Source organism: Arachis hypogaea, chromosome 13 (assembly GCF_003086295.3).
Source record: "Arachis hypogaea cultivar Tifrunner chromosome 13, arahy.Tifrunner.gnm2.J5K5, whole genome shotgun sequence".
In the NCBI taxonomy this organism is placed as follows: domain Eukaryota; kingdom Viridiplantae; phylum Streptophyta; class Magnoliopsida; order Fabales; family Fabaceae; genus Arachis; species Arachis hypogaea.
Genome location: NC_092048.1, coordinates 15241584 through 15313672, shown reverse-complemented (window position 1 = coordinate 15313672; position 72089 = coordinate 15241584). Strand labels below are relative to the sequence as shown.

Here is a 72089-nt window from a genome sequence, read left to right as displayed (position 1 = left end):
TTACATACAGACACACACACATACATAACCCAGAATACAACCCTAAACTGTAAAATGAACAACTGTTTCTCCAAGTCAACCTCTAGGAGGGACAAAGTACAAAATACAAGGAGCGGAGAACAACTATGTAAATATATATACAATTAGAATATAATGCTAAACCCAAAATATAAATCTTTACTTCCAGAAGGTCTCCAGAATGCTCAGTGTGGTGCCTCCCGACCTGCATATGAAAAACAGAAACATATGTATAGAATGAGAACTAGAGGTTCTCAGTATGGTAGGTGCCCACATAGATAATATATAAGGTCCCAGAAAAGCTAGAGGCAATCCTAGAACTCCGACACTCAAATTTGAACTTAAAGGAATAAACTAAACTAGAAAGTAGTAATTGTCTAAGGTTCTCAAGTTTTGAATCTAATCCTAACTCTGCAATTCACTTTCTGTCTCATTAAACTCTACAATTTACCTTTTGTCTCATTTAACTCTAACCCTACAATTTATTTTCTTTCTCTTTCAACCCTCTAAAATACCAGTTGAATTACCCTTGTCTCTCCTCCACTAGACAAAGGGTATCTCAGTTGCACATACATACAATACAGACAAAGAAAACAAAGATAAAATACAAATATAACAGGTAGAACATATAACAATTAGACATAGTAAATCAAATAGGCAAACCCAAGTAAGACAAACTCAAACAAAACAAACAAATGTATATGATGTATGCCTGTCCTATGGCTAATGAGCTCATTTGTCGGTTATATAGCTAAACCCGACATGTCGGGTAGCTAATCCGGACATTGTCTCTCTGTTGCGCATTAATACCATTAGAGAGAATATGTGCCTTGTCACCATTAAAGGGATTATGTGCCCTGTCACCATTAGAGGAAATGAATGTCCTGTCACCCTTACAACCAGAGAGAAAACACAGACATACTCATTATCAATCAACCACAATCATCTATCGTTTATCATATTCATTCAATTTCATAATTCAAACTCAGTTTTTATCATTCTTCTTCCTCATCTCTTTCCCGAAGCAAGTAGACAACGCCATTGCCCCTTACCCGGGGTCACATATCTCATTCAGTTACATATTCCTCGAGCTAACTTCAAACCTGCTTTCGAATTTAAAGTCTTTTCAAAAGACAAAGAAAAACTATTTATTAGTTAAACTCCTCGACAAGACCTCTAGACTTTAGGGGTGCGACCTCATTTCAAAACCAAATCATTTAAACTCAAACATAATTCATTCTTTTCTTAAATAAATCAAAATCAAATAAAACAATTCTTTCAATCCAAATTAACCAAAATAAAACTTCTCAAAATTTTTCTAAAAATTTCGATAGCACCTCCCCTAAAACTCAAATTCCTGCCACTCTTCAAGGGTCCCAACCATCAAACCAAACATCTCTCAGTCATTCAGATCATTTTCAGTATCAATTTTTTTCAAAATTAAACCAATTCCAATATTAAATCTTTTGCAAAAATCAACGAACGCCAATAGCAAACCATTTACAAAATTGAATCATACATCACATACCATATACACAATCCATCAATAATTCATTCAGTTCATTCCTATCTTACGGTCTTTTAGCCTAAGTTTTCACGTGACATTAAACATTAACTATGAGACACTAAAATCATACCTTGACTAATTCTTTCCTAAGCTCGGACTCCTCAAATATCCACCGTTCCTCAAGCTCCAAAACTCCAATTCCTCTTTTTCACTCCCAAGCATCCAATTTCACCAATTCAACATAAATTCAATCTAATACATACGATTCCATACATAGCCACAAATCAATACCTAAACTTCACAAAATCAAAGTATTCACAAAGAATATGAGTTTCTCATCTTACCCACGGATGATATGAGCAAAAATAATTATCCACTGCTAGAGTATCCTTAATTCATCAAAATCATAAAATCTCTCAAATACCAAAATCCAAAATCACAAATTGAAGAGGAGTGGCAACTATCACGAAATATCAATTTCTTACCAAATTGTTGGGTGATTTTTGTAGAAAATTTCGAGACAAATGCGTGATCGCTGACGGCTCGTCAATCGGAGCTCCGGATTAAAAGTTACGTGGAATTGAAATTTTGGAGGAGGGTTTCGTTTCTTTTCTCCTTCTTCCTCAATGTGAAACCCATTTTGTGAAAGGAAGGAGGCTGAATGCCTCGTTTATATAATGGGCCTTGGCCCCGTTCAATCGGTTCGGTGCATTTGGCCCTTTTTGGGCCAAAATCTTTAAAATTAGTGTTAAAATTCATATTTTAATTATTTCTATCTTATTAAACTATAAAATTTAATTTTTTTTTAATTTTTTTAAATAATAATTAATTCACTGGTTAATTAGTTACTAATTATTCAGAGTTTACACGGAAGGTTCTAGATTCTTGGACCGAGGAGGCCGAATTGGGCTTGACGGTGGTATTCGTGGTATTCGTCATTGGGCAGCTAAGGCTGGAACCCGAGTCCGCAACAGTGCCCCCAAACATGGCATGTCGGACCCTATTTTGGATGCCATGTTTTCATGGACCCGGGTTAGAGCTGACTCCTGGCAAGTCGGTTGGAATCGAGCGGTCTCTAGAGAGTCTCTGATCCTGGAGATCGTGTGCGTGATTCTTGAGGCATCACATCAATTGATTGAAGGGGCTCACTAATTACTGCTGTACTTTGATTTTACTTTTTTACCCTCCTTACTTTTTGCAATCGCACGTTTTGAAATGACTTCATTTAAAAACTGCTGCAGTTATATTTGTAACTTTAATTTCTAACTTTATCCCCATCACTTCCATGAGAGCTTCCTCTTTGCCCTTTTTCCTTTGATTTCCCACCGGGGGAGTTGCTTCGACTACTTCTGGGGTTGTTCTTGTTTGGAGGCATTTTCTTGCACTTTGTTGTTGTTCATTTTTTAGCTATTACCCAATCAAGTAAACTTCTTCTCCATCTTCATTTTTTGTGTTTTTGTTTACTGTTATGGCAATGCGGTGGATTGTGTTGCTCCACCATGAAGATTGTTTTAGAAGGGGTGCAACATCCTCTTCGTTTAGAGCCTAGGAGGCTTTTCCTTGAGTTTTTCTAGTTTTTTTTTTTACCTTTTTCTGTAGCTCGTAGGCTTACAATGGTGATGCTGCTCCCAATTTGTAGGTATGGTATGAAGGAGAGCCGATCCTCAACGGGGCCTCATTTTTTTTTGTTGGAAGGGTTCTCCAGACATATTTATTGTGCAATAATGATGTAGTGGAGACTCTTTCATGTCTTGTAGAGGAAAATTTACAGGAGTTTTGTGATGCCGACGCAATCTATGGTGGGGGCACTACAGAAAAGCATTACGAGCTCTCCCTCCCCGACCCCGAGGAGCGCGTTTGTTATGTGAACATGGAAGTCCTCCTCGAGGAATACGTCATACCCAACACAGTTACATGTTCAACACGTGGCGTCCATCCCACAATTCGCCCTGTGCGCATGTTAACGCGCTCCCAACGCATTGTTCATGATTGGACGAAAATAAGGGTGGCAACATGCACCAAACTCACAAGTATACAACTCGAGCCAACCCAATCGAACATGGTTTCCAATCCGATCCGCAACGGACAGGGTAGAATAGGGTGCGGGTAGGGTTTTCGTGCGGGTCAGATAGGGTGCTAGTTGAGCTTCAACCCTACCTTACCAACTCTCACCCTATATATGTATATTGTAAATCCCGGGTAATTAATAAATAATTAACCAACAAAATAAATTTTTTTAAAGAAATTTGGAAGTTAAATTTGATAGGCTAGAAGGGTAAAAATAATTAAAATATGAATTTTGACATTAATTTTAAAGAATTTGACCCAAAATTGCATCGAATAGACCAAACCGGTTGAACTGGGCCTAAACCGAGCCCAAGGCCCAACCCAAACTCACTCACACTTAATGGCTTCAGCCTTTTCTTCCTTCTCATAATGAAAACACGCTGGGCAAGGAAAAAGGGGGAAGAGCAAGGAAAATTTGAAAACCCTTGGTTTTTTATTCAAATCCTTGTATCTTTAAATCCGGAGCTCCGATTGACGAGCTGTTAACGGTCACATATTTGTCTCAGAATTCTCTACAAATATACCAAACAATTTGGTAAAAAAATCTTAATTTTATACCCAATTTCAAAGACTTTGAGTAAATATGTTGAAATTTTGTTAAATTTTGGTGTTTATGATCAAATTATCCTTGTGGACTTGTCGGGTCTTGTCCCGAATTTTCTTCGGTAAGGTGAAGAACTACTAACTCTTGTAAATCATTTATGATTAGGAACCCTATTTTTATTTTTTTGGTATTTATGTGGAATTAGAGTGAGATATATATTTTAGAGACAAATTTGGTGATATCGGTGGCTAGAAAGAGAACCGTGGAGGTTGAATTTCTGTCCGGTGAGGATTCGGGGATTTGGACACTTGAGAAACAGCGATATTTGAGGTACTTTGGCATTAGGGAGAAATCAACCAAGGTATGATTTTGGTTTCTCATAGATAATGCATAATGTAACGTGAAAACTTAGGCTAGGTGACCGTAGGATAAGTTGGATTGTGTGAACTTGTTGTGATTTAGTAATTCTTGTTGTGTATCTTGAGCTTATGATGAGAATGTGGTGAATTATTGGTTGTTGATGAGGTTTGATAATGATTATAAGAAATGATAATGATATATTGGTGTATGATGAATAAATGTATGATTATGAATTATTGGATTGAACTTGATAGAAGTGGATATTGATATGTTGAGAAAGGGGTGAGAAGGGTATGAAAATGATTTGGATGAATCTTGGTATTGTTTTGGGTTGAGAAACCTTGGTTTGAAAATAAAATATTGGAAAATAGAGGTTTTGAATATTTTTGGTAAAAATAGATTTTTAACGAACTTTAGCAGGCTATAACTTGAGCCTCAAATTGTTGATTTAAATGAAATATGTTTCAAACTAAAGATGATTTCAAGTGATTTAAAATGGTATAAATTTTGTGGGAATCAGATTTTTGTAGAGGAAATTATGAACATTGGAAGTTAGGTGTATAAAACTGATTTTTAATGACTTAACAGCTTTTGAAGAAAAGAGAGTGTCGCGTACGCGACCTGCACGCGTGACGCGAGCTATGCTCATTGTTATGTAATCTCGCGTACGCGGAACCCAATTTCTAAAAGCTTGCGTATGCAAGAGTACGCACGCGATGCGAGCCCCCTGTTTTAGCCAAAAATGAGGTTTTTGAGTGCTAAGTCAATCCTCTAACTTTTCAAACCTCTATAACTACCTTCTAGGACCTAATACCTAGTTTTTAAACATAAAAAAGAGAGGGAACCTATAGAGAAAGGTTGTGAAGAAGAAAAACTTGGAGGTAAGACTTTGAAAGAAGTTAAACTTGGTATGAAGTGATGATGTAAGTTGAGAAGTGCAGAAATGCTGAGTTTTATGATGAAATGTTGAGAATGATGAATAAGACATGATTGAGGATGATGAAATGTTGATGAATTATGATCGATGATTGACTTGAGATTGAATTAATTCTTGAATGAGATACCTGGGTAGTAGTAAGGATTGTGGTTCGTCCCGCTTACTCCAGGTCAGTGATTGTGATGCTTAGGTAGTAGCAACAGTAGTGGATTATTCCACTTGCTCCAGGTTGAGTTTTTTAACACCCGCTTGAGTAGTAGTAGATGTAGTGGTTTATTCCACTTGTTCTGGGTTAAGCGGGTAATAGCAAAGGGGTTGTGACTCAGACCTACTTGCTCTGCGATGGGTGTTTCTATCCAAGGTTAGCTACCAAGACATGTCGGGTTGGCTATATAACCGATAGATGATATCATCAGGCATAGGGCAGGCATACATCATATGCATTTGTTTGTTGTGTTTGAGTTTGCATTACTTGGATTTGCCTATTTGAATTACTATGTCTACTTGCTATCTGTTTTACTTGCTGTAAATGTATCATATTTGTGTTTTTCTTGCCTGTATTTGTTTGTCTGTGCAACTGAGAGGCTCCTCGTCTAGCGGAGGAGTGACGAGGGCAATTTCATCGGAGTTCGAAGCGTTGGGGGAAGCAGAAATTTAAGGGTAAAGTTAGATTTTGAATTATAAATTGGAAACCTTAGGTTATATACCCAAATTCTGGCTTAGTTTATAACTTTAAGCTTTAAAAACTGAATGTCGGAGTTCTAGGATCGCCTCTGAATTTTCTGGGACCTTATATATTATTTATATGGACACCATTACAATGCTGAGAACCTCCAGTTCTCATTCCATACATATGTTGTCGTTTTTCAGATGCAGATCGAGATGCGCCTCGGTAAGCGTCTGGAGGTTCCTATGGCAAACGAAGTTGGGATGTTATATTTTGGATTGTTGGTTATATATTTATATTTATAGACTCTCCTATGTATAAATAACCTATGTTTGACCCTCTTAGAGACTTTTTGGAGAACTAGGTGCTTTCTTTATGTATGTACATATTCTCCGGCCGACTTTGGCTTCGCAGGTCGAGCCCAAAGCCTGATATATATATATATATATATATATATATATATATATATATATATATATATAGCGTTGCGCTTTTCGTTTTGCGACTTTTATTTAAACTTTCCTTCAAGACTCGTTGTTATAAATTCCTTTCAACTATTACTATTACTATATATATTATTTTAGAGGTCATAATACTTCACCACCTCTGTTTTACAACTTAAGCATAAAGCTCTGTGTGGTAGGGTGTTACATATATATTATATATTTATATAAAAATATGTTTCAAGTAGATGTTGAAGCAAAGACTTCTCACTAAATGCAAAAGACCCTTAGTCACTAAGAGAAGATCATTAATTGATAATTTAATACGTTTTTTTTTTTTTTTACTTAAAAGTCCATCAAGTTATTTAATAATGTTGCATCTTTTTTGTAACCTGCGGTAGGATCAAGTACTCGCGAGTTAAAAACGGGTAGGGTTAAGGTTGAGATATTCTCAATTCACGAGTAGAGTAGATTTGAGTTTATCTAAAAATCTCAACTCACCGATAGAATTAGGGTTGGATCCAAACTCTACTCTACCCTACCCTATCCATTACCACCTCTAGATTAAAATTTCCATTATCTTTCTCCTTCCAATTCCAATGTTGCCCCTATTTATTTGTGCAAACTACCAATTCACCCCATTCCATTTGGGCTTATTGACTGAATCCGACAATTTCGCCTTCAAGAATTTTTTTCCCATAAATTACGCAACAATTGGGCTATTTCTTGAAGAAATACCAACACCGGACCAATAATGTAAAAAAAAAAAAAAAAAGCGGTTTCTATCACGTTGAGGGTAAGAATTAAATTTCCACTCTTCAGAATAAAATTGTGAATTCCAAAAACAATTTGAAGCCACTTGCACACGAGTCAAACCATGGGAAAAGCAGGTACACCAACTGTCACAGTAATTCAATCAAGAAATTTAAGAATCAAGTTAAGAAAGGAAGAAACATTCGGGGCACATAAAACAAGAGAGAAGCAGCCTAGCCATAAATAAAGACAATGAACATCGAATGCTGTTTTATTTTATTGAATCACTCTTAACATGACTAATTAATTCCATATCTATTTATGGTTCTACTAAAAACAATACAACTAGGCGTGACCAATTGGACGCTTATAAAGTCCAACATGAAATAGCTTGTTTGAAAATTGAAAGCACTCTAGAAATATTTAGTCCCTGGCACGTAACCGCAGTGCGTGGATTAAAAAATAGAAAATGTTATTTTCTTAGTCGTTTCACCTAAAATATGAAAAACAAATAGTAGAGGAAGTGTGTAATAATATTGAAAAACTTTTAAATGTATCCATATATTAGTTTTTTAATAATTTTTAAGAGTTAATTTTAATTATAAAAATATATAATTAAAATTAACAGTTAAAATTTATTAAAATATCGATGTACCAATAAATTTAAAAATTTTCAAATAATATTATCCATTGAAATTCAGTTGAGACAGCGAAGAAGAAGGAGCCAGCAAGTTTGGCTTGGTTGGAAGAAGAAGAAGAAAGAGAAGGAATAACGAATAAGTATGAAATCTGTGGGACCAGGTAGCCATCCAACCTACGAAAAGACAAGAAAGGCCTCCTTTTTGTTTTGTTTTGACAGAGAGACAGGCACCGATAAACACTTCTTTTTTCCTGAAATATAATAATGTCGTCTCTTGTTGCCGGCTAGGGTCTGTTTTTGGTGTTTCATTTGCATTATGTAACGATAATGTCAACATTGGGATCCCATGACAGCCTGTTCCGCCAAGGCATTTCGAGATTGGGGTTGGCCGCTTGGGCTCTGTATCCCAAGAATGTGCACTTTCACTCTTTCTTTCACTTTCACTTTCACTTTTTAGATTTGTGTCACTAAAATTATCTGGACAAAATATGAGCTTATTTATTTTATACGGAACAAATTTTGGTATAACATTTAATTATTAAATTTTATGATATTTTTTAAAATTTAAAAATTTAAAATATATAATACATAAAAAACGTATTGTCAATACGTAGAAATAATATTACCAATGAATTATAGTTCAAATGACATAGTCTCTCCATACTCAATTAAGAGGTTGCGAATTCAAGTCTTTTATCTTTGATAAAAAAAATACGTATTGAAATAATATTTTGTCTCCAAAATTTTAAAATATATTAAAAAAATCTAATAATTAAATATTACATTTAAATTTTATCACTACCTAAAAAAAATAAATACAAAATATGATCTTATTAGTTTATAAGTTACAATTATACCATTATATCACGTGTACATTAAAATTAATTATTAAAATTAATTATTAATATAAAATATAAATTAAAATATAAAATATATATTAAAAATAAATTAAATTATACATATATTTAATATTTATATATAAATACATAATAATTAGTTTTAATAGTTATTTTTGATATACAAATAATATTTTTGAATAATTTATTTCATGAATAAATTAATTTGAATTGATTGATTATTAGTTCAATCATCCACTTAAGTAAATATTGAATTCGAATATTATTTTGTACATATAATAATCCGTTAGTAAATAATAAACTCTTAATTGAAATTTTGATCCGCAACAAATAATCTATTCAGACTAATAGCAGTGGTTCTGAATTCAAGAGTTGATAGGATCTCAATCCAAATCACATTGAAATCAAATTTAAAAAACAACTTGCAAAATACTCCAATATCTAAATGAGTAAAACTTCTCAAGTAATAATTAATAGTATATGTATCTTTTTGGTGTTGTCTTTTTTCTTTATAAAGTTTAGAGACCCTATCGTTTATCCATTTTCCAACTTTAATTTCATGATTTAGTACTTGTTTGGACGTCATTAAATCGATAAAAAAGATCTTTTTTTAATGAATTTTTTTTTTGTTTTTTAGTATGTATGACAAATTTCTAATAGTAAAAGTAAAAGTACTAGAAAAAAATATCTTGTTTGAGAAATTACAATTTACATCTTTTTTTTAAAAGATCTTTTTTTCCTTAAAAAAATATGTTTTTTACATAATAAATAAATAAAAAAATATTTTTATCTTATTTTACCTAAATATAATTGATATATAAAAATATCTTTTTATATAAAATATCCAAATATAAAATTATTTTTATTTTTATAAAAATTCTTTTAAAAAATATCATTTAAAAAAATATCTTTTTCGAAAATGACGTTCAAACAAGTACTTGTAATCTCTTGAATTATTATTTTTTTGACCTTTGATCACTCTTCCGATAAAATAAGCTAAACTTATCACATTATATTCTTGATGAATATTAGTCATTAATGAATAATTAACCTTGTCAATAACATAATCTTTGATTTATTAAATTAGGAATAATGTGAAAAAATTATTTGAGAAGTAAATTTTAAAAAATCATAAATGAAATAAAATATTTAAAATATTTAAAATATTTAAAATTTTAAAAAATATAAAAATACTAATTATCAAATAATTTTATCATCGTACAAATATTTAATCGTTTAAATTTGTTATATTACTATTTTCTGACAACAAAAAATATATTTAACAATGATTCATTCTTTTTGTCTAATTTTTATTTTTATTTTTAATATTTTTTTTGTCTTTTTAGAAAATTATTTTTAGTAATTTACTAAGGATTTGACCAATGACCACCATAAACCAACCTTTTTTTACAATGCGGCAGGTTGGGCTGTTGGCTGGCTAGGGACGTTAAGCAAGTTGCGTGCACAGCGTTACTACTTCACAAGAAACCCACATCATTCTTATTTTTATTCTGCTTTCTTTCCATATTATGAACATCTGTTCATCGTCCTTAGTTCTTGCCCTACTACTAAAGGATAAGGACAAACCAATTGGTAATCATTCATTCATGTGATTAATCAAATCAATTCAAAATTATGACTTGGAATTATTCTTGTTTACAGTAATTAATTAATTAAAGCTAGGTCATCTATCACCTGTCTGAAATAAACTTGGTTGGTAAATAGGGTTTCGGTTTAATTAATGTGTGTTGACAACGCAAAGATTAAAGTATATTATTACCAATTAAAACATTTAAATTATAGATTGGAAATATTAGTCTTAATTTCAATAGTGTATTTAAATAAAATCCTTCGAATTTTTCATACTTACATATACTAATAACAACTCCAAAGATATGAAAAATAGGGAAGAGTGGACGATCGAAGGAGCAAGTAGCAATTCTAATTTCTATTTGACTCCCTGTTCCCTAGCTCCCTGGATCATTCAACGGTTGTTCTAGTTTATTGCTTACTGCTTGAATTAATTGCAACTTGTTAATGCAAGACACTAGTATGAGTTTTTTGTTTTTTATTATTCAAATTCAAATAGTGTATCTAATGATGATAGCGGCACAATGCACATTTAATCATGAGAAAACAAAGGTATAACCAACTACAATGACATCACTCAGATATTGCTTATAATTTTTAAAATGAAAAATTGCTTATTGATTCTGTTAAAATACTTATTTGATAGTTTGTGTGATCATAAATAAATTACTCAAACGCAGAGAAAGTTCCTTTTTCTTTACCCTCCAGTATCATGCATGGTGAATCTAGCATTGGTCATAAGCTCTACACCAAGAAGTTAAAGATGAAGGGTTTATATGAATAATATTTTACAGTAAGAATATGAATAATAATATAATAATGTTGGATTACTTACACATCTTGCTCAATACCTTCAATAATTGAACTATTTTTCTCTTTTTTTTTTTAAATAGTAAATGTGTTATGTCAAAATTCGGAATTATTATTATTATTATTATTATTATTATTATTATTAGGTGCCACGGTGCAGTTGGATGTTTGTTTTAAAATAATAAAAGCGTTTGGTTATGTGTGTGGCTCAGTTTTTATGGAAAAAACATTGATTATCTTAATCAATGGAAGGATGAAAATAATAATATCTTTGCTTAAAAGAAAAAAAAAAGAAATAAAACAAACAAAATTTAGATATATTTCCAATCCCAAAAGAAAATAGTGAAAAAAGGAAGTGTCTGTAAGACTGTAATTAGCAAAATAAACATGACTAAAAGTAGATTCTAATTGTTCTTTATATACCTTTCGCTTTACCGTTAGCATATTCTGGCATAGTGTCTCATTAATAACTGAAATTCTTTGGCCATTTGTACCATAAATGGTAAATAGTCAAATTCGTCCGTAAAAGATTATATTATTTTTAAATTAATTTTAAATTTTTTTAATTAAATTTGTCCTAAAAAGTTTAGTTAATCATATTAATTTTTTATTAATTTTTTTATTAACAGTGTTAACAGACGTGAAATTACATTTCTAACACATGAAACGACACTATTTTTTTCATGAACTAGCTCAATAAATATTTAAACTCGACTCATCCAGTTCCATCCACCCCAAAAACCCCACCTGAAACTTCATAGCCACTAACTTTCTTACGTCCTGTTTTAGGTGATGGATTTTGCCTTCAATCTAATGCTCAAGTCTCTTCACATTACCACCAGAATCTTCGATGCTCTTCCTCTTTTTTGGCTTGTAAGTGGGGATTGTATGTATGATTATGTGTGTAAGAATGTGCCGGAGTTCGAGTGATGTTGTTGTTGTTGAAGACGCTGGAGTCACACTAGAGGATGCCAAGCGTTTTGCTGATAATGCATTCTACAATGCCAAGGAAAACACCAATTCTTTCGCTCACTGAGGTTAATCTTGCGTCACCTCTCTAGTCCTCCTCGAATCAGTGATTGAATCCTACGTCGGCCAATCGGCACCGCCTCAAGCTTGCTAGCCACCTCTGCCCAGTGTTACTGTCCCTAGATCGGTTGCTACCTCTAGATCTATCTCGTGTCGAGCTTCTCTTCTGTTATCTAAGGATCTCTGTCTCCAACAGTGCCTCCATTTTCTCCTTTCATAAACGGCACCTATGAAAAAAGTTTCTTCCTCTTCTGGTGTGAAGATGAATTCAAGAGGAAGTTGTGATAGCCAAAACGGCACCGTTTTAATCAAACCTCTATTGTAACATTAAAACGGCATCGTTTAACAATGTCCTGAGGTAAAACAGTCAGTTTTTGTTAATGGCGTCAACTAAAAAATAAATGGAAGCACTAACGTAATTAATAAAAAAAATTTTGAGGACAAATTTAATTAAAAAGAACTTTCGATGACTAATTTAAAATTTGCGTGATCTTTTAAAGGCGAATTTGACCATTTACTTATATGTTAAAGATGTAGAATCGTAGGCAAAGTTTAGCAGTTAACGTTATTCTCATCAACAACTGCTTACAAACTACATTTTTTTCTTTATTACTAAACTAATAGAATAGTGTCAGAAAAAAAAAAATTTACATTCTTCAGAAGATGTTAACAATAAATAAACTATCGTGAAAGATTTAAAAACGTAACAAAAAAATTATATTAAAAATATATTTTAAAAATCAAAATTTGATGTAAATTTTTATAATTCTTATTTTAAAAAAATTATCTTTAAAAATTAATAATTTTATGTGAAGTAAATTTTTTTAAAAGTTTTTCATTGTGAATTATCACATTTTTTAAAAAATAAAATAAATTTTAACAATTAAATTGTGTTCTAAATTTTAGTGTGATTTTTTAAATATTTATTCAAATGTTGCCACAAAATTTAGATTAAATAGATAAATTATTTATTAAATATAATTTGTTTTGTCACTTAAAAAAAATAATTATTATTAATTATTTTTGTTATCTTTTTAAAATATTTAAAAATTATTTTGTTGATAATATTTTTAAAATTTTTTTATTAACGAATAAGGATTAAATTTTTTGAATATTAAATTAGTAGTTAATTTTTTTATTCGCTTATTAATTGTTCTCCAGATGTTTCAATTTCAGGACCTCAATTTGATTAAGTAGATAGCTATAAGAATTCGGTTGTAATTAATCTTTTAAATTTTATTAATTAATTAATTCCACAGGCATTCTATCCGTTGGCACCACTTTTAAGTTTTTGGATCATGGAAAGTGCTTTTTGGATACTTATTCTCGTTGATTTATTTATTTAATTAGCCGAAAAAAATTAAAGTAACTTTGAGAAATTTGATTTGAAGAACAGCGAAGTTGTGTTCTAATAAAGCACATAAATAATGGGTGTGTTGCTGGCAAAAGCGATTTATGAATAAATTTGTTTTGATTACTTTGAATAATTTTGTACAACTTGATAACGTTTGATTTGATTCTTATCTATGTTTCCTCCTTTCCTTTAAAATTGCTTGTTAAGTATGACACGCCATTGCATATTATTATTAATAATGTTAATTAATTGTTAAGAATGTGAATATCTGATTAATGTTACTTCCTGAATGGGACAATCGACGAACGTAAACAGTACTGTCATTTTATAAAAATCAAAATATCATCTATGATTGATTCCCACCAAGATGAGCGCTTCTCATAATAGAAAATCTTGACTAGTAATGAAGTGAATGAATATTATATTAGATGTAACTTACTCCAAGGTTAAGCTGAGATATTAATGAAGTGAATACTTGAGGTTGGTTAAAGATAAGGACGTGGTTTCATGCATATCCGGTTTTTGATAAAGTTTACAGGTGGTTCATAAGCAAGTCGTAGATATTGTGTCATTTCTAAATTAATATTTTTCATTTTGGGAACTTTCACAAAATTATTTTTAAAAAATTAATTATCAAATCAATATTATTTTATATATTCTTTTAATGAAATAATTAATTACCGAATAATTAAATGTACAAAAAATATATTATGATAAAATAGTCAAATATTTTTAATTTATAATTATTTTTTTATGAATATCAAATATATATTTTTATATAATGATAAATTAATAGTTGATATTTTGCTTGTATATAATGTAATTAAATATTTTAATATAAAATAGGATTAGAAATGTTTTTTTGTTAAATTAAGAACAATATTGAAAATTCTAAAACGATAATAATATTTTTTTTCTTAAATTATAATTACCTCCTAATACATGCATATTTAGTCCAAATCTGGTATTGAATTTGTTAAAAAAAAATTATTTGTATATTAAAATTAATTATTATATATTTATGTATAAATATATATTATTTAATTATTTTATATTTTAATATATTTTATATCAATAATTAATTTTAATAATTGATTTTAATATATATTTAATGTTATTAATTAAAAGATATTTTTGTTATTAATTATTATAAATATAAACTAAAAGTAATTATTAAAATTAATTATTAATATAAAATATATATTAATATATATGGTTTTTATAACTAATTTTGAGGTGTAAATAATATATTTTTTTGGACTATCTATTTAGTCATTTGTTGTTAAATAGGTTTGTCCCTGCAATTAGCGATGATACTTAAAAAACTAAAAAGGAAATTAGATGAATGATTAGGGTGAAGTCACAATCAAGAATTGAAAATAAGGAATTGGAATTGGACCCACGGAAGGAGTGGAAGTGGTGTACGTGCTGGCTGGCATACTTGTTCTGACAGACTGGTTCTTCCCATCACACTTCACACAACCAACCACCCTTTTGCCACCTCTCTCTCTCTATTAGACTGTTCCTTTCTTCTTCCTTCTTTCGTCTTCATCTCTCTTTGATTTCAACACTCCTCACATACACATACACATCAACTATACTCTTCTCTATATTTTTATTCTTTTCAATTCAGTTTTGATTTTCTCGATCACCCATGGCTGAGGAACCACAGAAACCAGCTGAGGAAGTGGTGGCCGCCGTAGCTCAGCCTGAGACCGAGGCCCAGCCGGACAAACCTGTTCCTGAGACAGATAAGGAGACACAGGCCGATAAGGCAGAGGCGGCAGTGCCTGAGGCTGAGAAGAAGGAGGGCGATGCTGTTGTAGTGACAGAGAAGGCAGTGGAAGGAGAAGCGGCGGAGTCGGAGGCGGAGAAGCCCGTTGAAGGGAAAAATCAGATAGCGCAATCGGTGTCTTTCAAGGAGGAGAGCTACGTGGTTGGCGACCTCCCCGAAGCACAGAAGAAGGCTCTCGATGACCTCAAGAACCTCATTCAAGAAGCCCTCAATAAGCACGAGCTCTCCTCTCCTCCTCCCCCTCCACCGCCAAAAGAAGAAGACAAGAAGAAAGAAGAGGCCGTTGCAGCTGCCGAAGAGAAGAAGGAAGAGGTAGAAGAGAAGAAGGAGGAAGCTGCAGCAGCCGAGGAAGAGAAGAAGGAAGAGGTGGTAGCAGCTGAGGAGAAGAAGGAAGAGGTGGTAGCGGCAGCTGATGAGAAGAAGGAGGAAGCTACGGCAGCCGAGGAAGAGAAGAAGGAGGAAGCTGCGGCAGCCGAGGAAGAGAAGAAGGAAGAGGTGGCAGCAGCAGCTGAGGAACCTAAAGTGGAAGAAAAAGCAGAAGCGGAAGTGAAGAAGGAGACGGTGGAGGTGGTGGAGAAAACAGAGGACGGTGCCAAGACGGTAGAAGCCATAGGGGAGAGCGTAGTGTCAGTGAAAGTGGAGGAAGAAGGTCCTTCAAGTTCAGCAGTAGCCGTGGAGGAGGACAAGAAGGAAGAAGAGGCAGCTCCTCCTCCGCCGCAAGCTCCAGAGGAAGTGTCGATATGGGGAATCCCACTGCTGGCAGACGAGAGGAGTGACGTCATCCTGCTCAAGTTCCTGAGAGCGAGGGACTTCAAGGTGAAGGACGCCTTCACGATGATCAAGAACACCGTCCGATGGCGCAAGGAATTCGGAATCGAGTCCCTGATCGAGGAAGATCTCGGAAGCGATTGGGACAAGGTGGTGTTCACTCAAGGGGTCGATAAAGAAGGCCACCCGGTGTGCTACAACGTCTTCGGAGAATTCGAGAACAAGGAGCTTTACCAGAAGACGTTCTCCGACGAGGAGAAGCGCCAGAAATTCATCAGGTGGAGGATCCAGCTTCTGGAAAAGAGCGTCAGGAAGCTTGACTTCAGTCCGAGAGGGATCTCCACCATCGTGCAGGTCAACGATCTCAAGAACTCACCTGGACTGAGCAAGAGGGAGCTCAGGCAGGCTACTAACCAGGCCCTCCAACTGCTTCAGGATAACTACCCTGAGTTCGTTGCCAAGCAGGTACCTCAATTGTTTCTATTTTCTTGTCTTATTCTTGTGAATTTCTTTAATTATTCATTGCTCTGTTTGGTGCAGGTGTTTATCAATGTGCCATGGTGGTACCTTGCCTTTTCAAGGATGATAAGTGCTTTCCTGACCCAGAGGACCAAGAGCAAATTTGTATTTGCTGGACCATCCAAATCTGCTGAAACCCTTTTCAAGTACACTACCTACCTGCTTATATTAAATTCTGTCTCCTCCTTTCATTAACTCATGCCACTATGTTTTCTCATATTTATTACCTTATTCATGATTATTAATTCCTACAATTTGCTTGTCATTGTGAACAGGTACATAGCCCCGGAGCAAGTGCCGGTTCAATACGGTGGACTAAGCAGAGAGGGTGAGCAAGAATTCAGTACCGCCGATCCTGTTACAGAGGTTACAATCAAACCAGCAACAAAGCACACCGTCGAGTTCTCATTTGCTGAGGTCACTAATATGTATCTGATTATTAACCATGGAATGGAAGGAGCTAATTGTGCCCTTTGATTCAATTTTTGTTAAGTAATAAGTAATATTAATACTTGATGTTTATTTGGATATGCAGAAGAGCCACCTTGTCTGGGAGCTTAGAGTTGTGGGTTGGGATGTGAGCCACGGGGCTGAATTTGCGCCCAGCGCCGACGATGGATACACGGTGATAGTACAGAAGAGCAGGAAAATCGCCCCGGCGGATGAAACAGTGATTTGCAACAGCTTCAAAGTGGGTGAACCTGGCAAGGTCGTGCTCACCATCGATAACCAAACATCCAAGAAGAAGAAACTCCTCTACAGGTCCAAGACCACACCCATCTCTGAATAGAGAGCTTAATTTTCGAGGAAAGGTGCTGACCAGAAAATGCTGCCTAGGTGGGTGTTTATGCATTTCATTTGATGGAACAAAATCAGGGTGCAACCTGGGGTCTGGGGGGGATTATTCTTTCGTACAGGGTTATTTTGTTCATTTGGTTTATATAAATTTTATATATTGTTGTGTCTGGGGTGGCCAAATTTATCTATAGTTAGTTGCTCATAGTACTGTGATATCTATCACTATATATCTTGTTCATGGGTTTTGGAATTGGATACAACCTGTTAATGCATCACCAACTGGAGAGAGGAAACATAATACACAATTGGGGTTGGGGCTTGGGAGGGTTCATTTGTTAAAGGAAAAAAGTTAGTGTATGTATGGACTCTCGGAGACAGATTGTGTTGCTTTGTGATACTATTGTTTCTGTAAAGCTTGTTCAAATGTGGTGGCACTGGTGCTGTCTGTATTACTTTATTATTCCCGTAAATAATCAAAATTTACTTCATTGTTTGTTCATGAATTTTGTTCATTACTCCTTATATTTTTCACTCCTAGTTTATAAATGGACCGTTATAATGTACGTGAGATGGTTGTGTCTGCTTTTTCTTTTGAATGGTTTCATTACTGAAACTTCAAAGTTATCCAGAATTGATCTAACATGAATCCTTTGATACGGTAATTATAAAAATTTATGATATTATTGGATAAAACAGAAAGTATAATATTGATGAAACTGATGAGATCTCAATTTAAAAAAGATAATCTAGTAATCTACCTCACAAATAGATTCAAAAGTTTAGTATATAATAATTTTGTTTTATGGACTGAAACTTTAGTGTATGGTTGAATGACAAAACTACATATGCAATACAAGGACCGCACCACCTTTCAGAGGATGCTTGGTTTTTCTATAAGAATCTTTAAATTGCAAAAATCTTAAACTAACAAATGATGATGATCGATTCCTTACTTATCCTTTATTTCAACTAAGAAAACTTTTTACTTACTCTCGCATATCAACTTATTTAATTTTGTTTTTAGGACGTGATCTACTTGTTTATTTATGAGAAATTATTTTGCTAGTCTTCAGTACTAACATTCTTAGTATTTAAGCTGCTTCTTTTTTAGTCCACCTAGTTTATTGGGCCAATCATGCAACAGTTGCCGTGCAGTATAAATTCTTGTCGTGGAATTGTTTTGTTACAATTAACAAAGACAATAAGACACCCATAAAACGTGTTGTGTTGGTCCGAAACGAACACCACAGCATGTGCGACGGCACCCTGGATTTCCAAGGCTGATATGCATCAACAGTACGTCAGCATTTTACAGCTACTTCTATGGTCTTCTAATTTTTGGTTGAACAAGTAAAGATTTGGATAAATCAAGATAATTAAAGGATTAATAAAAAATATTATATTTCAGAAAAGAAAGACCTATTGATTACATCAGTAGATCATAAGAAAAAGTTATATGAAGCGAGTTAAAATAGTAGAATCAAATAATAAAATTTTTAGTTATTATTTTCATATGAAAGTTTAATTTTTTATTAATAATTAATTTTAACATTCGTTATCTAAAATTTGAAAGAATTTAATGTGTATGTTTTTATATTTGATTATGTGTTAAGTCTGTTGTACAAATAAAAATAATTAATTTTTATACTTGTTATTTAAAAATATTTTTTTCTATCTATATAAAAATATAATTAGATATTAGCATAAACAAAATTTGTATTGATAGTTATAAAATTAACTCAAATTTATTTTTTTTAAAATAATAAATCTTGATTCTAACTTTTAATAACATTAGTATTTTTTCTAAATTATATGTAATAAATATTTAAAGAAAAAGAAATGAAAATATAAATTATATGCATATAATAATAATTTTTATTTGAATTGTATTATGTTCATTTTATTTTTGTAGAAGAGAAAAATAGAGAATGAGAGAAAAGAGAGAAAAAGATAAAGAAGAAGAATGGGAGAGGGAGTTTGTTAATTTTGGAATTAAAATTTATTTTAATTGTAATGAAAAATATTTGGTGACATATTTTGATTTGTCAAATTAATAATATAAAATATAAATTATAAATTATATATAGAGTGGAAAGGATAGAAAGAAATAGAAGAAGAAAAAAGAAAGGTAGATAAGAGAATGTAAGAAGGGGTTTATTAATTTTGGAAAAAAATATTTTCTCTAAATTTTAATATGATAGTGTTATGTGACATTTTGGTTATTAAATTAGTTAATAATATATAAATATAATATATAATATAACTATATTTCAATTTTAACATTTTAATTTTAATTTGAAACAATTAAAGAATAGTATGTATATTTTAATTGTCAAATTTGTAATTAGTCATTGATAATGATATATAAAAGAGATAGAATAAGTAAAATTGTGAAGAAATGAGAGAGATAAAAAAAGAGAGAGAAGAGAAGAAAATCCTTTAGCTTTAGAAGAAAAAATTTAATTTTAATTGTAATAAAAAAGTGATATATAACATATTTTAGTAGTAAAGTTAGTAATATATAATAGATAAATTTAAAATTGATTTGATTTTAAAATAATTTTTTTTTTGTTTAGAATGAATAAAAATAGTAATAAAATTAGTTTAGACTCAAATTCTTTTATATTTTTTAATAGAATTTTATTAGAATTGAAATAATTTAGTGTGTTAAAATGTAGAAAAGATTATTTTTTAGATATTAATATAAAGAAGAAGGATTTCGAGAGGGGAAGAGGAGTAGAGGTTTGACGGAAGTTTGGCAGTGGCAGTCCGAAAGTGATTATTGGTGGTGATAAAAAATAATATGGTAAATAAAAGGTCAAAATGTAAAATCAAATTGTTATATCAAACACTATGATGACGACATTTTTAATGATATAAAACTTATAGTATGTATTTTATGAGCGATGCTATGTATATAAGTATTTTTATAATTAAATTTAATTAAATTGGTATAAGGTTAGTAAAAAAAATGTAATATCACTTTTTTTTTTGTATTTTTTGTAGCACAATACACTAATTTTATTGTGGAGCACAGAAATTTATTGATATAGCACACAAAATTTTGTATGTAACATAAATTTATTGACATAACACATTTTTGCTGCGAATATATTTTGTTAGTTGGGTGAGTTAATATTTTAGGCATATAGTCTTTTAAAAATTTGTGGTGCACATTAAAATTTTTGTGCTATACACCAAGATTTTTGTGTTGTACACTAAAATTAATATGTTGTGCGTATTTCATTGGTATAGTAAACAAATTTTTATATAGAACACATAAATTTTTGCTGCAAATGTATTTTGTTAATTGAGTGAGTCACACAATATTCTGGATATGTAGTCTTCTAAAATTTTGTATACATTAAAATTTTTGTGCTATACACCAAAATTTTTGTGATGTCACCAAAATTTATATGTTGTGCGTATTTCATTGGTATAGTATATATAAAATTTTGTACATTGTACACAAACTTTTGCATATAGTACATAAATGTCTGTATTTTAGTTTTTTGAACATTTATAGAAGAAGAAAAATATGATGATGATAATAAAAGAAGATGAAGAGAAAAAAAAAGAGAAGAACAAATTAAACAATAATATCATCATCTTCATTAACAGCAACAACAACAACAAGACAATGGTGGCGGCAACAATGACAACGAAGATGAAAAAAGAAGTGCACAAAAGAAGAAGACGATAACGACGACTATAATGAAAGAAGAGGAAGAAGAGGAGAAAGAAAAAACGCATTAGAACTTAGTTAAAATTTTGGTTTAAAAAAATTTAGATGCCTAGCATTTTATATATATATGGTGGAGTATATAGTAACTAATTAACTATAGTTATAGTGAGTCGGTGACTATAAAAGGGCTATTAAGTGTTATTAAATTAAAGTAATTTTTTTGTGAAAAGAAGCAAACTTCTTTTGGTTTTTGAAGTAAAAACTTGTGATTAGTGAGTAAAGTAATAACAAATGGTGGCTATGGAAGCTTTAACTTAGTTAAACATAATTGTTAAATATGTAAGTTGATAAGTATAGAAAAAACAAGTTGATAAGATGGTGATTTAAATAATTAGTACTAGCTAAATTGTAATTTTTGACATGATCAAAATTTAATAAGTTAGTTTAGTTGTAATATTTGACTTAGTTAAAGAATAAATTTTTATTTAGCCATACATTGAAAACAAATTGTACATGATAATATTTATCAATTTATCATACAATTTGAAAAAGTTGTAAGATTAAATTGATATTTATCAACTTAATAAAGATTGCGATTTCTTAATCATTATTTTTAGCAAATTATATGTCGGCGGTTAAAGTATTTACTAATGCAAGCTAATTTTTACATATAATAGTGAGTAAAAATATAACAGATTATAATTTTATCACTTAGTTATATTGTTTCTATTATTACATAAACTATTTGTTTCAATTTTATCTATTTTTATCTATAAATTAGTTGCATTGTGTTATTTTATCTCATTAACTCTAATAATCTAACACACTTTATATTTTGATAATATTTTTTATTTTAAAATTTAAAAATATTATTAAATAGTAAAAATAATATTATTTTAATTTTAACAACACTTTTTAAGACATAGTTAACTACTATAATCACCATGGCATAGACACTAATTACCGTAGCATATATGTAGTGATGAAAATGGCGGAAATAGGGAAACTTTGCCTCACCTACTAGAGAAGGAGGCATCGTTGATGGTCCATACCAACTACCAAGTACCAACTAATAAAGAATGGCTTCTGTTTATTTTCTTCCGCGCTTTGCGTCCCAAACTCACCAACAAATTAAAGTTCAAGAAACACATTGATTTAGATTGATATATATTAGATATATTATTTCTTTCCATCTCAACGCCAGTTACGGAGGAAGAAAATGTACCAAGGAGAAGGCACTATTCACCACACATACACATATTTTAAATGTTGAGAAGATTTCAAGTGCATGAAATGCTAGATAAATATATCGTCAAAATGATTATTTTATGATTTAAATGTATGAAACTGCAAATGAAATCCATTTTTTTTTTCAGAGAAAATGAAATTCATTTTCTTTTGAACAAAGAAAGCTCAACACAATAAAGTGGAGCAGGTAAAAAGAATAAGACATAACAAAAATGACAAGACAATGAACACAATAAAAAAAATATAATTCGTTATTATCTCCGACATAGCCATCAATAGGGACGGATGTATGTATATGAGTGTGGGGGCAATCGCCCCCACTACGATTTGAAATTTTTTTGAGTAGTATACGATAATAATATTTATTTGCCCCCACTAAATTATTAAATTTGTCCCCACAATAATTTTTTACTCAACTTTTGGTACTTCATAATCAATTTAAAAATTTTATATTAGATGTCATTAGAATGATCAATTCTCAATTTAAATGAAATTTGTATTTTTTCTTAGAAATCAACTCGAAAGAGTATTATTTATCTTTTTTTATATTAGTTTTAATTTTTTTTCTGTAACTACATTAATTGAAAGAATTTTTTCAACTATGAATCTCAATAAGAATTGGCTTCTAATTATATAAGAAGTAAATTTCTAAATAAGTATTTACTTATATATATGTAAAAAAAATACTACACATCTAAGTCTTTTTATAAACTAAGTCTAACCAAGTTAAACAATAAAACTTAAAATAATATTAGTCATAATTGATTTTTGTTGTCTTAGACAAATTTGATTGGACTTGGTTAACAAAAAAATATGAATATGTAGCATTATCCAATATAAAAAGACAGATATTTATAAGAGTAAACTATATTTTTTATCCCCGAAGTTTGGCAAAAGTTTTAAAAATACACCTAAGTTTTATTTTGTTTCAATTTTGTCCAAAAAATTTTCGATTTGCATCGAATATACCCTCAAAAGCTAAATTTTCAAAAAATTTAAGACCAATATAACAATAATGCATGAAAATTATGTTTGTGTTGAGGGGTTGTTCTTATGAAATTGTTGTTGAATCGATCTTAAATTTTTTGAAAAATTAGCTGTCAAGGGTATATTTGATGCAAATCGAAAAACTTCTGGGACAAAAATGAAACAAAATAAAACTTAGGGATATTTTTAAAACTTTTATCAAATTTTAAGGACAAAAAATATACTTTATCCTATTTATAAATAATTATTTTAGTATTTTAATTTGTAAAATTATATATTATAAAAACTAATCATGTTATATTTACATCGAAAATAACTACATGCGCATATATATTGAAATAAAAAATACACATTAAAAATAAATTAAATAATACATATATTTATATACGAATACATAATGATTAATAAATAATTTAATAACTAATTTTTATGTATACATAATATTTTTATTATAATATATATATATATATATATATATTGTCCCTACTATCAAAATTTTTTAGATTCGTCACTGGCCATCAACAACCAAATAGATCACCACCACACCACTCTCTGTAGCTTAAAAACGACCTATTTATAATTCCATCAATACCTATCTCTGATTTCTGGAAAACTCTGCTATTCCGTTCCAACTAAATATTTTAAATAATCGGAAAGAAATCTATCAGCCACTTTTTATGCTCAGTGTTACGACCAGGCACTCCAGTCCAATTCTCAAAAAGCCTTTTGACAGTTCCTGAAATAACCCAAACTCTATCAGTACACGTCAACCAAGCGCATCACACCTGCCACGTAAACTCACATCCAATAAATAAATGATGTACAAACTCTACATCTTTTTTGCACAAAACACAAATATTATCACTATGATGAATAATCCCTAGCCTACTCAACCTCTCTTTAGTGTTAACCCTACCTACTAAGACAAACCACGCAAATAGTTCAACTCTTGGAGGAACCAATCCTCTCCATATGGTGCTAGTGAAGCTGTAGCTTGTGATATTCTCCGAGATAGTCTCTTTCTCCAACACCTACACAAATGAGTTAGTAGAAAAACACATGTTTTATCAAATTTCCATATAACTGTATCCTCTCTATCATACGAAAGTCTAACAAGTCTTAATCGGTCATGAAGTTTATTGAGAAGCTCTAACTCTCATTGGAATAAATCTCTCCTCCATTGAAAGTTTCAAACCCACTCTAACCCATCCCAAAATCCACAGTCTCCTATGACAGATCATTTTTTATTTGAAGCAGAGAAAAGCCTCGAAAAACTTACTTTCAGAGAACCACTTTGTAACTAATCATCCTCCCAAAAACGAATATGTCTTCCATTTTTCACTTCCATAGACAGATCACTGATAATCTTATCTCTCACCTGTTGCTCCTAAATATTAAGCTGGCGGATATCTTTCCATAGGCCACCTCTTGTCGGTAATAGCTGTTTAGATAACATTATACTTGGGTTCAACTGGTTACAAGAACAAACAACCTTCTTCCATAGCGGGCAGTCCTCCTTCAAAAAGTGCCACCACCATTTAAACAGAAGTGATGTATTTCTAATTAATGCATCACCCACCCCTAAACCCCCTAATTTTTTCGGAGCTTGCACCACCTCCCATTTCACAAGTGGTATACTACTGTTCCCATCTTTTTTACTCCATAAGAACCTCCTCTATAACCCAATTAGTCTTTACTAGCACCAACTTGATATAGAACGTAACCCAGGATAAGATGAAAGATTAAAAAAAGAGACTCCTCTACCTCAATTTGATTTTCTGATGCAACAGCTAAGGAAATCACTCTACCTCACCTGTTCACACCTAAGTTTCTCAAAGAAACTCAAAGAAAATTTCATTCATCAAATTAAGGAAAAAGTGGCTACCTGATTTTAGAAGGTTTTTATACCTCTTAAATTTAAAACCCTAACTCATAAGTTCACTAGAATAAAAATATGGGTAAAATCATAACTGGGCCTAAAACAAACAAACAACAAAAATAAAATAAACATAGAATAAATTCTAAGAAAGTGATGTCTCCTTTAATTCATCTTGACTAATGAAAGTCTTCAATGCATCTTGTAAAATAGTAAGACATTTGACTTTTGATAATCGTTAATCATTATCTTGCCCAATTCTTGATACATCTCCTGAACACATGATTTAGCTATGTTTGCAAAACCTTCTTTTATTCTCTTAGTTGTCACTCTTGTAATTGGACCAATTGGCATATGACAGTTCTCAGTTTGTCCCATACGGCTCGTATCATTCCCTCCCTCCTGAAAAATATTCGTCCTCGAATCTGCATCACAATCAAAAGGAGATAGGTCAGGGACATTAAAAGTAGCTGATACATTATACTCACCTGGAAGGTCAATCTTGTAAGCATTGTTATTGACCCTTTCGAGCACTTGAAATGGACCATCACTCCTAGGGTCTAACTTGGATTTTCTTTGAGTAGGAAACCTTTCGTTTCTCAAATAAACTCATACCCAGTCACCAGATTCAAAGACAAGTTGTCTTCGACCTTTATTCACCCGTTGAACTATCAACTTATTTTTATTTTCAAGTGATTTCACGTGCTTTTAAGTGCATTGCTTTAACCTTTTCAGCTTTACCTTCTGCATCCAAGCTAACAATATCACTCAAAGGCAAAGGCAATAAGTCCAAAACAGTTAAAGGATTAAAACCATAAATAAGTTCAAAAGGAGAAAAACCAGTAGAAGAATGAATGGTTCTATTATAAGCAAATTCAATAAAAGGTAAACAATCTTCCCAAGTTTTCAAATTCTTACCAACAACAGCACGTAATAAGGTCCTTAATGTTTATTTACTACTTCAGTTTGACCATCAGTTTGAGGATGACAAGTAGTAGAGTATAATAATTTTGTGCCTAATTTACCCCATAAAACTTTCTAAAAATGACTCAAAAATTTTACGTCACGATCAGAAACAATAGTTTGGAGAACACCAAACTATCTCGACCTTTTTTTGTTCGAGGCAAATCAAGAACAAAATCCATAGAAATATCAACCCACGGATGCATAGGAACAGGTAAAGGGGCATACAAACCATGTGGTAAAGACTTAGATTTAGCCTGTTTACATGCAATACACTTAGCACAAAATTTTTCAACATCTCTACGCATGCGTGGCCAGTAAAAATATTCAGATAACACATCCAATGACTTATACACACCAAAATGACCCATCAAACTCCCATTATGTGATTCAAGAACAAGTAAGTCCCTCATAAAATAAGTAGACACACAAATTCTATTACCATGAAACAGAAAACCTTCATTTCTATAAAATTTGTTAAATGCACTATGTTCACAAGAGGCATAAATAGCAGAAAAGTCAGAATCAGTGACATACAACTCCTTTAAAAACTCAAATCCCAATAACTTAGAAGTAAGTGTAGTAATCAAAGCATACCTCCGAGATAAAGCATCAGCAACAACATTATCTTTACCTTGTTGAAAGGCAATCACATAGGAAAATGTTTTAATAAATTTCACCCATTTAGTATATCTTTTATCAAGTTTACCTTGTCCTTTTAAGTGCTTCAAAGATTCATGATCCTTGTGAATAACAAACTCCTTAAGTAAGATGTAATGTTGCCAAATCTCTAAAGCCCGAACCAAAGCATATAATTCTTTGTCATATGTTCAATATTTACGTTGAGCTAAATTCAACTTTTCACTGAAGAAGGCAATGGCTCATTTTTCCTGCATTAAAACAGCACATATACCAATCCCAGAAGCATCACATTCAATCTCAAAGGTTTTATCAAAGTTAGGTAAAACAAGAATAGGAGCAGAACATAAACAGTCTTTTAGGGTATGAAATCCAATTCCTTGTTTCTTTTCCCATTTAAATTCAACATCCTTTTTGATAACCTATGTGAGAGGCGCAGCAATGGAAGAAAATTTTTTTACAAATCTTCTATAAAACCCAGCTAACCCATGAAAACTTTCACTTTGGGTGCAACACTCTTAGTCTTTGTTGTGTCAGCACTACGAGACTCCCACTTTGGATTAGCATGAGATAATCCTCTTGGTGCTCTTCTTTGTTGTTGCCTCTCTACCTTCAGTTCCATACTGACCAAATCCTCCATCTCCACATAATGATGTAACTCCACCATATCAGCAATTTCTCTATTCAAACCACCCACAAATCATGCCATAATAACTTCAGTGTCCTCTTCTATGTTGGCAGTAATCATAAGCATCTCCATTTCCTTATGGTAGTCTTCAACAGACTTGGAGCCTTGAGTCAGTCGATGTAACTTCTGATGCACTTCCCTATAGTAGTACGAAGGCACAAATCGTTTCTTCATGAGGCGCTTCATAAGATCCCAAGATTCTATAGGGTGATCATCATTCCGCCGTCTTGTCTTTACTAGTTCATCCCATCAAAGCAAGACATAGTCAGAGAATGCAACTGCTGCCAAATGAACCTTCTTTGCCTCAGAGTAATTATGGCAAGCAAAAATTCTTTCCACCTTACGTTCCCACTCCAAATAAACTTCAGGATCATTTCTACCTTTGAATGGTGGTATTTGCATCTTGATGGCGTTAATATTGCTATCTTGACTTTTATGTCGAGGTGTTATAACCCCATCAGAGTCATCATCAGAAGGTACATGATTCTGACGCCAATTCCGGAAAGGTCCCTGTTTAGTATTCTTGAATAGTGTCTGTGTCACCTCTTGCTTCCATGCTTCCAATTCAGTCAAGCGATTAGTTAAGTGTTGAATGGCCCTTTGCATCAACTCCATGTCAACTAAAGTATCTTTGGAATGAGCTGCCAAAACAATGAACCTATAACAAAAATATTATAAAAAGACCTCACAATCACTCGCTCACATGTTTCATTCAAAGATGGACATTCATGTTTATTTTTAAAATTGGCTTTTACCCTCTATTAAATTTACCACTCTTGTCTTTTACCACTCTTGAATCTCTTTGACGGTTGCACTTTAGAAATCAAATAAAAATAAAAGATAGAGAAAATCTGACGCAATGATAAAAAGAAAAGATGAACAGAATAATAAAAAGGGACAAAGACACAAAAGATAAAAAGATAAGAATAATAAAAAAATAAAAATAATAAGAACAAGAATAATAATAACAACGTATGTAATAATTTTTTTTTTGAGATTGTTGCTTTGTTTTTTTTTATAAGAACACAACGCTTTTTTTTTTTACTTTGCTTAAGTGCTACTGTATAAACTTCAAAGTATGTACTCTTTTTTTTTTTGGTACTCAAGATGTGTTGGCAAAAGGAAAAATTTACTAATAATAAGAAGACAAAGAATAATGATGAACACAAAAATAGCAAGGACAGAAAATAATCTTAGGGAAAGGAATTAAAAGCCAATTAACAAGAAAAGAATAAGACGTAAGGATAAACTGACTATGCGTGGCTGGAATTTTTTTTTTTAAATTTATTTAGAATACAAGAAGAGTAAACGTAGAATAAAAATTAATCTAATACCTGAAATCTGATACCAAATAATACGGAACGTAACCCAGGATAAGATGGAAGATTAAAAAAATGGACTCCTCTACCTCAATTTGATTTCCTGATGCAACAGCTAAGGAAATCACTCTATCTCACCTGTTCACACCTAAGTTTTTCAAAGAAACTCAAAGAAAATTTCATTCATCAAATTAAGGAAAAAGTGGCTACCAGATTTTAGAGGATTTTTATACCTCTTAAATTTAAAACCCTAATTCATAAGTTCACTAGAATAAAAATATGGGACAAATCATAACTGGGTCTAAAACAAACAAATAACAAAAATAAAATAAACATAGAATAAATTCTAAGAAAGTGATGTCTCCTTTAATTCATCTTGACTAATGAAAATCTTCAATGCATCTTGTGAAATAGTAAAATGTTTGACTTTTGATAATTGTTAATTATTGTCTTGCCCAATTTTTGATGCATTTCCTGAACACATGATTTAATCATATTTACAAAATCTTTTTTTATTCTGTTAATTGGCTCTTGTAATTAGACCAATTGGCATATAACAGTTTTTGCCGTTTGTCATGTCACAACTGCTCTTTAAATAGTTTGGCAAAGAGTAATCGTTAAAATTTTTTATGGTAAAAAATCTTAAACTCATTGGATGTACTAATTATTTAAAATTCTTAGGTACATTTTCAATTAAAACTTTGAGTACCTGATAATAAAATTTTTAAATATTTTAAAAATCAATTATTAATTAACGGATGTGCAACAGAAGATGATTAATTGAATATTTCTTTTGTCTAGTTTTAAAGCAATATATATGCATATCACAAAAACTAATATCTAGAATACTATACATTATCCATTAATATCTCCCAATTGCATATTCAAATCTAAACAAAGATGAAAATAAATAAAAAAAAATATTATGTATATAGAAAACATCAATAACTATATATTTTTGATTTGGTTGAAATAAATAATGTATAATATATGTTTTTGAAATCAATTCAAAATTTGACAAGTGTGAACCCTTTAGCTGTGCAATTCAACTAGATATCCTTTAAAAATGGTATAATATTTAGTCTTTTATTACAATAATTTTAAAAAAAATTAAAACAACACATTTAAAAATTATGAATAGATTTAGTGTCTTTTTAAAATTAAATACACATTTAAAATACAAACTAAATAAAACTGAAATTTAAAATTTAAATTTTAAATTTCTGTTTTTAAATTTAATATATTTAATTATTAATATATTATAATATAAATACATATCTAAAAATCAAATTATTCAAAATTCAAAATTTTGATTTTAAAATTCTAAAATAAACCTTAAGCCATCTAATTATTAACTAAACCTGTACAAATTAAAACACTCAAAGAAACAGAGAGATTAAGTTTGCCCTACATCAAAAATCCAGAGACGCACATTGAAACCTAGAGAAGTCATCCTCTGTCGCCGTTCATCCGTGCCACCTTCCTCTTCCGCGCTCATCCTCGATGCTGCCTTGCTCCTTCTCGGCGCTCATTCACAACGCCGCATTTTCCTTCGTCAACATTCATCATCGTCGCCGTCTTCCTCCTCGTTGTCCGTCTACATCAACGTCGTCGTTCATCCCCGCCGAAAACTTACCTAAGGTTTGGATGGGTCTCTGACACCATTACTTTCTTTATTATTCTGTATAATTTTTTTTGAAATAAAAAATCGAATAAAATGGCTTGAAGAGATTTTCATATATATTGCAATGTTAAATTATTTTTGCATGTGCAATTTCTGGATTTTGGAAGTGTTTTAAAAATATTTTTTATATAACTTCATAATTTTAGATGTGTTACCATTATTTTTAAATGTTTAAATTTAAATTTTAAATTTATGATTTTGGATGTGTTTCAAAAATAATTTTTGTATAATTTAATAATTTTAGATGTGTTACAATTAAAAAAGAAACTACAATTAAAAATATTTTAGTTTGTGTATATAATTATATTCGACCATTCATCACTAGAAAGTCGTAAAACATATCCTGCATTTTATCAAAGGTACAATAAGTAAGAGATTAATATTTTGTATATAATAAGTCGTAAAAACTAGAATTTTACGATTTTGGATGTGTTTTAAAAATATTTTGTATATAATATTATACTATTAGATGTGTTATAATTGAAAAATAAAAACACATATTTTATGACCATATAAGCTTGTTACGATGGGTAACCAAAGATTAATGGGCTAGATGGTATTGGTTGGCCCAAACGTATGAAAGAGGAGGCCTGCAAGTGGGTTGACGATCCACAGGCTCCGTCCGACTTGTTCGTGAGAGGTGAGGGGGTGGTACCTGCAAAGACACTCCGATGCTAAAGTCAGCAAAGGAAGCAAAACAGGTCTAGAGAGTATTGGGCTTCTGAGATACCTGAGAAGTGTCAGTGTATTTATAGGGATAGACCCATAACCACCGTTGAAGTAGTTCCGCCTTTCAAGGGGAGTAACCGTCCCTTTATCTTAGGGAGGTTAAGATATTGCTCCTGGAAGTGGTTAGAGAGATTCTAGGGGCAGTTATCCTCTTGAGGGAGGGTTTATCTGCCAGCTAATCCTCGTACCGACTTCTTTAGAGCAAGTCATGAAGATAGCCGACTTCGTGGTATCTGGTCGGTGTAACGAAAGGCTCAACTCTTTTGGGTTGGGCCTTTTTTCTTGGATCCTGGGCCTTAGTGTTGGGCCAGGGTATGAACAGTGTCCCTACTCGAGCCCAATTTCTCTTCAATATTTGGGTTCGAGTATTCTACTCGGGGTCGTAGCCGACTTGTTGGAGGGCTGACGTGACGGTCTATAACCGACGTGACTTTTCGTGACCTTTTGGTTCTGACAGTTACGTCTAATCAAGGGTCGCGTCCGTTAGGGATTTGCATAGGGATTGATGGCCTTGGTAACGGTGCTTTCTTATTAATGATTGCTCCGCTTTTACCATTATGCCCCTAGCATGTTTATAAATACTTTCCCTCTCCTTCGTTATTTCGTTTCTGCGATTTAAAATTTTCTCTTCTACTTTACTTGCTCGTGGTGCAACCTCTGTTCGAAGGCTTTCATCTTCCTTTCCTTCACGTCCAGACAAAGGTTAGTCCTTTCTTCTCTTTTCTACGAAAAAATGCTTCTGGCTTTCATGCTTAGAGAGAAGTTGGTTTGTAGGTTCTGACTCCGTATTCCCCTTAGAGACCATGTTTTTTATTTTTCTTTTTCTTTTTCCTTTGTAGATTTTTCTCACCTTTTAGGAAAAATAATGGCCTCTGTAGACATTCTTGCTCAGTGGGTCGATGTCACTGTATTAGGAGAGGAACCTTTGGTTGATGCCGAATTTATCACCCACCTTCGCACTCATCATAGGCTTTGTACGTTTGAGGAGGATGAGCCGAAATATGAGTTAGTGGCCCCGGGTCCGGAGGACCGGGTGTGTTTTGGGAGGGTCACTGAGGCGGTCCCTCATTTCTTCTTCATGTACGAAAGCATGATTACCCGTTTGGGTGTTTTTCTTCCATTTTCTGACTTTGAAGTTGATGTTTTACGCCACTGCCGAGTTGCTCCTACTCAGCTTCATCCCAACTCTTGGGGTTTTTTGAAAATTTACCAGTTCATCAGTCATGCCCTGGAATTTCCGACGTCTTTGAGAATTTTTTTCTATCTCTTCCATATGACCAAGTCCTTTAGTGGGCAAAATAATAAACAACAATGGGTGTCCTTCCGAGCTATCCAAGGTCGGAGGGTTTTCACCCTTTTTGATGAATCTTTTCATGACTTCAAAAATTACTTTTTCAAAGTGCAAGCTGTAGAGGGTCACCACCCCTTTTTCCTGAATGATGACTCTTTTCCTCGCTTTCCTCTATATTGGCTGGAGGCCTCCCCCTGTGAGAAATATGGCCTGGATGACCTGGATGAAGTGGAGGCAGCCATTGTGGGGTTCCTCCGAGAAGTGTGGGGGAGGGCCCCATATTTGGACACTAAAAAGTTTCTCCATGGGTCTCCGACCTTTGTCCAGGCACAACTAGGTGGCTTTTACTTGTTTATCAAATTTCTGATTGGTCTGACTTGCTTTTCCGACTTGTCTAATCTATTGGCTGTTACTTGTTTTTACAGAGTTGGCGAAGAGGACTTCGAATGAGTCTTACCAGAGGGTGCAAGAAGCTAAGGCGAGGTCCCGGGCCAGGACTGGTGGTGCCAGAGCGGTTATCTCTCCTCCTCCCCCTCCTCCCCGAATTTGGGGACTCCTTCAGAGCCCATTGTGATTTCAGCTTCTTCTCAGCCGCCCCCCTCTCCCCGACCTTCTCCTGAGCCAGAGAGGAAGAAGCGCAAGGCTTTGGAGCCTGGCTCTTCCTTGGGAGGTGAGGTTAAGATTGATGCTCCTGCATTCATCCAGAAATACATCTATCCTCATACTCGTATAGGTATGGATGATGTTTCTGTCCAGAACCACCTTACCTCTCTGGCTGAGGAGAGTATCAGGGCGGCGGGGTTCTGTACCAAGCTCTTAGATATCTTTGAGAAGGCCCCTCTTAGTTCTTTGGGTTCGACCTCGAAGGTTGAAGAGCTAGAAGGAAGACTTCTCATGTATCAGGAGCATGAGAGGGAGTTGAAGAAGGAAGTTACCAAATTAAGGGAGGAGATGGATAGCCTTCGGGAGAAGGAGAGCAAGCTGCAGGCTCAGTGCAACATGGAGGTGGGCCTGATGAAGACTACCCAGGAGAGTTACCAGAGCTTGTTCGAGGACCTTGTAGGGGTTAGAAAAGATTTGCTGAATACTCGGACTGCCTACGCCGAGTTGGAGGACTCCATTGCTGAGGGATCTGAGGAAGCTTGGATGATTTTTAAGGAGCAGGTCGGTGTCATTGCCCCCGACTTGGATCTTTTCCCTTTAGATCCCGACAAGGTTGTGATTGATGGGGCCATTGTTTATCCCCCAGCTCCTCAGGTTGTCTCCGAGTCAGAGTTGAAGACTCGGGGGCAAAGAATCATTGAGTCCCCTCCTCAGGCTCCGAGTTCCTCAAAGCCCCAAGGTTCCTCCTCTCCGACTCCTATGGATACTTCTCTCCCTGGTTCTGGTGGTGATCCGTCTACTCCTCTGCAAAAATAATTTTATTGGCTATATGGGGGACCGGCCTGTGGGTCCCCCCTTTTTTTAAACTCTTTATATTTGTTTGTTGGTGGTGGTGTTTGTTTGAACGATTTCTTCTGGCCTTTTAAGGCCGTAAACAAAACATTTAAAAATACCCTTTTTGATAAGGGTTTAAGTTAACAAAATAAATACCCTTTTTTGGATAAGGGTTTAAGTTACCTTGTGCGTGTATGCTTTTCTGATTTTTATTTTCCGAAGACCCATTGATCTTTTCTGAAAACCTTTCCTTTGGCTTGTCTGAACCTTTTTGTTTTAAGGGTTCTAGGATAGCTTTTAAGCTTTTTCCCTAGGTTTTTCAATCTCTTTTTGTTATTCTTCGTACTCAATTTTGTTTTATTGAGTTCTTATGACTTAGGTTATTTTTGCAATTCGTTTTCTTTTCTACTCGATTTTGACTTATGAGTCGAGATGTTTTTGAGTTTTTTACGATCAACTTTCATAACCTCTTTACACCGACTTGTACCTCATCGTTTTATCCTGACGACCATCTAGGTCGATTCATGGGATTTTCACGCTTTGTCGAGCTTAAGTCAGCGCGTTTCATAGAAAGATTTAAAAAGTAAAAAGGAACTTATAAGAGATATTGAAAAAGATCTTTATTTATTGGGGAGGTACCTTTTTGCTACTAAGGGTTTTTGACAGCCTATTTTCCCTTAGCATCTACTATGATGCCTCGTTAAAAATCCTACTCCAGAAAAAACCCTTTATTTTCGGGAAAAAATTGTGAAGTTGGGAAAAGAGTACATCAGGGAGTAGAGTTCGCTTTTAACTGTAGTACCTTTTCATATTACAAGCATGCCACGACCTTGGTAACTCGGTGCCATTCAGGTCGGTCACCTTATAATAACCTTTTCCTAAGACCTCATTGATTTTGTATGGTCCCTTCCAATTGGCGGCGAGTTTTCCTTCCCCTGATTTGTTGACCCCAATGTCATTTCTGATCAAGACCAAGTCGTTCGGGGCGAAGGTCCTTCGAATGACTTTTTTGTTGTACCTTGTAGTCATCCTTTGCTTCAACGCTACTTCTCTTATCTGGGCTTCTTCTCGGACTTCGGGCAGCAAGTCGAGCTCCTCTTTGTGCCCCTGTATGTTTCCGATCTCGTCATGGAGAATCACCCTTGGGCTTTGTTCATTGATTTCTATGGGTATCATGGCTTCTACGCCATAGACTAGTCGGAAGGGCGTTTCTCCAGTTGCGAATTGGGGCGTTGTCCTGTAAGCCCATAGCACTTGTGGGAGCTCCTCAGCCCAGGCTCCTTTTGCATCTTGTAGCCTTTTCTTCAGTCCTGCCAGTATGACTTTGTTGGCTGCCTCGGCTTGTCCATTTGCTTGTGGATGTTCCACCGAGGTGAATTGGTGTTTAATCTTCATACTGGTTACAAGGCTTCGAAAGGTAGAGTCGGTGAACTGGGTTCCATTATCTGTGGTGATGGAATATGGTATCCCATATCTTGTGATGATATTCTTGTAGAGGAACTTCCGACTTTTCTGGGCTGTGATGGAGGCTAGTGGTTCTACTTCTATCCACTTTGTGAAGTAGTCGATTCCCACGATCAGGTATTTGACTTGTCCCGGGGCCTGGGGAAAAGGGCCTAACAAGTCCATTCCCCATTTTGCAAAGGGCCATGGAGAAGTTATACTGATTAGCTCCTCAGGGGGAGCCGCGTGGAAGTTTGCATGCATTTGACATGGTTGACATTTTTTCACAAATTTCGAGGCATCTTTCTACAAGGTCGGCCAATAGAATCCAGCTCGGATTACTTTCCTGGCTAGTGACCTTGCTCCGAGATGATTTCCACAGATCCCACTGTGAACCTCCTCTAATACCTCAGTGGTTCTCGAGGTCGGTACGCACTTTAACAATGGTGTTGATATTCCTCTTTTATAGAGAATATTCTTCACCAGAGTGTAGTGTTGTGCTTCCCTCCGGATTTTCTTAGCCTCTTTTTCCTCCTTGGGGAGGATGTCGAATTTCATGTATTCGACCAAGGGGTTCATCCATCCGAGGTTTAGTCCGGTTACTTCAAGGATCACTTGCGTTTCCTCCGTTTTTATCACGGAGGGTTCCTGGAGAGTTTCCTGGATCAGGCTTCTGTTATTCCCTCCTAGCTTGGTACTTGCTAACTTGGATAGGGCGTCTGCTCTGCTATTCAGATCCCGAGTTATGTGTTTGACCTCGGTTTCTGCAAAGCGCCCAAGGTGTTCCAGAGTTTTTTCCAAGTACCTCTTCATATTTGGGTCCTTTGCCTGATATTCTCCACTTATCTGGGAGGTCACTACTTGTGAGTCGCTGTATATCATTACCTTTGTAGCACCGACTTCTTCTGCCAGCTTCAATCCAGCAATCAGGGCCTCATACTCTGCATGATTATTTGAAGCTGGGAATTCAAACTTGAGGGAAACCTCTATTTGGGTTCCTTTTTCATCTGCCAATATTATGCCTGCACCGCTTCCTGTTTTATTTGAGGATCCATCTACGTAAAGTTCCCATGTAGTTGGCTTTTTCTCTTGATCTCCTGCGTATTCTGCTATAAAGTTGGTGAGGCATTGGGCTTTAATTGCCGTCCGAGTTTCGTACTTCAAGTCGAACTCGGAGAGCTCTATTGCCCATTGAACCATTCTCCCTGCAACATCCGTCTTTTGGAGGATTTGCTTCATGGGTTGGTTCGTGCGGACTCTTATTGTGTGAGCTTGGAAGTAAGGCCGTAGCCTTCGTGAGGCTACTACTAAGGAGTAGGCAAACTTCTCTAGTTTGTGGTACCTTAGTTCAGGGCCTTGTAGAACTTTGCTAATGAAATACACTGGGTGCTGACCGACCTCATCTTCTCTTATCAGGGCTGACGCGACAGCCTTGTCTGCTACAGATAAGTATAGGACGAGATCTTCCCCAGCTATAGGTTGGGTCAAAATCGGCAGTTGACTCAAGAACCTTTTGAATTCCTGGAACGCCTATTCGCATTCAGGAGTCCACTTGAACTGACATCCCTTTCTCAATAAGGAGAACAGTGGAAGGGATTTTAGTGCTGATCCTGCCAAGAATCTGGAGAGGGCTGCAAGTCGGCCGTTTAGCTGCTGGACCTCTCTTAAGCAAGTCGGGCTTTTCATTTCTAGGATAGCTCTACACTTATCGGGATTCGCTTCGATCCCTCTTTGCATCAGCATAAACCCTAGAAATTTTCCAGCTTCCACCGCGAAGGTACACTTTGCAGGATTTAGTCTCATCCCGTGTGACTTTATGGTGTCAAATACTTGCGAGAGGTCTGCTAAGAGGTCGGCCTCTTTTTCGGTTTTTACCAGCATGTCGTCTACATAAACTTCCATTAGTCTCCCAAGCTGGGGAGCGAACACCTTATTCATCAGCCTCTAATACGTGGCCCCTGCATTTTTCAATCCAAATGGCATGACCACATAGCAGAAGTTAGCTCTGGGCGTGATGAATGATGTCTTCTCCTGGTATGAGTCATGCATCGGGATTTGGTTATATCCCGAGTAGGCATCCATGAATGACAAGTATTGATACCCCGAGCTAGAGTCTACAAGGGTGTCAATGCTTGGGAGCGGATAAGGGTCCTTAGGACATGCCTTATTTAGGTCGGTGTAGTCGACACACATTCTCCATTTGCCATTTTGCTTTTTGACTAGCACTACATTGGCTAGCCATGTTGGATATTTATCTTCTCTGATGAAGCCGGCTTCTAGAAGTGCCTGCACTTGCTCTTCCACTACTAGAGCTCGTTCTGGGCCGAGCTTACGCCTTCTCTGTTGCACAGGACAGGACCCTGGGTATACCGAGAGTTTGTGGGACATGAGCTCAGGGGCTATCCCGGGCATGTCGGAGGCTTTCCAGGCAAAGAGGTCGGAATTGTCTCTTAGGAGCTTAGTCAACCTTTGCTTTAGGGTTTCCCCTAGGTTGGCTCCTATGTTGGTGTTTTTTCCTTCCTCTTCGCCGACCTGTATTTCCTCAGTTTTTCCTCCCGGCTGTGGTCGCAGCTCTTCTCGGGCCCTTGCACCTCCGAGCTCTATGGTGTGGACTTCTTTGCCTTTTCCCCTCAGGTTCAGGCTTTCGTTATAGCATTTTCTTGCTAGCTTCTGATCTCCCCTCACCGTTGCTATTCCCGCTGGGGTCATGAATTTCATGCAAAGGTGGGGAGTTGACACCACCGCTCCGAGTCGATTTAGGGTAGCTCTGCTGATCAAGGCATTATATGCTGACCCTACATCGATGACTATAAAGTCTATACTCAGAGTTTTGGATTTTTCCCCTTTTCCAAAGGTAGTGTGTAGGGGTAGAAATCCTAGTGGTCTTATTGGTGTGTCGCCTAGTCCGTACAGGGTGTCAGGGTAGGCTCTTAATTCTTTCTCATCCAACCCTAGTTTGTCAAAAGCGGGCTTAAAAAGGATGTCCGCTGAGCTCCCTTGATCTACTAGGGTTCTGTGGAGATGGGCATTGGCTAGGATCATGGTAATTACTACTGGGTCATCGTGCCCAAGAATTATTCCTTGCCCGTCTTCTCTTGTGAATGAAATGGTGGGAAGGTCGGATGGTTCTCCTCCGACCTGGTAGACTCGCTTGAGATGTCTTTTGCGAGAGGATTTGGTGAGTCCCCCTCCCGCAAATCCTCCTGAGATCATATGTATGTGTCTCTCCGGAGTCTGTGGTGGTGGGTCTCTTTTATCCACATCGTCTCGCTTTCTCTTCCCATGACCGTCCGACCTTTCTATGAGATATCTGTCAAGCCAGCCTTCTCTAGCCAGCTTTTCTATCACATTTTTAAGGTCGTAACAGTCATTTGTTGAATGACCATATACTTTATGGTACTCACAGTAGTCGCTGTGACTCCCCCCTTTCTTATTTTTAATGGGTCTGGGAGGTGGCAGCCTTTTAGTATTGCAGATCTCTCTGTATACATCCACTATAGAAACCTTTAGAGGAATATAAGAGTGATATTTCCTTGGTCTATCGAGGCCGAGCTCTTCCTTACTCTTGATTTCCCTCTCCCTCTCTTTTGTTGAGGGGAGATGCCCAGGTCGCCAACTCGACTCTCTCAGTCTAGCATTTTCCTCCATGTTGATGTACTTTTCAGCTCTTTCCTGTACATCACTTAAGGAGGCGGGGTGTCTTTTAGATATGGATTGTGAGAAGGGACCTTCTCTAAGCCCATTGACTAACCCCATTATGACTGCCTCAGTGGGCAGGTCTTGGATTTCTAGACATGCTTTATTGAACCTTTCCATGTAGGCTCGTAAGGATTCTCCGACCTCCTGCTTTATTCCCAGGAGGCTTGGCGCATGTTTTACTTTGTCTTTTTGGATGGAGAACCTCATCAATAATTTTCTTGAGAGGTCTTCGAAACTGGTTACCGACCTCGGGGGGTGGCTGTCGAACCACTTCATCGCTGCTTTCGACAAGGTGGTCGGGAAAGCTTTGCAGCGCATTGCGTCAGAAGCATCAGCCAGATACATCCGACTTTTGAAGTTGCTCAAATGATGCTTCGGATCTGTGGTTCCATCATAGAGGTCCATATCGGGGCTTTTAAAGTTTCTTGGAACTTTTGCCCTCATTATGTCCTCACTAAAAGGATCCTCCCCTACTAGGGGCGACTCTTCTCTATCGTCACGGGAGTTCCGACCTTTAAGGGAGGATTCTAACTTTAAGAGTTTTTTCTCTAACTCTTTTCGTCGATCCATCTCCTCTCTTAGGTGCTTTTCTATCTCCTTTTGTCGCTCCCGCTCCTGTTCTAGTTGTTCCAAGCGACTTTGGTGGACATGGACTAATCCCATAAGCTCAGTTGCGTGGGACTGTTCGTCTTTCTCCGATTCACGGCCTTCTGAGGAATTCGCCTTCGGGGTTTTGACTCCGGAGGTACCCTCTCTGTGTTGATCGTTAGTTTCCTGGTGGAGGGTTAGGTCTGCGTCATTATTTCCGGTATCCATATTCTCTTGTTCGGAATCTGTTTCCACATGACCCTCCTCAGGGGATCTGTCCGCCATCACTGGTTGATCTCTCGGTTCCCCGGCAACGGCGCCAATGTTACGATGGGTAACCGGAGATTAATGGGCTAGATGGTATTGGTTGGCCCAAACGTATGAAAGAGGAGGGCTGCAAGTGGGTTGACGATCCACATGCTCCGTCCGACTTGTTCGTGAGAGGTGAGGGGGTGATACCTGCAAAGACACTCCGATGCCAAAGTCAGCAAAGGGAGCAAAACAGGTCTAGAGAGTATTGGGCTTCTGAGATACCTGAGAAGTGTCAGTGTATTTATAGGGATAGACCCATAACCACCGTTGAAGTAGTTCCGCCTTTCAAGGGGAGTAACCGTCCCTTTATCTTAGGGAGGTTAAGATATTGCTCCTGGAAGTGGTTAGAGAGATTCTATGGGCAGTTATCCTCTTGAGGGAGGATTTATCTGCCAGCTAATCCTCGTACCAACTTCTTTAGAGCAAGTCGTGAAGATAGCCGACTTCGTGGTATCTGGTCGGTGTAACGAAAGGCTCAACTCTTTTGGGTTGGGCCTTTTTTCTTGGATCCTGGGCCTTAGTGTTGGGTCAGGATATGAACAAAGCTATATCTTCTCTCTTAAACTCTGGGTTTTTTTTTGCTTCTTTACTCAAAATACTTTATTCGTAACAATTCTATTGATAAAATCAAATAAAATCAAACTTGTTTCAATTAAATAAGAATGGAGTTTGTATATTTATTTTTAAATGTAATTAAAAATGATGAACATGATATTTCATAACATTAATTAAGCACAGGTGTAAAAAGTGGTGATACATTTCACCAATAAAGACGAGATGGTGCTTCAGCTAGAAGGTAGTGATACCTTTCACTGATGAAAACGAGAGGAGGCTTCCTGTTTCGTTTGAAATTCACTAATGCAGTATGAATTACGTAAAAAAAAAAAATAACAAATCGTATTTGTTATGTGAATTTACATAAAAGAAGCAAAGTCCTAATAATTACTTATGAAGTAGGTAAGAAGTTTGAGAAAATTTTGTTTTTAATATTTAAATTAAATTAATTTATAGATATGTATCTAAAAAATAGAGATATATTTTAATGAAAAATAATTAAATATTATTAAATACTGATTAGTATTGTACAAATAGCATTTTCCTTAGCTGTGTTAGAGTGGTCCGTTTGAGACAATTATTACTTACAATGAGTGCCTTTAATTTCCTCACCATCAGCCTTAATTATTGTATTATATTGTCTTTTTCGTTTGTTAATCCTTTCTCATCCTCGGATGCTGTGGTATTGTAGGGACTTAGTTGTGCAACTGCAAGTAACAAACTTTTCATTCAACTGTGGGATAAAAGATTAAAAGTCTTCTTGAGATCCACATGCAATGGGAGATTTGGTTTGACGTTGCTTTAGTAATAGTATAGACTAGAAACTTGAACTAAGAGGATTACGGGAAATTTAGACTCAGAAATTGTTTGTGAATTAGTTTGGAGAAGAGAGGGTTTTGAAGAATTTTAAGTGAAAAATAATACAAACTTTTTTTTTCCATATTGCTTTCCATCCTAAACCCCACGAACAACTTTATAAAAAATAAAATAAAAATAAGACCATATATAATTGATATCGGTTTTATATTAACAACAGTAAACCAAATGATTACAAGCATGTTGCGCACTAAGTGAGTCTATTCATTGAACTTTGAAAGTTGAAACAAAAGAAAGAAGAAATCAGAAAGGCCACCAACCTATCTCACATTGAAAATAAAAAAAAAAAAAACTCAAAAATAAAAAGATTAACAAAATAGTAAAGTAAGATTTTAATTGTTTTTAAATTTATAATTTTTATTATGTATAAATCTTACCATCTTAATTCAAAAATAATTAAAATATATTTTATCACTTTATCAGAATTTTCACTTTATAGAAGTTTGATCCCTAGATACGTTGAAAGCCTAATTAACATTATTATTCCATGTCTTGTAAATTTCTAAGGACATGTTTTCATTTGGTATTTTCTGTTATCAATTTTTTTTGGAGGAGAAAAAAGAGAAAATAATATAATAAGAACAATAACCTTTTGTTATATGGTTTCTGTTCCAATCAATGATCCCTTCGAGCTGCGAGCAAATGTGTAGTATGTGCGTTCCCATAATAATTGGATTCTAATATCTGGAGTTCAAAAATGATACCACAGAGAGACTGTGTAATTCAACCAACTTTGGTTCGTCGAGTGGTTAATTCACTGGTCCGTTTAAGCAAGTGTCGGAGATTCGGATCCTATCTTTCGGATCCTGTCTTGTGCATGCAGCAACCCGTTGACCAGCGGCAAACCCTTAAATAGAGCTCAGATCCGCGACGGATTAGTCCTTGACATATCAAGTTAGGGATACCGTGGGCAACCAAAAAAAAGAGACTGTAATTCTATAAGCATAATTTAACTAAATAACTAAAGCATTGTTTGTTTGTTTACTGTCCATGTTCATAGGAGATATAAAAGCCGTAACATATATCTATGTTAATTATGTCTATCTCTATTGGATCTATATCTTACACTAAACACAAATCAAAGTCTAATTATATCATTGAAAGCTTCATAACACTTCAACATTCCAGAGTTATTTTCCCTAAAATGCTGTCAAAAGTTCCTAAAAGCTCCATAACCCTTCCATGCGGTGAGTACTCATTTATATTTTGCCATCTTATTCAATTGTAGCAGCTGGCAAATTTTGTCGTGTCCACCGAATTATTGAACTTTGGCCACAAATGGCACCGTGGTTTAAGGAACCTCTCACCAAAAGATGCGATCAACAACCAACAATAGAGGTCCTAAACATCTAAATGAAATTATGAAAAGCAGAAAAGAGCAGTGGCAACCACGTGTAGGATGATTCATCAATTGAAATCCTATTCCTATCCTAGTATTGGAATTTCAGAGCCAAGACTATGTGCTGAGTAATCTTATACTAATCATTGGATTATATTTGGATCCAGAAATTAAAAATATAAAGATTCATTCAGAGATATGGGTAATAAAAAGACAGAAAAGGTGACATAAAGACTACTAAAAGAAACATGGCAAGCTTTATAAGCTACAAATTAGGATGCAGACACAGTTATACCGACATGGCCAACTTTGCATGTCCTGTTCAGATGCCTTCTGCATACACTACCCACCATTGAAATATAAATAAATAATTAAATACAAACCAAAAAAAGGGGTCACAAGAGCTCACATGCAACTATGCAAGAATGGTGTTTATCCAACACGTAGAATATCACATGAAATAACAGTATATACATGCATGAAATAAGCTCCTTTCAAGATAAGTCTGCCCCTAATAAGAGCAAGTAAAGATATATTCACTCTTAGATTTTACAATGCCTTTTATTAAATCGGTAAAGAACACTTTCCCCATCATATTTCTCTAAAATCCAAATCAAACAATGATAGCATAATATGGTGCAGATATCATAACCGCTTATGGCTCTAAAATCCAGTCAACACAGAAGATGATGAGACCAAATTATGCAGCTTGGGTTTTTCATGGAAAAGGATGAAAATCCCACACTAATTCAAAGTTAAAGAAACTTCACAAATTTTCATCACTTCAAAGATAACTACATAAGAAATAAGTAGAGGGCAATGATAAATTCCTAAAGAGGTAAAAAAATAAATTAAAAAAAGATAAGTAACACAAGTTACTAGCTTTAAGTATCCATTTAGAGTGTAGACCCCACCCCCACCAAGAAGACGAGAAGAAGAAGAAGAAAAAGTATCCATTTAGACATCAAAAGTACACAGCCTGTCCTAGTTGGCAGTGGCCTAATAGGAGGACTTCACTTTTCGGAATCAACACTGTATATTTAGTTTTTATTTAACACTTGATTGGTCATTCCTTTCCAAATGTAAAGCATCTGCCACAATTGCAATCATTGTGAGTTAACAATGAACTATTAAGTATTAACTCAATATATTCTGAACAATCCCCTTCATAGCTTTCAATTTCAATAGTTTCCAAATAAACAAAATGGAAATATCAGATAGTTCCACAAGAAAATAACATTTTTTAAATGAATCAGATCACCTAAGAGACAGCACAGGGTCACATGGTGGTGAAATGAAACCATATTCTCAACCACTTACAGTCCCCACACCCCACGTTAAAAGGAACTAAAATATAGAACATCATAGAAAAACAGAATTACAAAACTAATACCAAATAGAAAGCTAATGCACAAACAAGAATAAAATGCAATAGCAATCCCTGCAAAATTCAACTTAAACCAAGAAGTCCCAATCCCGATTTAGTTTTTATTGTTCTAGATTCTAATTTCATTCAGATATAGAATGAAATGAAGTTAAATAGCAAAACAGCTAAAAGACCAAAAAGAATATATATGTAACATATATATGGATTCAGAATGCTTCATTGTACAGACAAGGATTCTGAAGTTATAATTGGACCAATTTCAAACTGGATAAGTACGATAACAAAATTTTACATTGATAACTTCTCCTACCGAAGCCTCTACATGTTGGTTTCCCCATCAAGGTGACAGATAATGCTGGTAGATATATAGAATCCCATAAACCAACTCAATCCCATTTTCACGTGCTACTCTATTAAAATAACAATTAAAACTAGCTCAACGTTTGATTGGAACACAAAGTACTAAATACAACAAAAGACAGAAATCAAAAACTCCAAACAACTGACGACCAAAATTATAGATGAATAATGGGCTGAAAAACGAATGATGATGACATGCATATTTCATACTCTTCAATTTCCATGTACCCAGAATCACTTCAGTCACAGTAGGGTTTGATCTTGAACCTGTAAAGAAGCCTCTTCTTTTTCAAGGTGGAGTTGTCAATAGTGAGCAATAATTTTCCCAGATCACTAACTTTAAAGCTATTGGAAACAACAGGTTCATCAGTTGGGGACATCTTTGTGGCCTTCTGTATAATAACTGCATATCCATCTTTAGCATCAGGCTTGAACTCAGCGCTATAGCTAACCTCCCAACCAACCACTCGCAGCTCCCAGACAATAATACATTTCTGCCAAAAAATCAGCAGCTCAGTTCACTAAGATCTTTCTATTTCAGATATTAATGACACAATAGTGTCTACAGTTTAAAGAAGTACAAAATAATCAAAATTGGTGAAATGTAACCATCACAATCGCACCGCACCTCATAAATGGCGATCTCTACAGTTTGCTTGGTGGTCGGCTTAAGAGGAATTTCCGTGACAGGATCAGACATACTGAAATCTGGATTGCAGTCACAGAAATCTACACTTAGGCCTCCATACTGAATTGGCACTTGCTCCGGGGAAATATACCTATTAGAGAAAGAAACACCACATAATGTCATAATTCACAACGCAATAAACAAACCAAAAACAGAAGAGGAAACAAATTTTCAGAATATGAATATCCAATAGCAGAAGTTACTAACTTGAAAAGGATATCAGGAGACCTGGATGGCCCTGCAAACACAAGTTTGCTCTTGGTCCTCTGCGTCATGAATGGACTGATCATGGTATAAAATGCAAGATACCACCAGGGAGCATTGATAAAAACCTATTCATTCACAAGAAGTTGATTTAACAAGCATCGACAAAAGGATGATAATTGAAGGGAACCTAACTAACCTGTTTGGCAACAAACTCGGGGTAGTTATCCTGAAGCAATTGGAGAGCTTGTTTGGTGGCAAGACGAAGCTCCCGTTTGGCAGGGCCAGGGGAATTCTTGAGGTCGTTAACTTGAAAAATGGTATTGATGCCACCGGGAGTGAAGTCAAGCTTCCTAATACTCCTCTCCAAGAACTGAATCCGCCACCGGAGGAAGTTGTTTCTCTTTTCCTCGGTGGAGAAGGTCTTATCATAGAGGTCCTTGTTCTGGAACTCGCCGTAGACGTTGTAGCAGACAGGATGGCCCTCTCTGGAGTGTCCGTGCATGAAGACGACCTTGTCCATGTCATCGCCGAGATCGTCGTCGAGGAGAGCGTCGATGTTGAAGTCCTTTCTCCATCGGAGAGTGTTGTTGATCATGGCGAATGCGTCCTTGACCTTGAAGTCGCGGGCTCTGAGGAACTTGAGGAGGATGACGTCAGTTCTCTCGTCCTTGAGGAGAGGGACTCCCCATATGGAAACGTCCTCCTTAATGGAATCTGCTAGAAGCTTCTTGAACTCTTCAAGGGAAGCTTTCTCGGAATCGGAGAGATCAGAAACCCTATTGCTCTCTTCCTTGAACGATACCCGATTCTGCGGAAGCTTGTCACTGCGCTCTTGCTCTTGAGGAGTGGGATTGGGATTCTGCTCTGCAACTGCAACCACATCCTTTTCCTGTTCCGGTTGGCAAGTGTCAGCTTGGACAGCCTCGGATGCTGACGTGTCTTCTTCTGGTGCTGGTTGTTCAGGTTGAGGGAGTGGCGGGGAAGGTGGGAGGTCTTTGGCGGTGTTATCACGGAGTGGTTCAGCTTCTGTAGCTAAAGCGAGAGCAGGCACATCAGGGTTCGCCGTTTCGCTATGGGTAACGGTAACGGTAACAGGAGGCGGAGGAGGGTTAGAATCGCTGTCAGCCATTTTGGGAGAGCGAGAACGTGCGGGTGTGAAAGCAAAGCGGAGAAAGTAAAGAGAGTGGGAGTAGTGAGTAGGTGTGTTGGGTTTTGAAAAAAGACAAGGGAGAGAGAATCACAAAAGTGAGGGAGTTATTAATTACAGCTCAACCCTGAGTCCAAATCGTGACTCCAAACATGGTTTCAACTTTCAACTTTCAACTCTCTAAAACACAACATTCCGCAGCGGTCAGAATCCTATGCCTAAAAAAAGACCTCTTATTTTTTTACTTACCATTCAATTCATTCATCGAACCACGTTCCTTTTCCTTCTTCCTTCAAGAATTTTCGAGAAAATACTTTACACAACCGTATCTTCAGAGTTTCTCAACAATTCCAGCATCCTTCAAAATTTTTGTTAGGCTACCGGAGTTGATGGGCAAAAGTGAGGAATAATACCGTGACATTAAGCGTTATTTCGTTTATGCGGTAAACGATTAAACGAGATAAATTAATACAGAGTAAATGTCTAAAATGGTCTCTTAAATTTAAATTGGTATTCAATTTAATCTTTGATTTTTTTAAATGACCAAATAAATCTTTTAAATTCAGAAATGTGCGCCTCCATTAATCCCTTCCAGAATTGACGTCTTAATGTTGCTGATGTGGAACGTTAACTGCCATGTGGGCATTCCATTAAACGACGTCGTTGGAGTAGTGGGTGCCCTAAGTCTGTAAAACGATGTCGTTTGAAATAACATCTTCTTCCCCTTTGAATAAACAATGAGTTAATAGTCAATTTCGTCCCCGAAAGTGTGCTCGATCTCCATTTTCATCTCCGAAAGTCAAAATTAATCAAAAACGTCCTCGAAAGATACCCGTGTTAATCACGTTCGTCCTTCCGTCTTCTCGGTTGATGAGATGGCAAACGGCCGCTTACGTGGCACGTTAACTGCCAAGCTGGCCAACGCCAGGGTGTAGAATGTTGTTGCTGACAAGATAAGTTTCGTTTAAGCCATCAAATTAGTCCTTCGAGTTTATAAACCTTAATTTCTTTTCCTTTTTGCCCCTCCATGAGTTCCCTCACAAGCCCCTCAACCTGCTCTCTCTTAACATCACACTCAATCTCCATCCCAATCCCCCATTTTTTGCATGCATAGAAGCTGTTTGTTTGTTGTTCTGCAAAGAAAGGCCAACATGCCATTGGAACTCCCTCACATATGCTCTCCAATGTTGAGTTCCACCCACAATGTGTTAGAAATCCGCCAATTGATGCATGACACAGAACTTTCTCTTGTTGGCACCACCCCAATACCAATCCCCTCTCACATCTTTCAATCACATTCACATATTCATCACTTAATTTTTCATCACCATTATTATTATTATCATGCACAAGATTAGGCCTTATGACCCACAAGAAATGGTACTTGCTATTAACCAAACCCCAAGCAAATTCACTTAGTTGCTTTGGTGTCATAATCACTAAGCTACTAAAGTTCACATACACAACAGAACATCTGTCTCTTTTATCCAACCATTCCAAGTATTTGTTGTCTTCCTTCCACAGATTCAGATCAATCGACTCCAATTGAGTATTTGAGTTTGAGAGCTGTTTGAATAGCATTGATAATGGACCAATGGAGTAGACATTGGAGTATTTGGCTCTGATGGCATCCAAAACCTCTGATTCTAAGTCTTCAAAGGTGTTAAGGATAACCCCTTTGGCATGCATAGCAGTGTTCACTTTTACTATGTTGTAATTGAACATTACATCATAAGGATTAGTAGTCTTAAGAAATGTGGGAAGGTCTTTTAGTCTTGCTCCTTTCATTGCTGGAATCCAATCAACTTTAGTATCAAGATATCCATCAAGCAGATTCTTCTCATCTGAAAAGAATAAATTTTTATTTTATTCTATTAAAAAATTGTATGATACAAATAAAAACTTGTCAAAATATAATACAAGAGAGTACCTTTCAATGGGAAATAACCTCTTTTCCGAATCTCTTCAAAGTTAATGTATCCCAGCATGCCACAGGCACTGGGAGTGAAAAACACAAAGTGAGGGATGTGGAACTCTTGAGCAACTTTCAAAGTGAACCACATAGCACCATCAGAAACTATGCAAGTAACAGGAGGCACATCATCATGGTTTGGAGAAACAAGGCTCGCAATGAGTTTTCTGAAAGAACACAAGCCTTCAACAGAGAATAAGAACATGAAAAACTCTAACTTCAGCTTCCACAGTGCCCAACTTCCATGCCGCCTTCACCCTCCATTCATCATACTCACCTTCAACCTTTATATCAGCTCCTGCATCTTTCTTTGTACCACACACACCCACTACTTCAAATTCATCATCATCAACCCACTTAAAATAATTGCAGTGACTACCCTTCTGCAATTTCATATGGGAGTAAACAAAAAAATCAGAGAACACCCAACAGAGGATAAGAACATGAAAAAGCTTTAACTTCCTTTACCATCACTCACCCGGTACCTTGGACATGCATGGAACAATCTACTCGGATTCTCCGCTGTCCCAGATTCCTTAATCACAGTCTTCAGCCCACAGAAACATGATCCATCATGAGCATTCACCCTCCTCCTTCGCATCGAAACACTGGATCCATGACTGTCGTGCGATGCATGTGACAAACCGCCACCACAACCACCATCTCCTCTCTCCATCCACGCAGCCAGCCAGGGATTACGCCTCCTAGTTACCTCTACTGCCACCGAAAGTGATCACCTCGAAGTATTTATCATTCGTTTTGGGATTAGGGTTTATAAACTCGAAGGACTAATTTGATGGCTTAAACGAAACTTATCTTGTCAGCAACAACATCCTACACCCTGGCGTTGGCCAGCTTGGCAGTTAACGTGCCACGTAAGCGGCCGTTTGCCATCTCATCAACCGAGAAGACGGAAGGACGAACGTGATCAACACGGGTATCTTTCGAGGACGTTTTTGATTAATTTTGACTTTCGGGGATGAAAATGGAGATCGAGGACACTTTCGGGGACGAAATTGACTATTAACTCAATAAACAATTGTTGTTGGTCCCCCCTTCCACTTCAACGTTTTCCACCAAAACTTCAAAAAAGCTTTCTCTTCTCCTACGTCCGTTCATTCTTCCATACTTCCCACTCAACGTTTCCTCGCCGAGGATCATCCTTAGAATCTGTTCTCTCCGGTCAATGAAGAAGTTATCGATGAAGCATCACCTTCGTACACTGCCGACGGGGAGAGGTAACAGTTCAACTTGATCATTCTCTTCCATTTTTTGTATTTCACTGAGGGTTCTTGATACTTATGTGTGAATGCGTTGTTGTATATGTAAGAGAGTGGTTTAGAATGTTGTGGTTGTTGATGGCGCAAATGTTAGGGTTTAGGGTTTCTAATATGAGACTTGTAACCACATAAATCATAGTCTGGTTTAAGTTATAGTCAATAGGAAGTAAATATATGCATTCTTATTACAAATATAGTTTGATTTCTAGTTCTTTGCAATATGGCTGTTTTGCGACAAAATGAATAATCCTGTCTGTTTTGTGCATTGTGCTGTAAACTTCAGATGCCTGATCAATTGAAACTTGTTTTTCACCATGGTGGAGCATTTGAGACAGATCTTGGGAGAAATTTTATCTACACTTCTGACTTGTATGATGAATGGGTTTTTGGAGTTGATGAAGACTATCTTGACGTGTTTGCGGTAACATGTTATTATAGAGAATTGGGGTATGATAAGGCTGAAGCATGTTGGTATCTAGAGCCTAAACATGTGTTGGAATTTGGTCTTAGGAGATTGAAAGTGGACCAGGACCTTGTTAGTATGATCAAGCACTGCCATGAGAATAACAACGTCATCCACATCTATTTTGAGCACGGAACTTCGATTCCTGAGATAATTGATGTAATGGATTTGTCTGAGGAGGATCATGCTATAGGCCAGAAGGTCGGAATGGAAGGCATGGAAGAAGATAGAGTAGAAGGTGTTGAATCTGTGAAGAAAACTAGCACAATATTAAGTTAACTTGAAGAACCAGTTACCTTTATCCCAGTTGAACTGAAATCCACTGCACCAAGTCCACTGTCCCCTACCCACTGCCCCTCAAGCCACTGCCCCCCACCCCACTGTGACACAACCCGTTGCTCCCAAGGCCATTCCCCCCCCCCCCCCCAACCCACTGCCTCCCAGCCCAGTGTGACACAGCCCGTTCCTCCCAAGTCCATTGCCCCCCATCCCACTGCCTCCCAGCCCACTCCCTCGAAGCCTAGTCCACGAAAATCAACTGCCCTCAATTTTAATGGTCACAAATCATGTTCACAGGTGAAATCCCCTAAATCTCTATCCCAACCAAATCCCATTACATCCAAACCCGTATCTCAGAAAGTTTGCTCTCAACCCACTCCCTCAACCAAGAATGCACAAATAAAAAAAAACAGCGCATCAAAGAAACAATCCAAGCCTATTAACTTTAAATTCAACACGTCTACTAGAATGCCTAGAAGGTATATCACAAGATCATAAGGCTGGAGAAAACAAGCAAGCAAGGAGCCAATTCACTTGAATGTTGATAGCTCATCTGATTCTTATGAGTCTGTAGAGGACAGTTTATACAGGCCACACATGCCACTTGACTCTCTGGACTCAAGCAGTGACAACAATGATGATGTTGGCCCTACCAGCGAAAGGAGAAAAAGGAAGACTGCCAGTGACAATGACAAATGCAAGAAAAATGTTATTAATGATGAAGATACTTCTCATCCCCCATCAATGGATGCATCTGATTATGAGAAGGAGGTAGATGATGATGAGAATAAAGAAAACTTGCAATGTATGTAACGTATATTATAATTAATGTGCATATGTATTGATTTTATTCTATTTCTGTTGGTGATGTAATGCATGAATCTGTATGGCAGTGTCTTTTTCTGATGATAGCTGGAAATCTGATGAACTGAAGACTCCACCAGACTCTGAAGATGAAGCAGACCCAGCTGCGAATCCCATCTTCAATGATACTGCCAAGTTTGGATACGTGAGATTAGAGCTAGGTATGGAGTTCACCACTAGGGATGCTTTTAAGAAAGGGGTTAGAAATTATACATTGCAAGAGGGTAGGGGTGTAAGGTACAAGAAAAATGATACTACTAGATGTAGGGTGGTATGCAAGAATGAAGATTGTCCTTGGATGGTGTTTTGTTCTTATAGCAAACCGAATGGATGTTGGCAGATTAAGACCTTTAATGATGATCATACATGTGAGAGAACTTTCAAGAATAGATGTGCAACTAGGTCTTGGGTAACTGATGTACTTGTTAAGAAGGTTAGGAAGCTCCCAACTTTTTAGACACTGTGAGGTGTTTAATTACTTTAAAGCAAAAATTGGAATACAACTGTCTAGGACTACAATTACAAGAGCTTTGGGTGATGCAAGGAAAATAGTGAGGGGTGATGAAGCTGCAGAATATGCTAAACTCAGAGATTATGCAGAGGAGCTGTTGAGATCTAATTCGGGTTCAACTGTCAAGTTAGGTGTTAGTCCAATGCCTAACGGAGAAGGTGTCTTCGAAAAGTTTTATGTGTGTTTGCATGGATGCAAGAAAGGTTTTGTGGGTGGCTGCAGACCCTTGATAGGACTTGATGGGGCTTTTTTGAAGACCTATTATGGAGGATGGATGCTGTGTGCCATGGGTCAGGACGCGAACAATCATGTGTACCCAATTGCATGGGCAATTGTTCATATTGAGAACAAAGACAACTGGAAGTGGTTCTTGGAGCTCTTGCATGAAGACATTGGAGATCAGACAAAGCATGGTTGGTGCTTCATCTCTGACATGCAGAAGGTAACCTATATGCTTCAATTAGAGGCACGATAAATAATTTTAAGGACCATTTTGGATTAATGAACAAAATTCGAAGGACTATTTTGGATTTTTAATGCAATCAACTTCATTTATACTATTGTTATTCTAATTGCAAAATTTAAGAATCCTTAAGCGCATTAGTTCAAAATAGACCCTATTTTTCAATTTATTATTATATATCTGGTAAAATCAAGAATCTGTTATTTGCTCAGGTTTTTAGGTGACTACTTTGTTATCTTGTAGGGTTTAATCCCAGCATTTCGTGAAGTTATGCCAGGTGCGCATCACTGTTCTGTGCGTGGCACCTTTGGCAAAACTTTCAGAAACAATGGAAGGACTCACACTTGAAGAGTTTGCTTTGGAAGTGTGTTAGAGCAATGACTGTCCAGGAATTCAACGGACATATGCAGTCTATAAAGAGGGTGAATGAGAAGGCGTGGGCATATTTAGACAAGTTTCCTAGGCAGGCATGGACCAGGGCTCACTACAAAGACTTTCCAAAGGTTGACAATGTCTGCAACAACATGTGTGAGGTGTTCAACGCTGCCACCAAACCATACAGATGTAAGCCCGACTTGACTTTACTGGAGGAGGTTAGGAGGTATGCCATGACTAGTATGGCAAGGAAGAAACTGAAACTCTCTAGCCATGTGGGACACTTACCTCCGATTCAACAAAGTAGACTTGCAAAGAAAAGGCATTACAGCAGGTATTATACACCAATGTGGTCTGGAGATGCGGCTGAAGTGATGTTTGAAGTGCATGGTGAATCACATAATGTGGTGGTTGATTTGGGAAACCAAATATGTAGCTGCAGGTCTTGGCAGTTATCGGGTAAGTACTATTTTGTTTGATTGTTTTTATTTTTTTGTGTAATTACACCGTAGTATACCTATCAACACACTTAGTTACTCAAACTTATTATGTGCTAGGGTTACCTTGTCGTCATGCAATAGTTGCGATTTCAGTTATGAATGGTAGACCCGAGAATTATGTCCCTGCATGGCTAACAATGGGCTCATACAACAAGACTTATGAATACCATATCAACCCGGTAAGAGGCCAACAGTTGTGGAAAACATCAGAATACCTCCATTGCTTACCACTTGTAAGGAGCAAACCCCGTGGCAGGCCATCACATTATGCAAGAAAAAAAGATGCACATGAGGCACCTGTTCGGGGGAGCCAAGAGTGCACAGCAACAAAATTGAAGAAAAAATATGGCAAATTCACATGCGGGACATGTGAAGATGTTGGTCACACAACAAGGAGTTGTAGAACAGCAAAGAAACAAAAGGCTGATGAGCTAGCAGTTGCTGCAAAGGCTGCTGAAGATGCTGCAAATAAGGGTGACACTGATTCTAAAGGTAACAAAGGTGAGGTTGTTACTGAAGAATGTGAGGTTGGTGCTGAAGGAGGACAAATTGATACTCAAACAGAAGTTGCTGCTGAAGGGGGTCTAGGAGCTGAACAAGAACCTACAACTAAGGTAGTAATAGTATTAAAAACATTAATCAAAATTAGAGCTTGAGTTAATAAATCTGGAAACAAACAAATCCATATAATGACACTTGTATTGTTGTTATTGATATCATAGGCTGTAAAGACTACAAAGAATGCAAATAAAGGGTATCTGAGAACTAAATGTGAGAGACGCATAGACAAACTCCCTGTCAAGAGGACAACTTCATCCACTGCTGCGGCTGCTCCACATCCGACTGAGATTTCAAGAGAGACTATTCAGGGAGCTAGTGCAGCAACCTCTGAAAAACTGGCCTCCTTCTTGAAATTTGTTCCAACTCCAGGATTCAACCCACCAAGAAAAAATGTCTAACTAGCACAAAGTGTGGTGGCTTTTTGAGTTCATGTTGTTGTAGCTGAATGTTATGGTTAAACAATACTGTCTTTTTGTAATGTAACATTTGAAACTTGTATGCATGGCTTTTGAATGTTGTTATGGCCTATGATGTTTTGGGTTGTGATAGTATGTTATACACAATGTGCTTTAGCACAAACAACACTTGTTCCATGTTCCGAAATTAGTTATGTTAAATTAATGAAGTTTTTGGTTTAGTTCATGTTGTGATTTATCTCTTTCTGGTTTAGTTGAACACAATTTTAGCAGAATAAGTGCAGCATCAAGAGTTGAACTCATGTCAAATTAGTGTTTCATTTCATTTCATTCCATCTTCATCAAGACATTACATACCACTTAAGAAATTTAAAATTTCATAACATAATCATCATTTATTGAATATAAACCCCAACAAACTAAAACCTAAACACACACCAAAAGTAACTACAAAAGCCAGCAGCTCCATTGTCATCATCTTCACGGTCTTAATATCACTCTCCAAGCTTGTCATCCTCCAACTTAACTCATGCAAAACTTCTAGTGGAATGGGTGCTGCAGAAACTTGTTCTTCACATCCATCAGCTCAGCAAAAAAAATTACAGTGAATTCCATACTGCAAAGTAAAAAATGCAGGTGAATCCAAACTCAAACTCAAACCATCTTAACATTTTCTTCACAGCCATAACCTTACCTCATAATTCGAACAACCATAAAATGGTCTACCAGGATTTTCTGCCATTGTTGAGTGCTTCATCACCGTTCGAAGCCCGCAATTACAGAAAACAGCGTTCTTACCTCCCCTATTTTGCATTCCTTTGTTGCCATAAGGTCTGCCTGCAGAGTTGTTCCTACTTGAGCTACTTTGGCTTTTCTCGCCACCACCCATCATCACTCACACAGATAAGAAATCAATTTGGGTTTTACGGCGAAGAAGAGAGGTCGAACAGAAGAGAAGGAGAGTCAGAGAAGAGAAGGAGAGTCGAAGAACAGAAGATCGTAGCATACAGTTTGAAGAAGAGAAGAAAATTAGGGTTTAATAATTGAAATGGACTAATTTGGGTAATATTAGGCAATTCCAGATACCAATTTGAAACAAATTCAACCTTGGCACACATCAGCATACAGCTGGAATGCCCACATGGCAGTTAACGTTCCACATCAGCAATGTTAAGACGGCAATTCTGGGAGGGACTAACGGAGACGCACGTTTCTGAATTTAATGGATTTATTTGATCATTTAAAAAAATCAAGGACTAAATTGAATACCGATTTGAATTTAAGGGACCATTTTGGGCATTTACTCAATTAATATAAGAGTAATATTTTAAAGAATTAATTACTCTGTTAGTCTCTATAGTTTTGCGAAATTTTCAATTAGGTCTCTATACTTTTTTTCTTTTTAATTAGGTCCCTGCGCCAATTTTTTTTTCAATTAAGTCCCTCTTAATAGTAATTGGTTTAATTATATAGGGATCCAATTAAAAAATAAAAAATTAGTGCAGAGACCCAAATAAAAGAAAAAAAATATAGAGACCCAATTAAAAATAAAATTTGGTGCAAGGATTCAATTAAAAGGAAAAAAAGTATAAGGACCTAATTGAAAATTTCGCAAAACTATAGGGACCAACAGAGTAATTAATAAGTTCCCAAAGATTTGGCGGTCCGATAGATTTCTAAAAAAATTAACTAAATCTCGGGTTTCTAAAATTAGTAGATATATGTCATATAGGTCTTTAAACCAGGTTGAACTGGTTAACACAACACTCTCTCTGGAGATTGTAGGTATGGCGTGTCAGGTAAAGCAACACGTGTCGTGCTCAGGACAGATTAGTCCCTGGACACGTAACTAAAACGACGTCGTTTTGGGACCACGCCAAACGATGCCGTTTTGAGGGGATAAATTCGTCCCCACTTTTATTTCCTGTTTCTTGAAACTTTGACGTTCTAAAATCAAATAGGTCTTTAAAATTTTTGTTATAAGTCAAAAAGGCCCCTAAAAGTTTTGTTATAAGTCAAAAAGGTCTCTGAATTTAAGTATGTACTTTGTATAAAAAAACGTATTCTCTCCCTTTCTCTTTGTAAAATTACAAGTGTCCCAAATCCTCACCTAAATTTTACAACGGGTTAAGTATGATTTTGGTCCCCAATGTAGAGGCCGAAAATTGATTTCGTCCTCGGCCTTTTTTTACTACAAAATGATCCTCAAAGTTTTAGTTTATTTTAAAATCGTCGTTTTTACCAATTTCATTTTTTATTATCAAATTACCCCTCATTAAAAAAAATTATAAAATAAAATAAATATATAAAAAAAGGAAAGAAAGGGATACAGAGAATTGGGGGGAAAGAGAAAGAAATGGGGGTGGGGCGCGAGAAAAGGAGGGGGGAAGGGGGAGGGAAGGGAAGAAGGGGGAGGGAGGGGTGTTGAGGAAGAAGAGGGGAGGGGTTATGCGTAAAGTAAAGGGGAAAGGGGGAAGAGATTATGCGAAGGGAGAAGGGGGGAGGGGGTTCGGCAAGAAGAGGGGAAGGGTCTTCGCCATCGTCGCCGTCATTCTTCGCCGCCACCACCGCTGCTCTTCGTTGCCGTCGCCGTTCAACAGCACCAGAATCAGTCGTAGTTCCGCCTTCAAATGTCAGGGTCACTGTTGCTCGTCGTTGTTCGGTGGTTGGATCTCGCCGCTGCTCCTCTGGGCCCGGCGGAGGTGCTCGATGGCCGTTGCTCGAGAGGCTCGCTGGATTCTGCTTCTGCTTCCATTCTTCTTCTTCTTCTATTATATTGTTGATTTTTTATTATTGTTGTTTCTGGTTGATTCTACTTCTTATTAATTATAGTATTTCATTGTTATTGTTGTTGTTGTTCTGTTTCTGTTTCTGCTCCTGCTGTTTCTGTTTCTACTTGATTCCATTGTTGATTCATTAGTGGTTCATTGTTGTTGTTGTTCTCCTACTGCTGCTTCTGTTTGATTAATTGTTGTTGTTGCTTTTGGTTTTATTTCTGCTTGTGCTTCTGCTGGTGCTTCTGCATGATTTTGGGAAAGAAGGGGAAGAAGAGGGGAGGGAGGGGTATTTTCGTTCAAAGGACGATTTTAAAACAAACTGAAACTTTGGGGACCATTTTGTACCAAAAGAAAGGTCGGGGACGAAATCGATTTTCGACCTCTACGTTGGGAACCAAAATCATACTTAACCTAACCCTTAATATTCTTCACCCCATTAATGTTTATCCAAGTTCGTAATGGTGCTTTGACAGTGTGTACAGGGACTGCTTGGTGGTGGTGTGTCGTGCATCTTGCCATTGTTCGAGATAAGTTAGTTTTTACTATATTAAATTGGTAGTAAAGAGTGAAGTATGATGAACGTGCATGTGATGTACGTTCAGGGTAGATAAAAAATAGTTTGTTGTAGGTGTAGCTTAAGTGAGAGTTGTGAAGTGGTTATGGATAGATATTTGATAATAACAAAAACAATGTAGATATTTGAATTTTTTTTTCTATTATGATGTTGTTGTATTGTGTTGGTTGCTTGGTTAACTTGTGACAGAGTTTTATCTTTTGGTATTTAGATGAGTAAAGACATAGTACCTGTATTTCACCATGGTGAAAGTTTTGTTAGAGACAACAAAGGGGTACTTGTGCACATTAATGGAAAAGTCAAAAAATTTCTCCCAATAGACATTGACTTGATCTGTTTTTTTGACCTATAGAAATTTTTTTTTGGACTTGGGTTACCATGACCACAAGGCAATGTATTAGTATGATCCCACTTCTGCTAACTTGGAATCTGATATTCACCCAATTAATGAAGATAAAGAGATCAAAGTTCTGCAAAAGAACAAGATGCTAAATGAGGATATTGACGAATTCTAATTGTTTGACTGTAATCATACTTGAGATATGTCATGTGCTTGGGACATATTTTGACATACTTTGGATAATTTCATCATGATTTGATTCTAGTTATGGTTCTATTTGCTTAATTCGAGGGGACCAATTTGACATATATACAATAAATTCAGAGACCTTTTTTAACTTATAACAAAAATTTTAGGGGACCTATTTGACTTTAGAACATCGAAGTTTCGAGAACCAGGGAATAAAGGTGGGGACAAATCTGTCCCCTCAAAACGGCGTCGTTTGGCGTTGTCCCAAAACGACGTTGTTTTAGCCACGTGTCCAGGGACTAATCTATCCTGAACGCGATACGTGTTGCTTTACCTGACACATCACACCTACAACCTCCACGTAGGAGAAAGAGTGTCGTGTTAACCGGTTTAACCTGGCTTAGGGACCTATATGACATATATTTAGTAATCTTGGGAACCTGGGACCTAGTTAATTTTTTTGGGGGACAAATCTGTCGGACCGCCAAATTTTTGGGGACCTATTTGGGGTATTACTCTTAATGTAATGTAAATTGATAAATATATTACAAATTACATATTTTGGTAAATAAAATAATTAAATTATTTATTTATAAAAAAATCTTAAACTAACTTGGGTTGCTTGAATCTCGTATAATTAAACAAGTATTAGAGATTCGAATTTCACCTTGTGTATATAGCAATTCATTGGCCCGCAACAAACCCTTAAAAGGAGCTCAGATTTGCAATGAATTAGTTCTTAGTCGAGGAATATCGTGGACAACAAAAAATATAGACTCATCAAAATTTATTGTTTTTGCTCATTATTTAATCATTAATATTTAAAAATATCAAATAAAATATATTGTTAAATTATTAAACTAAATAAATTAAACTAAGAACTATTCTCTGCATCCAAGTAATTTTAACATTCAAGTTCATTCAAGTGATTTAAAGTCACGCGCTTCTTTTTCTCGTTTTCTTCTCCCCTCGCGCTTCTTCTTCTTCTTCTTCTTCTTCTTCTTCTTCTTTTATTATTTTTTACTTTCGTTATCGTCGTCACCAACACCACCACCACCACCTCTTCCTCCTCCTCTTTCTTCTTCTTTTCTTATTGGAATTTCTTCTCCTCCTTCCTTTTCATCCTTCTCCTCCATCATGATCATTATTGTCATTGTCGTCTTCTTCTAATACGTATCGTCGTTATCATTATTGGTTCATTCTAAATATAATTTCGGTTCATTCTAGATTTAAATAAGGTGCACTTGGTCCGTGCTTATTTTGAAACGAGTTTACATTCTTAATTTAATTTTTAGTTCATTATAAATATAATTTCAATTTATTTCTAAGTGAATTAAGGTGCATTTGATCTCGTTATTTTGCAAAATTCAAAATTCTACCTCCTCACCTTCTACTACTACTTCTTCTTCTTATTCTTCTTTTTTTTTCTTCTTCATCTTCTTTTTGTTATTTCATTTTCTTATAGTTTTTCTCATTTCACTCTTTTGAGAAGAATAAAACCAAGAAAAAGAGAAGAAAAATCAAACAAAAAATAAGAAACAAGAATAGAAAACTCCACAAAACTCTTCGTTATATTCTTCTTCTTGTCTTGTTCATCTAATCAAACAAAGAAGAAGAAACACATAATACTGCAAAATTACTTGATGAATTTGGATAATATTTTTGTTCATGATTCAATTTTATTTTTGTATTTGTTTTTGAACTGAGTTTGTGTGTCGTAATCATTAAGTAATTTCGGTTCATTCTGGATTTAAATAAGATGCACTTAGTCTATGCTTATTTTGAAACGAGTTTATATTTTGTATTTAATTTTTGGTTCATTCTGAATATAATTTCGGTTCATTTTTGAGTGAATTAAGGTGCATTTAGTCTCGTTGTTATGCACAATTCAAAACTCTTCCTCCTCGCCTTCTACAATCACTTGATGTATTTGGATGTGTTTTTATTTATGATTCAATTTTATTTGTGTGTATGTTTCAGAATTGAGTTTCTGTGTTACAATCATTACGTAATTTCGGTTCATCCTGGATTTAAATAAGGTGCACTTGGTCTGTGCTTGTTTTGAAATGAGTTTATATTCTGAATTTAATTTTCGGTTCATTTTGAATAAAATTTCTGTTCATTTATGAGTGAATTAAGGTGCATTTGGTCTTGTTATTCTGCACAATTCAAAATCATTTCTCCTCACCTCCTACAATCACTTGATGGATTTGGATGTATTTTTGTTCATGATTCAATTTTGTTTGTGTGTTTGTTTTTGAATTGAGTTTGTGTGTCACAATAATTATGTAATTTCGGTTCATTCTGAATTTAAATAAGGTGCACTTGGTCTGTGCTTGTTTTGAAACCAGTTTACATTCTAAATTTAATTTTCAGTTCATTCTGAAGATAATTTTGGTTCATTTCTGAGTGAATTAAGGTGAATTTGGTCTCGTTGTTCTACACAATTCAAAACTCTTCCTCCTCACCTTCTACTGCTTCTTCTTCTTTTTTATTTTTTTCTTCTTTATCTTCTTATTTTATTTTGTTACAATTTTTCTTGTTTCACTCTATTAAGAGAAATAAAATCAAGAAAAAGAAAAAAAATCAAGCAAAAAAGAAGAAGAAACACATAATAGTGCAAAACTATCAGAGAGAAAATGAGGAAAAGAAAAAAAAACACAGGCGAAGAAGAAGTAGACACTCCGTATATGAATGCGCGTGTAATCACGCTCTTTTAATAAGTAATTTTTATTGGTGTGGTACCTACTTGGATGACTATAAGACTTGGATGTGTAGCAGTTCTCAAATAAGAATATAATATAATAATATGGATATACATGATGTAATTAAAAATTTTAATTTTTTTTTATTCTAATTCTAGATATTTTTCTTCTATTCTATTTGAATTTCTATCTAGTTCTCTCTATTTCTTGATAGAATATTGTATTAAATAATTTGATAAGTGTATAAGATACAAGTTGATAAAGTGGTGAGTTGGATAATTAAACTAAGTTGTAATTTTTGATTCGGTCAAAATTAGATAAGCTAACTTAATTGAAATCTTTAACTAAGTAAAAAAAAAAGTTGCTAGCAAATCATATGTTGAAAACAAGTTGTACATGAAGATAAAATTAAATTGATATTTATCAATTAAGTTGCTAGCAAATCATATGTTGAAAACAAGTTGTACATGAAGATAAAATTAAATTGATATTTATCAATTTGTCATATATGTTAATGAAATTATACAAGATGATAAATTGATAAGATCAAGTTGATATTTATCATCTTAATAAAAATTGAACAAATAGTATTTTATTTATTTTTCATATCACTATTTTAGGAAATAAAATGTTATTTGTATGCTAAAATCAGTCATTAAAATTATCTACTAATATATTTATGTATAAATATATGTGTGATTTAATTTATTTTTAATGTGTATTTATATTATAACTTATATTTTATATTAAAAACTGATTTTAATGTACATATAGCATGATTGTTTAAAAAATTATATACAAGTGGTTAAAATATTTACTAATATATGCCAAATTTTACATAAAATTAATGAATGAAAATATAAAAGAACATTAATAAAATCTCTAATATAGATAATTTTTTTTTTTAAATTTTCATGATATATAAGAAGTATTGTAAAATTTTTTATATATTTAAAAAAGTTATAATTTTTACGGCTCTTTGGAAAAAATATCATTATTATTTAAATTATTTGATTTACTTTTATCAACATTTTATTTATAAATTTTAGTTGTGTTGTTTTGTCGAGGAAAATTAGAAAAATATCATAATTTATTATTTTTAGTTATTATTATTTTTTTTTGTTTCCTACGGTATCCCCCAACCCGATAGGTCAAGGACTAATTCGTCGCGGATCTGAGCTCCATTTAAGGGTCTGCCGCTGGCCAATGAGTTGCTGCATGCACAAGGCGGGATTCGAACCCCGGACACTTGTTTAAGCAAACGAGTGAGCTGACCACTCGACTAACCCAAGTTAGTTATTTTTAGTCATTATTTAACCATTAACTTAATTCTTAGTTTAATAGCCTGCTACACATACAAGTCTTTTTGGCATACAAGTTCATACAAGTTGGTCTAAACCCAACAAAAATAACCCTCAATTTAGATTGCGTGTAAACATGCTCTTTTTCAATTCTTGAATAGCGCAAAAACCATTATAACAAATGATTCTTCTCTCAATCAAAACCGCAACACTCAAAATTCAAATAAGGATCAAAATCTCACAAAAGTGTCGCGAAAAGTGAAGGAAGTTTAAAAGTTGAAGAAGATGAAGAAGAAGAAGAATCAGAAGATGAGGAGGAGGAAGAGGAAGATTTTTGAATTATGCAGAACTTATCAGTACAAAAACACCAAAAATTCTTAAAGAATATACATAAATATCTTAGTTTTACACCGAAATTTGCTACAAATATACAAAAATGTTTCTTTTAATGCTGCATTTTAGGGGTGTTTATGGATCGGATCCGATCCGCATATCCGCGGTGTTTATCCGAATCCAATCCGAAAATTACGGATATGGATCCGATCCGCAAGGCTTTCGGATCAGATCCGCACATTAATCGGATCGGATTGCGGATTTTGTGTTGGTATCCGCATATCCGCGTATCTGCAAAAATAAAGAAATAAATAAGTAAATATTCTTTTTTATGTTTTATTTTAACTAATAATTATCATATATGTTGTATTATTTTAATTTATTATTTAAAAAAAGTATGTTTAATATTATTTTAAGAGTAAACATATTTAAAAGAATAGAAAAATGAATTTTATTGATTTTTTTAATAAAAATAAGCTTTTAAAAATATTTTTGTATTTTGCGGATATATCTGATATCCGATCCAATGTGCGGATCGGATCGGATCAGATCCAACCTTAAAAACTGTGGATATTGGATCCGATCCGATGAGTTTAATGCGGATCGGATCGAAATTTTGGCCATATCTTATCCGATCCGATCCGCATGCACCCCTACTGCATTTGTTTTCTTCTTCTTTTTTTTCCTTATTTCTTTCTTTTTTTTAGTTGAATGAATGTAAGTTCATCATCTTTCAAGTAATTTTACATCTTTATGAGTTTTTTCTTCTTTTTTATTTGATATTTTTTTATTCTTGTTAAGAGAGTAAAATAAGAAAAAACTTAAGAAGGTAAAAGAAAAAGATAAATAAGAAAAATAAGAAAAGATGGTGATGATGATGATGATGAAAAAAAAAAGAAGAATCAGTAGAAGATGAGGGAGAGAAAGAGGAAGAGTTTTGAATTATGGAAAACTTATCAGTACAAAAATACCGAAATTTCTTTAACAATACACATAAATATTTTAGTTTTATACCGAAATTTGCTACAAATACACAAAAATATTTTCTTTAATGCTGTATTTTTTTCTTCATCTTTTTTTTTCTTATTTCTTTTTTTTTTAATTGAATGAATGTAAATTCATGCTCTTTCAAGTAATTTTGCAGGATTATGTATTTCTTTTTCTTCTTTGTTTGATTTTTTTATTTTTATTCTTGCTAAGAAAATAAAATAAGAAGAAACTTAAGAAGGTAAAACAAGAAGGAAAATATGAATAAGAAAAAAAAGAAGAAGAAGATGGTGATGATGATGAAAAAAAGAATAAGAAACAGGAGAAGATGAAGAAAAAAAAGAGAAAAAAAAAAGAATTTTAAATTATACAGAATTTATTAGTATGAAAATACTAAAAATTTTTAAACAATATATATAAATATTTTAATTTTATACCAAAGTTTATTACAAATACACAAAATTATTAAAGAGTTCTTCAAGCAGTGTGATCCTGGTAAGCTACTACTGAACTTTCATTTCGTCAATTACTTTTTTTTCCTACGATTTTTAATTTTGTTTTAGTAAAAAAGATAAGTCAAAATTGTGTTTGAATTTGTGCATTGTTTGGTTCTGAATTTAAGTTTTCTTTAGAGTTTGAAGCTGCAATTTCCGATTTTCTATGCTAATTTTCCGGAAACACTATGCAAAATGTTAAGTTCCAAAGATAAATAAATAAATAAATAAATAAAATAAACGAAAAAGTAAATTCAAAAGATGAGGAAGAAAAAAAAATAAATTATGCAAAACTGATCAGTACATATATACAACGAAAATTTTTAACAATTCACATAAATATCTTAGTTTTATACCGAAATTTGCTATAAATACATAAAAATATTTTTTTTAATGCAGAACCCCTACATTACATTTAATTCAAATCACAACAATGAACAATAATTTTCACAAACAAAAACAACATTATTCACCTATAAAATTATAAACTACTAACATAAATATTAACTAGAATCAATCCACACCTCAGCCATGTCATTGGATTCAAAACAATAATCCACTTCGCTTTGGTTGAATTGACCATCTGAACTTGAATCGTTTATTATCTTTAACAACGAGAAATCACGATTTCAGAAACTAATTTCAGAGTTTGATTTCAAAAATGTAGAGAATAGGGACGGACCTACATTGATGGAAGAGGGGGCATTTGCCCCCACAAGGTTTAAAAGAAACACTAATACTTTTATATATATATATATATATATATATATATATATATATATATATATATATATATATATATATAATATTTGTTTTAAAATAAAATCTAAATAATTTTTTATGTTTTAGGTTAAAAAAAATATTTTGTTAAACTTAACATTTAATAATAATTATATTGTTAAATTTGATTTAGCATAAAATAAAAAATTAAATAAATAAATAAACTCAAAAAAAGTGATAATTAATTTTATTATATTAGTTAATTAGCTAATAATTAAATTAAGTTATATTAGCTTAGTCGTCCACTTAAGTAAGTGTTGTGAGTTCGAATTTCGTCTCGTCTATATAGTAACTCATTGGCCCTTTTAAATGAAATTCAAATTTTTGATAATTAATCCTTAATTTGTTGGGTATCGTAGGAACAAAAAAAATATATCTATACCTAAATTTTATTATATTTTTGCCCCCACAACTAAATTTTTCTGGATCTGTCACTGGTAGAGAGCGAAGAAAATCGTGAAAAACAAAGAAAGAGAACGCAGAGAACGAAGGAAGAAAAACGCAGAAAACACAGAGATAGAAGATCAAAAACGCTAACAAAATTCGAAAAAAGAAATGAAATCCTTTTGAAAAAGGCAGTTATATATTTGCACGTTTATTGAAAAATTGGTTAGATTAGTGAGCGTGAGGTGAATTATGTTAAAGAGACTTGTATGGACTTGTATAAAAAATAACTTATATGTGAAGAATATTTGATAATTTAATTATTTTAATTACCAAAATTGTATTACCAATTTTTATTGCATTGATTTATCTCGTTTAGATTGTAAACGAGATAATTATGAATGTATCACTGTAAACGAGATATATGGAATTTGAAAAAATGCATATATCTCGCTTACACTGACGAGATACATTCCAAATTATCTCATTTACTGTGTAAACGATATATGTGTATTTGTAAATATAAAAACATAATTTTTGATAATAAAAAAACAATAATGCTCCACATCCATGTAAAAAATAGATGGATGTTATCCAAGTCTTTTTTGCTATACGCGCCTCCTCCAATCTCCAAATCGTTTGTGATTCATGCGCTACATATAACGTAAACCTTCTATAACCATTGCTCAACGTAAACCTTCTGCTGCAACCTAAACCTTCTTCTTTTCTTCTTCTTCTTCTCTACTCGCGTTATAGGATTCATCGTTCTCCTCTGCTCGCGTTTTCTTTCTTGTTCTTCTTCTTCTTTTCTACTCGCGTTCTTCGTTATGGATCTGGATTGACTTCAACGTAATAAGCTTCGTCGTTCTTCTTCTTCATTTTCTTTTTCGATGTGGACTTCTGAATTGAAACAATGAATGAATCAATTTCAAATCAGTTGAATGAGAGCGATTTGGATTATTCTTCCGAAACGAACCAATTTGATGAGGTTTGGATTATTCAATTTTGAATTGAATTCAATAGAATGCAATTGCTAATTTTATTTGAATTGAATTGAATAGACGGAGGTGTTCTGAATCTGAATTGAATTGATAATATCTAAATTGTAGACAGAAGTGTTTCGAATTTGATTTTGTATAATGGATTATGTTTCGTTCACTGAGTACTACACAATTATTTCACCGTGAGTACGTGTTTCAGTTCATCATGCAGAAAGCTGTTTGAATTTGATTTTATATAATGGATTATGTTTTGTTCATTCAGTACTATAGAATTGTTTCACCATAATGACATTTCGGTTCATTATGCAGAAAGCTGTTTGAATTTGAATTTATATAATGGATTATGTTTCGTTCACTCACTACTATACAATTATTTCACCATGAGTATTGTATTCAGTTCATTATGCAGAAAACTGTTTGAATTTGATTTTATATAATGTATTATGTTTCATTCACTCAGTACTATACAATTGTTTCACCATGAGTACATGGTTCGGTTCATTATGCAGAAAGCTGTTTGAATTTGATTTTATATATTGTATTATATTTCGTTCACTCAGTACTATACAATTGTTTCACCATAATGACGTGTTCGATTCATTTCTGTTCTGCACAATTCAAAACTCTTCCCCTTCACCTTCTACTGCTTCTTCACCAGAGAGAAGGAGGAAAAGACAAAAAATACAGCAGCAACAATAACAAAAGAATGACGATAAGGAGAAAATACGTAAAGAAGAAGGAACACGAAAAAGAAAGAGGAGAATAAAGAGGAGGAGGAACGCGAAGAAGAAGGCAAAGAAGAAGACCGTGCGTAAACGAGCATGAGAAGAAACGTGGGAGAATAAGAAGAAGAAGAAGAAGCGCGGGGAGAAGAGAAGAAGAAGAGAAGAAGCGTTAGGCAAGAGTGGTCGTTTTGTGTGTGTTGGACGCGTGTATTTCACGTTTCATTTAATGGTATTAGGTTTTTTTTGGTGTTGGGCCAACTTGGATGGACTTGGATACAAAATTACATTGATGTGTAGCATGACTGATCAAAAAAATATTAATAATTTAAATTGGAAATTTTTTTTTAAAATTGAACGTTTCAAATAATAGAGAAGATGAGTGATTTTAAAATAATAGAAGAAATAGACGGTTTTAACTAACCAATTAATAGGCGACTGAGTGTATCACGTAATTTGAAACTGTCCATTTAAAATCAATACATTATTTTCCTAGAAACTAACCCATTTAAACTATAGTAAACAAGTTTAGTGTTAATTTAATTTTTTTTAAAGTATGTTTCATTAAAAAAATATAATTAAAATTTGGCTCTTAAATTAATTACGAAATATTTGTATATATTTATACATATAATAATTAAATTATCATAATAGAATAAAAAAATTGTAATAAATAAATAATCTAAATTGCTTACAATAATATAATATTTTTTTATGAAATATTAAATATATATTTTTCTATAGAATGAGTAATAATTGGTTTTATTATTAGCATTGTAACGTATTTTTTTGTTATTAATTTAAATGTGTTGGTTTCTAAGAAAATAATGAGTTGATTTTAGATGGATAATTTCAAATTACGTGATATGCTCAGTTGCTCATTAATTAGTTAGTTAAAATCGCTTATTTGTCCTGTTATTTTGAAATCGTTCATCTTCTCTATTATTTGAAATCGCCATCTTCCCTATTATTTTTGAAACGTTTCATTTTTAAGAGTTTGGTCTAATTTAAATTATTAATATTTTTTATTATTCTCAAAAATTATATTTTTATATTTACAAATACACATATCTCATTTACACTGTAATCGAGATAATTATGAATGCTCTCGTTTATACTGTAAACGAGATACATTCATAATTATCTTTTTTAAAGTGTAAACGAGATAAATCAATACGATATAAATTAGTAAATACGTTACAAATTATATATTTCAATAATTAAAATAATTAAATTATTTATTAAAAAAAATTCCCTCTATCAATGTGATATTCCACTAATCTTGAAAAAAAATATTTTGTAACAATCAAAATCATTTTTTTCCAAGGTTTGAAAAACCGGACCGGTCATCAAACCGCTCTAACTACTGGTTCATTGGTTTACTAGTTTAACCGGTCTAATCAGTGGTTCAACTGAAAAAATCGTTTTAAAATAAAATAATAAATAAATTATAAATAAACATCCTAAAATATAATTATAGTATAATATAAATATTAAAATAGTTTTCAAATTTAAAAAAACTACGTTAAATGTCATCAATCAAATTCATATAATCTTATTAATATACAAACTCAAGTTAAATAGTATAAAGAAATATCAAATATTAAATGTCGACATAAAGATTTATCAATCATCAAAACCTCAAGATGTTCTTGTGAGTTTCTTTTTTTTTTGGGATAATTATTTAAACATATTATGTAATTATGATTGTGATTTCAACTATTGTACTAAAAAAACCTTCAAGTAACAAGGATATGTTGATGGTGGTGATGTCTTCTGAGGCATCAATGTCTCCTCATCCAGTCCCTCCAATTTCTTCAGCTAAAGCCATAACAAAAGGAATGGTACCAAAAAATGAGGTCGTTAATGGATCATCAAATGAGAAGCTTTTTGTTATTGCAAGTGAAGATGAACAGGCTAATGCACAAGTTTGAATGTAGTAACTTAAAAGAATTTAACAGAGTCAGAAAGAAAAAAGAAGCAGCAACAAAAGTTAAATACCAGCAAAAAATAATCACTCTAAACCCTGAAATCAATAACTATTTCAACAAAAATTCAGAAACATCATACTTAAAAATTAAAAAATGGCAACAGCAGCATAACAAAAAATCCATTTTAATCAACAATTTCAACAACACAAAATCAATGATTTAATTAATTTCAGATTCAGAAATCACAAATCAGAGTATCAGACATTCAAAACACTGAAACAGACTCAACAGTGATGACACTAAATTAAATAGAGCATTAGCAAGGAAGAAGAAGAAGAACATTAGCAACATTATTTGAACAAAAAATTCAGAAATTAAAAGTAAGAAGAAGAACCGAGCATTCAGAAACTAAACAGAGCCATCAGTAACCAGAAAAAAATTAAAAGAACCATCAGAGTAACAAAACTTCAAACATTCACAGCAAACTTCAAACCATCAGAGTAATAGATCCAGAACCAGACTTTCAAAGTAACAAAATTTCAAACATTCACAGCAATTAGAAAACAGAGTAACAAAATATTTAAAACCAAACTTCAAGGACCATCAGCAACAGCAACAGATCCAGAACCAACCTTCAAACATTCAGAACAAAACTTCAAACCATCAACAAATACAAGACAGATTTGAACAAAACTTCAAAAATTGAAGAATACTACCGAAGCAGACTTGAACAAAAATTGAAGCAGACTTGATCCCAGACCGAAGCAGACTTGAAAAAAAAATTAGAAATGGAACAAAAATTGAAGAAGAAGACCAAAGTGAAGATGAAGAAGAGAAGCCACTAACCTAGGTCCATGCCGAGAAGCTGGCAAAGATGAAGAGCCGAAGAGGAGCTGGGTTAGGCAGTGACGATGGAGGGCTAGGCGGAGGGCAACACGGCTAGGGTTTCTTTCATTCAGAGTTCTCCAGAACATGGATGAATGAATGATTGGGGAAAGAGGGGGGGGGGGTTGGATCACGAGGGATCACTGGATCGGTGGATCTGTTTCATTTTTTTTACAAGTTTAAAAATGGCGCTGTTTTATCCGAACCGGCCGGTTACCGGTCCGGCCCAACCGACCGGTTCTCGGCCAGTTCGTCAGTTTTCCACCGATTTTTTTCGAACGGTTATAAGGGGAGGACCGGACCGCTTGCACTGCCGGTTTCCAATTGAACTGGTTTGACCGGTCGGTTCGGTCCGATTTTCAGAACCATATTTTTTTCCATCGGGATTTAGCTCAAATCAATTGAAAACTTCTATATTTGGCTTGTGGTATAAAAAAGGTTACATAAAAAAAGTGAAAGAGTCACTTTGAGATACTTTGAGCGAAGAAGATACTACTCTATACACATTAATGATGAGAAAATGTAATGAATAACTAAAATCTAAAAGCAACTTGTTTTGCTACACATCTATATAAATCTGTATCCAAGTCCATCCAAGCTGTCCCAAGTCCAAGCCCAAGCCCAAAAACACTCACAAGCATTCTATCTAATTAAATGAAACATGACTTTCACGCGCCCAACACACACGAAACCGCTACTTCATTCGCGTTTCATTATGAAAAAACATTCCTTCTTCTTCAACACACACGAAACCACTCATTCTCTTCAAATCTCTCTCAAAATGACTCGAACTTCACTCACGCTCTCTGCAGAAACCAGTACTGGAGAAGAATCACGACAAGATTTTGCAAGAAAGAAGCACAAACGACCCACCACAGCAACAGAGACTGATGAAGGTATGAGAAAAACTACTGTTCATTTTAAATATTACAATCTCGCATTTCTCCTAGTTGCATTTTAGGTTTACTGGATAGACTTGCTTTGTTTAGTAGATCGACGTATTCCGATTCCATTTTTATAGCGTAGCTAGGGCTTGAAATGAAATGTGTTCTTGTTTTCATTCAGTTCAGTAGAGTTGCTATTTTTGATTCACTTGATTGTTAGTATGTTCATTTGACTTCTTTTGCATGCAAAAATACTATTCTTGATGAATGAATGTTTATAACATTTTACTCAGCACATGCATGTTGCTCGGTTCAGTGGAGTTACTCATTTTTATTCACCTGATTGTTAGTGTGTTCAGTTGAGTCCTTTTGCATGCAAAAATGTTTTTCTTGATCATTGAATGCCTATCACGTTTTATTCAACACATGGATGGCGTTTGGTTCAATGGAGTTGGTTATTTTCATTTACTTGATTGTTAGTGTGTCCAGTTGCATCTTTTTATATACAAAAATAATTTTGTTGCTGATTCAATGTCTATTAGGTTTTATTCAACACATGAATGGCCTTCGGTTAAGTGGGGTGGGCCATTTTCATTCACTTGATTGTTAGTGTGTTCAGTTTTGTCCTTTTGCATGCATGAATAATTTTCTTGATGATTGAATGTTTATCAATTTTCAGTGGAGTTGATAATTTTTTATTCAACTAGTTATTAGTGTGTTCAGGTAGCTTCTTTTGCATGCAAAAATACTTTTCTAGGTGTTTTATAATTTATCATGTTTTATTTAGTGCATCAAGTGAGTTCGGTTCAGTGGGCTGGGACATTTTCATTCACTTGATTAAGATATGTATGCTTGTACATGTCGGTGTATTGAGTGAAGTATTGACCAATTTTTTTTGTCCATACAGCAAAAAAGAAGAAGACAATGGTGACAAAGAAGGAGAAGCCGCACTATAAAGTAAGCACATTAAATATATTTATCCGCTTTGATTCGAATAAAATCTATTTTGTATTATAAATATACCGTGACATTCTGTTTCAAAACCTTGCAGAAAACTCACGATTGCATATGCTAAACAAAGGCAATAGCGACAGTGTTCAAGATTTTGAGTCAGGAAAAGAAAGATGTAGTTGAAGAAATGGGATTTGATGCCTTGGCACACGTCCCAGAAATGAACGTCTCTCATGCTCTTTTGAGAGAATTGATTGATTGCTATGATGAGTATCATGGATGCCTGAAAACTCTCCATGGAAAAATATACATAACACCTCACAAGATAGCAGCTGCACTGGGCATAAGCCACGGTGGTAATACACTTTCCACTTTCTGCTTATTTTTGGTTCATTGATTCCTTTAATTTCTGTTTATTTGGGTACAGAAAATTAAACTGAGCCTTTTTGGGTGATTTGTTGCTATTAAAATATTGTAGGGAGTCGTTTTCCTGAAAAGGTTGAGTATGGCAAACTAAATGAAGCAGACAAGGCAATATTTGACAGCCTCAAATGGGTTACGTTG

At 34.7% G+C, this 72089-nt stretch overlaps 3 protein-coding genes across 3 annotated transcripts; 1 reads left to right on the top strand and 2 right to left on the bottom strand.

Annotated features, from left to right (window-relative positions):
• The first annotated feature begins 14888 nt into the window (after positions 1 to 14888).
• On the top strand, positions 14889 to 17955 carry LOC112737426 (patellin-3). The gene is made up of 4 exons (XM_025787331.3): positions 14889 to 16604; positions 16680 to 16804; positions 16934 to 17075; positions 17194 to 17955. Exons 1-4 carry the CDS (start codon positions 15231 to 15233, stop codon positions 17446 to 17448), a joined length of 1896 nt encoding a protein of 631 aa, XP_025643116.1. The 5' UTR covers positions 14889 to 15230; the 3' UTR covers positions 17449 to 17955.
• Positions 17956 to 44371: 26416 nt separating this feature from the next.
• LOC112737425 (patellin-3) lies at positions 44372 to 46998 on the bottom strand. Its single transcript, XM_025787330.2, has 4 exons — positions 45653 to 46998; positions 45457 to 45581; positions 45190 to 45340; positions 44372 to 45055 (listed from the first exon to the last, which is right to left on the bottom strand). Exons 1-4 carry the CDS (start codon positions 46583 to 46585, stop codon positions 44801 to 44803), a joined length of 1464 nt encoding a protein of 487 aa, XP_025643115.1. The 5' UTR covers positions 46586 to 46998; the 3' UTR covers positions 44372 to 44800.
• A 577-nt stretch (positions 46999 to 47575) lies between these two features.
• On the bottom strand, positions 47576 to 49251 carry LOC112732747 (7-deoxyloganetin glucosyltransferase-like). The gene is made up of 4 exons (XM_025781512.1): positions 49054 to 49251; positions 48853 to 48958; positions 48534 to 48758; positions 47576 to 48447 (listed from the first exon to the last, which is right to left on the bottom strand). Exons 1-4 carry the CDS (start codon positions 49249 to 49251, stop codon positions 47576 to 47578), a joined length of 1401 nt encoding a protein of 466 aa, XP_025637297.1.
• Positions 49252 to 72089: the final 22838 nt, after the last annotated feature.

Bases quoted from the DNA above. Each gene is read 5' to 3' on its own strand.
- LOC112732747 (XM_025781512.1), bottom strand. From the start codon at position 49,251: ATGGAGAGAGGAGATGGTGGTTGTGGTGGCGGTTTGTCACATGCATCG. The intron at 48,959-49,053 runs GTGAGTGATGGT...ATGAAATTGCAG, and splicing joins ATGCATGTCCAAGGTACCGG to AAGGGTAGTCACTGCAATTA. The intron at 48,448-48,533 runs GTACTCTCTTGT...TATTCTTTTCAG, and splicing joins AGGTTATTTCCCATTGAAAG to ATGAGAAGAATCTGCTTGAT.
- LOC112737425 (XM_025787330.2), bottom strand. From the start codon at position 46,585: ATGGCTGACAGCGATTCTAACCCTCCTCCGCCTCCTGTTACCGTTACC. The intron at 45,341-45,456 runs GTTAGTAACTTC...TTTCTCTAATAG, and splicing joins TCTCCTGATATCCTTTTCAA to GTATATTTCCCCGGAGCAAG. The intron at 45,056-45,189 runs GTGCGGTGCGAT...ATTTTTTGGCAG, and splicing joins TAGAGATCGCCATTTATGAG to AAATGTATTATTGTCTGGGA.
- LOC112737426 (XM_025787331.3), top strand. From the start codon at position 15,231: ATGGCTGAGGAACCACAGAAACCAGCTGAGGAAGTGGTGGCCGCCGTA. The intron at 16,605-16,679 runs GTACCTCAATTG...TGTTTGGTGCAG, and splicing joins CTGAGTTCGTTGCCAAGCAG to GTGTTTATCAATGTGCCATG. The intron at 16,805-16,933 runs GTACACTACCTA...CATTGTGAACAG, and splicing joins TCTGCTGAAACCCTTTTCAA to GTACATAGCCCCGGAGCAAG.